Below are 72,089 nucleotides of genomic sequence, written 5' to 3'. Positions count from 1 at the left end.
CTAAGGCGCTGACCTGTCTATCGAATTTAAAATTGCTGTCGAAGATGACCCCGAGGTTCCTGACAGAGGTGGAGAGGTTTGGGCCCAGGGGACCAAGTGCGTCAATGAGGGGGGGCGGGGGGGGGCACTATTAAAAACAATGACCTCGGTTTTCCCTTCGTTCAATGTCAGGGAGTTTTCGGACATCCAGCACTTGATTTCTGCCAGGCAGTCAAGCAGTGGTTCTATTGACGTCTTCCCTTGGGTGGGCTTTAAGGGGAGGTAAACCTGCACGTCATCGGCGAAGCAGTGGAATGAGATATTGTGTTTTGCCAAGATCTGGCCTAGGGGGAGTATGTATAGGAGGAAGAGAGTGGGACCCAATATCGAGCCTTGGGGCCCCCCCCGCAGGTGAGGGGGGCCACAGAGGAAGTGAGATCGCCTGATTATTTAAACCACGCCTGCACGGCTTGGATCGTCCCAGAAAAAAAACGATATCATTCTCAGTGGAGTGTAATACCAGCCGGAATGCGTAGGGGGCAGTATTTGCCCTTTTGCGAGCTCAGACCCATTCCCAACGATAACATCAGGCTGGATGGATGAAAATGAATGGATATCGCTAATAAAATAAATAAGGATTAAAACCTGACTATACTCGTGATTGGCGCTGAACGGTCGGCGAGTTAACCAGACTATCATCGGGTCTGGCGTCCAATGAGTTAAACAAGTCAAGAAGAAACATCACAATAAATCAAGAACAAAACAAAAACACCATAAAGTCCAAACAATTTAAAATAAATATGCAACACTCCCAGACATACCCCACGCGAAGGTAAGGAAAAACTCACAAAAACCTAGCAATAGGAAAAAATGCACCGCCGTTCAAGGGGGGGATCTCGCTTCTTAGATGTCTGTGATAGTAGTGTTGCAATAAAACAGGCGAAACAGCATGCACTCATAAGTGTAATGAAACACAGATAAGTGCATGCAATAGCAACTGAACATTTTGAAAGATAAAAAATAGAGCTGATGGCGGATCTATTTGAGGCAACGGGGCGGGGCAGAGAGGGTCGCATCCTCCCGGTCATCATCACGGGACGTCCAACACTCCGGTCATCACTACGAGACAGCCGGAGACAGGGAGATGGGACAGGCGTTAGACAGTTTGCATGATTGTGATGGGCGGACATAGCAATAGATACAAGTGGTAAGCATATATGTGAATAGAATAGATATATGTAGTAAGCATATTATGTGAATAGAATAGAAGTACTTAACCCAGCAATGAACTCTAAACCACGTTGACGGACCACGGACAGATGACGGTAAGAAGCTGATTATAGGAGTTCCAGCACTATTACTGTTATCTCCTCTAACGTGTTTATTTGAAGGAGAGAATGTCCCCCACTGGTGTGCCTGGATTCTTAGGAGTGGAACGTCAACATCCCTCATTCTAAGACCTGATTGAAAGACCACAATAAGCGAGTATGAGTATTCACGGTCTCCCACAACGCCGTAGTGTAGTCTTTGCAGGGAAACACCTGGTGAACAGAAACACTCTATATAATGTAATAATAATACAATAATACATATATAATACATATATACATATATATAATGAGGAGATGGATGACTCTGGGAGTTTTGAATGGAGACATTTTGAATGCTAAATATTACAACTATAAACAACCAAACTACTTAGTACAAAACAAACAGACAAAATAATTCATTGGGATGTTGTTTTATGTTGAGTAAAAATATAATCTGCATTTTGAGGTGAAATATGAGTTTTAAAGCTGTTTAAAATTAATAATTATCTCAACAGTGAGTGGTTGCCATGGTAACTAAGGACTAAGCACATCACTGGATGTGTAGAAGGGGTCAGGGCCCTATTCCCCGTACCTGGCTAACTGAGTTAGCCGGATCATTTTCAGCATAGCTTGACTTAAGCCAGACATTTCCGTTCCCCGACGTCGGATTTTCTAAGTCGCTATGGTAACAGATCAGAATGTTTGAACATGCTCCGGAGCAGGGTTTAGTTCAGTTAGCTGGATAAACTGCATGGCCACACCCTCGCAAAGAAATGCAGCTCCCTTCCTGAAATAATTATCACAGTCTAGATCCCATTATACCATTCTGAATTATGTTTTTGTGCTTCGTTTTACTAGAGGGGGCTGTTGAAATGTAAAATAATAGACCTAAAATGCCGATACTAAATTCACTTTGTCCTAAATAATGCACGTCATAGTCATACGGATACGGCGCTCGCGATCGCGACACACACAGTTATTTTAACAACGGACTAAACGGATCATTGCAAATGTGAATCCCGCGGGGATATTTTTATTGAATCGGGCGTTTGGCTCTGATTAGTTTAATATTCTTCGCTGTGTATTTGCTTAACGGAGCGCCCGGATTGTGTTTCATTCAAGCATATGAAGCGTCTATGCGTGGATTGTGGATATGAATTATGAATCTGTGGAGTGTTTAATTGTATCACTGTGACAGTGTCACACGTTATTGTGATATTGTAACTGGGTTTAAAATATATGATGAGATGCGCTGTTTGATGGATTTGATGACGTGACGTGACTTGATAAATTGAATGAGCCTTTGACGTTTTTGATGAATGAATTTGAGAAAATGCATTTATCTTTTCAAGCACTGTTATCTGATGATGAACATGAGGTGTCACTGGTATAAACCAAAGGGTAATCAATTATATGTATGTATGGATTATGTCCGAAACAGATTAAAACCTGATTAATAGTGTAACTGCAAGCCTCCCTCCAAGCCTCTCTTTGGGAACCATGTATTTATATAGTACATAATACCTAAGCACATACAGTACAGATATCCTCATAATATAATTCATATCAATTAGATATACTATTTGGGCTTGTTTTTATCCTTATTCTGAAAGAGTTGAACTAATTATTTTCGCTAGCAAGATCTCATTTGATTATTCATTCCATTAACGTTAGGTTATGACTATAACCAAGTTCTGTTAGTTAGGGGCGATGCTTGGCATCGCTACTGCACTATCTCGCGTACGTGCACGCGTACTGAATAAACCACAAATGTACCTCTAATACCAGTATTAGTCTGACCACACCCCTCATCAGCTTACCTTCATAAGCAGGTGTGTGGTCACCTGCTCTCCTCCTTCCCAAGCTTTCACCACAAGGTGAGGACAAGGGCTGCAGCGGCGTCCGATGCCAAGCATCGCCCCTAACTAACAGAACTTGGTTATAGTCATAACCTAACGTTCTGTATCGTTAGTGGCTTAGCTTGGCATCGCTACTGCACAAGGGAGGCCAAGCGGAGCCACTTGGCTGACAAATACACCCCGCTGACAGCCCCCCAAAACCATCAGAACAGGGAGGGCCGAGCCCCCCCGACCCCCCCTAATGGAGGGTAGCCCCCCTATTAGGGACGTCACGGGAGGGCGACGGACCCGACCGTGCGAAGAGGCACTCAAGCAACTCAACGCACAGGGTGAGCAGACCGTGGCTTGACCCCACGACTACACACACGCACAACCCGCATGCCACCCGGGAACGAACGGAGGAACAACCTCGTTACTGCCCCCAGAATCACGGGGTCAAGGGCAAACCCAACCCCGTGGCAAGGCCGTAGCAGCGGAGCACGAAGGAAGACCCAGACCCACCAAAAGGACTGGACTCCCTGGAATGGGGGCCCGGAGAAGTCCATGATGCCAGCATCAAGACCCCACCAGGTGGGCACGTAGTGCCCCGCCCCCCACATCGCCAGCGTATTCGGACAAAGGCCCCTCAGTTACTGCACCTGGTATTCCCAGGCGGAACCAACCAGGCCAGAACCTGCCCAGCTTCCGAGATCGGACGAGACCGGGCGTGTTCAGGTCGGTATGGCCGTAAGCCGAGCGGGCCCCGTCCCCCCAATAGTACACCGCCTGGCACACTGACCCTGCAGAATAGGCAGTCAGCATGGCCGTAAGCACACAAAAAAGGTTAACCAACGGAAGCAGGCAGCGCACCGGGGAAAAACCAGGCAACAGGCTGTTAACCCTAGCCTGGAGACTGCGGACGAGACAGGCGCCAGAGGGGACAGCTGAACACAGCCGCCCCGGCGGAAGGAGCGTAAGCTGGCGGTGTTGCATGACCAAGCCTCCATTTAACAACCCCCACCCAGAGGGGTCGAGGCAGAGAAGGCTGACACGATTGGCAGACGTCATGAACGTGCAGGGGCACCCTCAACCGGTGAACCCGGGAGTTGACACTGCACCAACACACCAGGGAATCAACCACCTCGGTGTTACCCAATGCGGTGGTTGTTCCTATAACCCCTCAAGAAAAAACTCCAAAACACACCTGCGGGTATACACCGGCTATACCGCAGTACAAGTGTTTCAGTTTCCAAAAAGGGTTAACCCAGGCCTACGGGTCGCAAACATCACTTCGGACCGGGCCTGGCGGTACGGGAAGCACAGGGTCACCAGAGGAGGTCAAAAAACCACCCCCACAGGCCCCTCTTCGCCATGCGTGAGAGAGGAGCGAAAAATAATGGAGAACCAGCCCCTAAGCACACCGTACCTGGTATTCCCCGGCGGTCTCCCAACCAAGTACTAACCAGGACCAACCTGTGTAGCGGCCGAGATCCGACGAGATCGAGCGCGTACAGAATGGCATGGCTGTAAGCCATGACGACAGTGCTGAGTAAAAACATACCCAACCAGGGTCTCCATAGCGCTTAACCCTGTGACACCCAGACCGACCTGGCATTTTTCCCCCTGAAAAAAGCCCAAGTCCCTCAGGGTACCAGAACAGCAGATCTGCATCCCCGGCGGACAACGGGTTCAACTGATCTGGACCAGCGTGACCAGAACCAGTCCCGTGCCCTAACCACGCCGACATGCCTACTCCAGGAGAAGGGCAGATATGCGTGTTGATCTTAACATGAAAAGAAGGCGCCACCCAGACGTCGGGACGAACCGCGCCTGGTGGCCCACCCCAAGGGCGTGAGACCCCACTACATATGTTCAGATCCATCCCGTCATCATCCCCCAGACATGAACGAGAATCCGTCGACAACCCACCCAGGTCATGGGATGTGGTCGCCGGAAGAGGAAAAACCCCCATCTCAGTTGCTTTATAAAAACGCTGTTTCAACCACAAGCAACTAAGGCGTGCCAGTCAATCGCCTGTTTACAGCGAGCTAGCACTATACGTGCGTCGGGACACACCCCCATCAATGAACAGGCTATTTAGACCTGTCATTGAATCCCCAAGGCGCCCAGGGGAACGACAAGAGGGGTGTGACACTCCCTAACTCCAACACTTCTGGAATAGAAAGAAGGAAGCATCAACAGTACGTATCCCAGTCTACACAGCCGGGGTAAAAAATGTTCACATTTTTACATCCCACCACCCTCCCATAGGAAAGAGACGGGGATCCCCAGAGAGACTTCCCACGCGAGCTGTACAGATTGAAAAGAATATATTGCACCTTGAGCCATGTAAAAAACTGGTTTTAGGGCCTCCGGGGAAGAGGCACCGAACCCATACACACTCAATAAACGAATTGAATCGAATATACATACAATAGAAAAGGACCCTTCTAGAGGGTCCACTCACTTTGACAATCTGAGGAGGAAGGCTCTGTACTCTGATGGAGGCTTCCTCACATGGAAGAAGGAGTCCGAACTCACAGAAGGCCTGAGTAGGCGCTTGGTGAGGAGGAGCCCTGACCACCCCCCCTGAAAACAGATCCATCACATGGACCTGAACAGCACACGGAAGTCCTACCAACAGAGACGCGCACGGTGACGTACTCTATGGCGGGGGAATTCCTGCGGTGCACACGCCCAATATACCAGGCCGTGGGACCAGGAACTCCCTCCCCCCCCCCCCCCCCCCCCCGTAACGTGCCGAACCGCCACGTGACGGGAACCTTGAAGGACAGGGGGTGTACCCCTGACCGACAGAACAATGGGGAGAGGAAAGGTTACCAGTTCACCCCTTTACGACCCCACACCCATGATACGACGTAACGACAAAAAGAGAATATGACACAGTCATAGTCAGCTCTATGAAGCGTTTCACAGCTCCACACAGCGCACGAGCTAACCTGCTATCTGATTTTTACTAAGGAAAAACACAGAATAGAGAGGGCTCTAAGAACCCCGGTCCAACATACACATGTGCTTCTGTGGCCAGTACAACCCAGTTGTAGGTCACATGACACACACAACCCATCATCACCTACAAAAAATGGCAAAAACACTCAACAGAGGAACGCCGTTTTTTTCACAATGAGAGAATACATCATTCTTGATTAGTATCGACCACAGGCCTTGCTAAGCACACATGACAGCAACCAAACCAATTTCCCTTTAGGAAATAAGTTTCTCCAGCAGATTTAGCACAACCTCAGCAATCAAGCTGAGAGTTACATCGTATCCCTACCACACAAAAGACACAATTAATGCACAACATGTCTGATAGGAGGTGATAAAGTCCCCAGGGAACCGGGGGGGGAAACACAATCCTCCTATTTTACCCTCAATACGGCCAGTTAAAACAGGAAAACCTGTTAATGTGTGAACTCACTGTTCATTGTCATTACAGTCTGAGAAAGAACATTCTTTTACTCACTCGTCACCAAGCATAGCTTCATAGGTTAGTTGCCTTAGTAGTGAGTACACGGTACACATAAACACCATGATGTTTCTCACACAACAACCAGATCAATACATCACGACCTGCACGGAGAAGCTAACTGCCAGTGACAAAAACAGCTCACACACAACCCGCAACGTATCTCAAATGCATTGCAACAACACACGTTTTGGGAAAAAAAACACCGTTATTCACAATACATTTAGCAAGGTAAAACCAGAAGACGTGTTATGAGGTCTGGCCAACCCCGTACCTGCCCGGAACGCAGATCAGCGAAGTGCAGTCACAAGCCACCGTAGAACACAGCCGTCCCGTGTTGTTCGATCCGGGCAGCGTCGCCGCTCCACCAGTCGCTACAGTCCTCTTTGTTGACGCAATCCCCGTCTAGGCTCAGGCAGGGTCGACGAACCTCCCCTGTCAAGGATGACGTCGTGGTCAAGAGTGTAAAACATGTTAAAAATCAAAGCACGTTCAACAGAATAGCATCAAGCTAACGGCTGCTCCAACCGTTCGGGTGCTATTGCTTCCGCTCGCGAGACGCCGATCTACGACGCACGCGATCAGGAGCGAGCTCCCGGCGGCGCGCGAGAAGCCAAGCTACCCCGCGCCAGGCCACCGACCGGCTAACCGTAAGCTATGAACATGTAAACAATGACATAACACTCACCCAGACAGGCCGCCGTTCTGAACCCTCCTCACTTTTTAAGAGAAAAGAGAAAACAAGACGTCAACACCGCTTCACAACGGCGACATTAACACGTCCGGCGGAATCAGCACAGTACCAACTGGCCTGTATAGCTGACTTTGAACATGAATCTGCCGCTATCGCACATTACATGCACATATCCCCTCGTGAAGGAATACTCTCATTTGGATATGAAAGATGGGGTCTTAACACGGTGACAGAGAGAATCCACTCGTCCAGAACACACAGGGATCACCAGTGTCAATGGTCGCGGCCCACTAGTTAAAACTATAATGGTCGCCAGACCAAGGCCTTCTGTCGCCTAGACGGCTAAACAAAGGACCCTAGCCTGGGGCCGGTTTCCATAAACTTTGTCAAGTAGCCCCCATAGCACTAACAGACAAGTGGAGCCCGCCAGCAAACACTACTCACCCAACCTGGAACGCACCGCTCCTCACAACAGCGGCATGTCCGACAGTTCAGCTGTGGCCTGACAGGTTTCACCCCAACAAACACAGCAAGGAACTGCAGTTGAGAAGCATGCAGCGGCGTGCTCCCAATACGAAAACCGGTGGAGGGTTTGTAGAATGATCATCATCTTCTAGACACTCCAGTACGAAGACAATATCGCCGTATTTTCTCGAAAATAGTGAGAGAGAAAATAAAGATATGATGTCAACGTATCCTTGTTTCCCAAGCTGTTCCTAATCCAATTTCTTCCATCATGGTGTCAAGTGTGGGGATCTACCGAGGCACCTCTTCCTTGTGGTGAAAGCGAGAAGGAGGAGAGCAGGTGACCACACACCTGCTTATGAAGGTAAGCTGATGAGGGGTGTGGTCAGACTAATACTGGTATTAGAGGTACATTTGTGGTTTATTCAGTACGCGTGCACGTACGCGAGATAGTGCAGTAGCGATGCCAAGCTAAGCCACTAACGATACAGAACTTGTTCCACACGATGTGAAAATCTGCATAAAATATATACCTAGGTAAATGGAATATTGCTCCACTTCTACAAGGGCTATTTGCATATTACTGGTATCTAGGTACATCTATGGACCTCAGGAAATGTATTCACAGTGTCAGAAATATTGTGTCTATTACTAGGCTTGCTTAAATTGTGATGAAACAAAGGAGAATATGAATTATGATTTTTCTTTGCATCTTTGACAGTGAATAACACCATGATAATAATGACCAAACTTAAAAAAACGCCACTGATCTTGTTCAGTACCCTCGTGAGATCATGTGTACAAATAATCTAAGGAAATTAATAAAGGGAAGATGATAAAACCGAAGGTTCTGTAGATACAGTACTGAATTCTCCCATCCAGACCAATGCAATTTGAAATATTATTATAGAATATAGAATAGATGCTTATACATTACCTTATTATAGTCAATTCGCACATGTATATATGATCACATCACCCCCACCCTCAGATCCCTTCACTGGCTGCCCGTGGAACACAGGATTGAGTACAAGATCTCCCTCCTCACTCACCAGTGCGTACACGGTGGTGCCCCTGCCTATCTCAAGGAACTCCTCACCCCCCAGTCCTCCTCACGCTCGGTCCGCTCCGGCACAGCCTACCTCCTCAAAGCCCCCAGGACTAAGCTGCACACCATGGGCGATCGAGCCTTCTGCTCTGCCGCACCCAGACTATGGAATGCTCTTCCCATCCACCTGAGAGCACCACAATCCGTCGAGGCTTTTAAAAGGGGCCTAAAAACATTTATTTTTAACAAGGCTTTTGCCTGAATCTTTCTTTTACTTTTATTTTCACTTCTATTCATTTTATTATTATTTAATTAAATTTTACTTTTATGTTCTTCCATTTCATTGGTTGTTTTATTCATTTTAATTGTTTTTATTCATTTTAATTGTTTTATTCATTTAACTTTTTGTCTATTATCTCCTGTAGCACTCTGAGATTCTCGCAAATATAAAGTGCGGTACAAATTGAATCTATTATTATTATTATTATTATTATTATTATTATTATTATTATTATTATTATTATTATTATTATTATTATTATTATTATTGTTAAAGGGGCTATGCACTGCTATTCCTAGCACTATTTGGGCAACTTTACACAATTCCTGTTAGTCTATTGAAGACATTTGTAAGTTTTTTTTAAAAAAAATTCATTGTTTTATATTTCTAATCAAGTACTCGAAACCATCATTTTTCAGCCTCAAGAAATCAGGCTGTTATGGCCTGGCTCCGCCCATAAGCACTTTGAGTGACAGTCAGACCACAGTCTGCACTGGTAGAGGGAGGGAGGGAGGGGGGGGAAGAGAGAGAGAGTTCAGTTCAGTTCAGAGTTTTTATTTGCCACATGGAATAATACAATCATAGTTTCTTCATTAAAAAATCATAAATAGTCATTCCATGGACAAAAGGAGCAGGAAGAAGAATAAATCTTATAGTTACCTGCCCCTTATTCCTAAACTAACATGTATTTTCTTAATGGTCGGCGTATAACCTTATTTACACAAATAATCATTTATACCATGAGAGAGAGAGAGAGAGAGAGAGAGAGAGAGAGAGAGGACCAGAGGGCTTCAGAGAGAGAGAGAGAGAGAGAGAGAGAGAGAGAGAGAGAGAGAGGACCAGAGGGCTTCAGAGAGAGAGAGAGAGAGAGAGAGAGAGAGAGAACTCTCTCTCTCTCTCTCTCTCTCTCTCTCTCTCTCTCTCTCTCTCTCTCTCTGCTTAACGTTTGTAAATAGTTTTTTTAGGAGCAGTACTACTGCTGGCCATTCATGAAGCGAGACATTGCTGATTGTTTATTTATCGATGGCTCATTGATTTAACTACTGCAGCTCTCTCGGATTGAAAATACGTGGATTATGGCTTGTTCAATATCGTCTATGTTTGAATGAATGAATGAATGAGAACTTTATTAACAGATTGCAGAATGGGTACAATACAGTACGGCTCAATACACACAATTGTTAAGGGGATGCAGACCAGAGAAAGACGTTTGTCTTGTTTACATCAGGGTCCCAGATTTTCGATTCATATCGATAGTTTAATAGCTAGCCTTGGCTCGTTTAACAATATGCAAAATATGTGTACAGCCCTGTACTCATACTGAAGTTATTCTTGGTATATAATAGGTCTGATTGTGTAACGAATCGATTCCACGTCGCGCTGTGTGTGAGAGAGAGAAGGAGAGAGGGAGAGATCTGCCTGTGTTTGTAGACGGGCGAGTTTTGTTTCTAACTTTTCTATTTATATATTGTGTTTCAAGTTGTGAATTAGAGTCTAGACTATACTTTATTTGACTGGTTGTGTGTTGTTGTAGTAACAGCTGAGCGACTCGTTCATAAGAGCCGATTCATTGCCGTGAGCGTGAGTCGAATCGCTCACGTCTTGCCATGAGCGTGGTACTGTACTGTACATGTTTGCATTTTGCAAAATGTTTGGTATAGCGCCCCTAGTGGCGAAGTACCCACCGGCCGCCACTGCCCTAGCTAACGTGCCCTGCCCCTGACAGCCCCCCAGGCACAGGAGGAACTAAACAGGTCAATCTACAGGAGAGGACTTTTTGAGCCTCACTGGGCAAACTGTTGAATTGACAGTCAATTGTCTCTGTGAGTGACAGCAGGGCTCTGCCTGGTCTGTTCAGAGCATGCTGCTCTTGGTTGAAGCGAGGGAAGGCCGCAGTGAGGGGAGGAAGCAATGCTAAGGAACGCTCCATGAGACATGTGTTGAGAGAACTGTGAAGTGGTGAATGTCCAATATCGTTATGTCCTTTGTTATGGAAAATCATTTGTACAGCTTAGTGGGCCTATTAGTGTGTGCAGTGTACAGACAACATGTTTGCCTTGACTAGTTAATATTGTTAACAGTTTCTCAGACACTATAGGGTTACAGTCTTAATAGTGTTCTTAAAACAACGACCATGGCCCAGGACAGCTTGTCTTAGATATGTCATATTTTCAGAATATGTCATCTTGTCCTTTTCTTTGTTGTCTTTTGTTTCATATCAATCTTGTGTCAGATACGAAACCCATCTTTCTTTTCATTTGTCATTCCAAACTGGTGTATTTAATTGTAAGTCTGACCAGAGCTCTTTTTCCACTTTTCTGGTTAGACGCTTGTGTTGATTGTAAACTGAGGATACTTTCTGTGGCCACAGAAAATAAATTACTATCTGAATTTCTACAGTTCACTGTCTTGGCTCCTTTAAAAGATTCCACAGCACCGTTTACATGGAAATACTGCTCTGTGTGTGTGTGTGTGTGTGTGTGTGTGTGTGTGTGCGCGTGCGTGCGTGCGTGCGTGCGTGCGTGCGCGTGCCTGCGTGCATACATCTGGGTTCTTATTGTATCCTATCCTTCTATTACATTGTCACAGCATTTGATGTCCTCATTCATCCTCAGATCTGCAACCGTTATGCATAACTTATAAAAGTGTACCACTCCTGGTTACACACTGGAAGAATAATTACGCCCTGGAAGAAATGACTTCAGAACAGGGAACACAAGGCTTCAGCCACTTCATTTACCAAACTCCTGGTGAAATATGACAAGGGAAATGCCTTGTATTTTAGTAGCCTCCCTCTGTTGTTGGCCTCACAGCGGGTTACATTGATTTGTATGGTTGCGGGATGCAGAATGTCTGCGAGGCCCTAATTCTGCCGTTATCAGCATTTCTCGGTCGCTCAATCAAGCCGTATCGTGGTGGGCTGCTGCTTCTGTAATGACAATAATACATTTAAAAAACAAACGCCTCCCCTGGACTTCATTTTAACTTCCCGCATGACAACATAATAACTTGCCGAGTTTCAAAACAGGGCATTATGCTCTGCTTTGTTTACACCGTCTCGTCTCCCCTATGCACTTATCTGAGTTTAAAACAGTGTGATGGAAATCTTGCATTTGTGAAGTTGATCAACAATTAAGTTGATTCTGTTGCGCTAAGCACGCTTCACATCTATATCAAAAGAGGAGCCCTACATGGACTTGTTGACAGATATTATTTTGTTGGTTCATAATTTAGGGGAAATATTATTCACATGGGTGAGATAAATAGTCATGATAAGCTACATAAAACATACTTTGGATGTTAGAACTCCAAAGGCTGATGCACTTAAAATGTGTAATAATAATAATAATAATAATAATAATAATAATAATAATAATAATAATACAATTTTATCTGTGCTCAAAAACGCTTTACAGTGTGGGATAAAAAAAAAACATCAAAACAACCACTATGGATCAAGAGAGGTGATGCAAAGTATTTTGAAGTGTATCCTGTATTTGACTGGGAGCCAATGGAGGTTGTGGAGGACAGAGGTGAGTGATGTGGTCAGAGTTGCGGGTGAAGGTGAGCATGCGGGCAGCAGAGTTTTGGACATATTGGAGTTTAGTATTGATTATGCATTGATTGAAGGAGAATAATTTTTATTCTAATAACTATCAATAATATTTATTGATTGGAGATTTTAACATTCATTGGAAAAGTAGTCATTGTGACAGAAACAAAGTCAGGCTCAGTAAATATACTACCAGCCATAATTTGGTACAGTTTCTGAAATTTGAGGTCCTCCTAATACATCTGGCCATGCTGCTGAGACAACTATTGACCTCATCCTCTGTAATTTACCAGACAAATGTACGAATGGCAATGTACGAATGGCATGTCAGTGGTCAGTGGAGGGGATGGAAAAGGGGGATCGGGACTCGGGAGTTGTAAACGCAGGTGGTGGTGGGGGGGGGGTTAAGGACACGAAGTAGCCTACTACATCTACATCCATGCTCAAGCTGCCTTGTGAGGGTGTGGGGCTTAGCATAGGAGGGTAGTAAACTAACGGAGCAACGAAGCTAGACCGGAGGGCCCGTTCTGAAGAAGCTGCTCCTTGGATGTCACCAGGGATGCCATAAGAGGATACAATCTTTCAACACGAAACTCCCTGGCCTCTGCTTATTTTATTTGAAAAACCTTTAAAAGAAACATAAATTAATTGAGTACACATCCTACAGTACTCCCACACATTTATATGCTTCAAATGATGTTTGGGTCAATTTGACCCACATACACAGAGACACACCAAACATGCAGGCAGCAACACACACACACACACACACACACACACACACACACACACACACACACACACACACACACACACACACACACACACACACACACAGGGGTGTCGCTCCAGATTCTGTGCCCCATGAAAGAATGTATTTGTAGGCTCCCAGTGAATGCGAGCGCGCGTAATCGCGCGAGCGGAATTTTTTTTGGCCATTTTTTTATTGATGAAAACGCATAATATGGTTTTTACCTATACATTCGGATCAGCAGTTCAACACCTGCACTGTTGGTGGGTGAGCCTAGTAAAGGATGTCGCATTGCGTTCATCTTCAATGAATGGACCAATGCAATAGTCTACCAAAGCCCCCCCTCTCTCTCTATATATCTCTCACACACACACACACACACACACACACTCTCTACCCAAACAGTATGAACTGGTCTTAAAAGTGAACATAATTCAAACAAGGGTTAAGCAAGAGTACAGTAATATCAAATTCAGCACTACGGTTATAGACAATAGGCTTAAAGATGCAATCTCACAGGGCAATGAAGCACGGCTTGTAGTCGATAGGTCTAATAAGCTGGATTCTGATATGATGACATACAGAATGCAGAAACCATGTTGTTAAGTTGAATTGTCAGGAATAAAGACTCTTTTCGCAGAACCGCATTTGAGGGGAGTAAGAATGATCCCAAAAATATGTGGAATACTGTAAAAGGTCTATTTGGACACTCCATGGCCAGATCAAAACAAAAGCAGAGGATATTGCCAATCATTGTGCAGATCAATTTCAAATTAAAACTCATTGCAACCTAGTCTCGCTTGGCCAACGAATGAGATGTTTGTCCAAAGGTACTTATACGTCATATTTCGTCAATTGTAACATGAGCAAAGATCTAGAATGCATTGTAAATCATTGGCAACAAAAATTAGAATGCCATTTTCATTTTTAGTTGTGGGTTTAAAAGAAGTAAAGAAAAGGATGTTGCTTTTTTGTGTTTCAGAGTCAGGTTGCTTGTTTTGTGCTCGATTCTCTCTCACTATCTGTCACCCTAGCCCATATATGTACAGTAGGTCAGTGCTTGTAGCTAATGTTGTTTATTCAGTTCCAACAACGGGATAACGTTAAGGTGCGGCCTGTACAGTACTGCAGCACATATCTGGGTCGTAGATAATGTCATACAATTTCCCTATGCAGTAAGAGTTTGCTGATATTCACTCAAACTTGCAACATGCACTCACAGAGCAAGCACAGCTACTTGATTGTTTTAAGATTATATATTGTCTCGTGAGAAATGTGAAAAGGAAAACTCACCCCAGTGTTGTAAAAATCTTACTTTTATAGATCCATCTGTAGTTAAAATGTGTACTGCCATGTTATTCTATCTTGTGTTCTACTTTTGTTCTATATCTGGTACAAAATTACCTATGCTAAAAACACAATAATGGAAGGGGAAAGGTATGGTATAAACTTGTGGTAGCAGTACACTAGAGAGGGGATAAATCGGGGAATAAAACCCAGCCACTGACCCTGGGTCGGCAGGCAATATACTGCAGCAATATAACTGCTACAGCTAACCCAATTATACAGCCTTTCACAGGGAACTAGGGTGTGGTGCAACAGCAATGTCCGTTGGAAAAAATTACAAACTCTGGTTCCAGCCACTCTTCTTGGTAGTACAGCTGGTTTAATCAAGTTAGCAGAGAAAAAACCCAATCAACGGAGTATTTGTTCACAACAACATCCAAATATACGTGTGGGCGAACAAAGAGCGTTACTCAGCTTGGGGGAAGATGATAGGAGGAGGACCCCAACCAAGCCACTCTCTAGTCCCCATAGTAATGTAGTTGGGTTGGAAGAGGAGGTTGTCAGGCTGTTGAAATAAAATGTATTGATTATGCATTGATTGAAGGAGAATAATTTTTATTCTAATAACTATCAATAATATTTATTGATTGGAGATTTTAACATTCATTGGAAAAGTAGTCATTGTGACAGAAACAAAGTCAGGCTCAGTAAATATACTACCAGCCATAATTTGGTACAGTTTCTGAAATTTGAGGTCCTCCTAATACATCTGGCCATGCTGCTGAGACAACTATTGACCTCATCCTCTGTAATTTACCAGACAAATGTACGAATGGCAATGTACGAATGGCATGTCAGTGGTCAGTGGAGGGGATGGAAAAGGGGGATCGGGACTCGGGAGTTGTAAACGCAGGTGGTGGTGGGGGGGGGGTTAAGGACACGAAGTAGCCTACTACATCTACATCCATGCTCAAGCTGCCTTGTGAGGGTGTGGGGCTTAGCATAGGAGGGTAGTAAACTAACGGAGCAACGAAGCTAGACCGGAGGGCCCGTTCTGAAGAAGCTGCTCCTTGGATGTCACCAGGGATGCCATAAGAGGATACAATCTTTCAACACGAAACTCCCTGGCCTCTGCTTATTTTATTTGAAAAACCTTTAAAAGAAACATAAATTAATTGAGTACACATCCTACAGTACTCCCACACATTTATATGCTTCAAATGATGTTTGGGTCAATTTGACCCACATACACAGAGACACACCAAACATGCAGGCAGCAACACACACACACACACACACACACACACACACACACACACACACACACACACACACACACACACACACACACACACACACACACACACACACAGGGGTGTCGCTCCAGATTCTGTGCCCCATGAAAGAATGTATTTGTAGGCTCCCAGTGAATGCGAGCGCGCGTAATCGCGCGAGCGGAATTTTTTTTGGCCATTTTTTTATTGATGAAAACGCATAATATGGTTTTTACCTATACATTCGGATCAGCAGTTCAACACCTGCACTGTTGGTGGGTGAGCCTAGTAAAGGATGTCGCATTGCGTTCATCTTCAATGAATGGACCAATGCAATAGTCTACCAAAGCCCCCCCTCTCTCTCTATATATCTCTCACACACACACACACACACACACACACTCTCTACCCAAACAGTATGAACTGGTCTTAAAAGTGAACATAATTCAAACAAGGGTTAAGCAAGAGTACAGTAATATCAAATTCAGCACTACGGTTATAGACAATAGGCTTAAAGATGCAATCTCACAGGGCAATGAAGCACGGCTTGTAGTCGATAGGTCTAATAAGCTGGATTCTGATATGATGACATACAGAATGCAGAAACCATGTTGTTAAGTTGAATTGTCAGGAATAAAGACTCTTTTCGCAGAACCGCATTTGAGGGGAGTAAGAATGATCCCAAAAATATGTGGAATACTGTAAAAGGTCTATTTGGACACTCCATGGCCAGATCAAAACAAAAGCAGAGGATATTGCCAATCATTGTGCAGATCAATTTCAAATTAAAACTCATTGCAACCTAGTCTCGCTTGGCCAACGAATGAGATGTTTGTCCAAAGGTACTTATACGTCATATTTCGTCAATTGTAACATGAGCAAAGATCTAGAATGCATTGTAAATCATTGGCAACAAAAATTAGAATGCCATTTTCATTTTTAGTTGTGGGTTTAAAAGAAGTAAAGAAAAGGATGTTGCTTTTTTGTGTTTCAGAGTCAGGTTGCTTGTTTTGTGCTCGATTCTCTCTCACTATCTGTCACCCTAGCCCATATATGTACAGTAGGTCAGTGCTTGTAGCTAATGTTGTTTATTCAGTTCCAACAACGGGATAACGTTAAGGTGCGGCCTGTACAGTACTGCAGCACATATCTGGGTCGTAGATAATGTCATACAATTTCCCTATGCAGTAAGAGTTTGCTGATATTCACTCAAACTTGCAACATGCACTCACAGAGCAAGCACAGCTACTTGATTGTTTTAAGATTATATATTGTCTCGTGAGAAATGTGAAAAGGAAAACTCACCCCAGTGTTGTAAAAATCTTACTTTTATAGATCCATCTGTAGTTAAAATGTGTACTGCCATGTTATTCTATCTTGTGTTCTACTTTTGTTCTATATCTGGTACAAAATTACCTATGCTAAAAACACAATAATGGAAGGGGAAAGGTATGGTATAAACTTGTGGTAGCAGTACACTAGAGAGGGGATAAATCGGGGAATAAAACCCAGCCACTGACCCTGGGTCGGCAGGCAATATACTGCAGCAATATAACTGCTACAGCTAACCCAATTATACAGCCTTTCACAGGGAACTAGGGTGTGGTGCAACAGCAATGTCCGTTGGAAAAAATTACAAACTCTGGTTCCAGCCACTCTTCTTGGTAGTACAGCTGGTTTAATCAAGTTAGCAGAGAAAAAACCCAATCAACGGAGTATTTGTTCACAACAACATCCAAATATACGTGTGGGCGAACAAAGAGCGTTACTCAGCTTGGGGGAAGATGATAGGAGGAGGACCCCAACCAAGCCACTCTCTAGTCCCCATAGTAATGTAGTTGGGTTGGAAGAGGAGGTTGTCAGGCTGTTGAAATAAAATGTAATAATAAATGACGGATAAATGGCTCCCAGAAATAAAGAAATGTCTCCGCTTATTTTTTCAAGATGTAGACAGCTCATCAGATCTCTCATCCATTGTATATGGGAGGATGGATGAGCTCCTCAAACATCCATGCATCCTTATGTGAGAGGCCCAGAAGAGCAACTAATGGACAAGGGTATATAACTGTCCTTAAGATATGGAATAAAAGATAGATTTCCAAAAGGACAGCAAAGCGGGGCAATGCCAAAACATATGCATTAGTGATGCTGGCATCTATCACAGTGGTCGATGTCAAAGGTTTTAATTTGGACAGCTTGACCGTAGTCCAGTACATTCAACTAATGAGCTTAAGATGAATAAGGTTGTGGGGGGCACAGTTGGAAGATGAATGGATTCTAAGCTCACCCCACTCATCTTCCTGGAACATATAATTTAGGTCAGTCTCCCACTGCTGTCTGGCTTAAGTTAAGGTCATACAGAATAGAGATGACCCCTTTTTGTGGATAGTCACCTCCAAGACACTGGCTGGCTGTGACCTTGGAGAAAGTAGTGGAAATTGTGGAAAATATCTCCTCACAAAATCATGAACCTGAAAGTATCTGAAAACGTGAGTTTTAGGGAGGTTTAATTTGAGGGATAATTGGGAAAAGGGGGCACATGTTTTATCAAGTTTCAAGTTTGTTTGTATTTGTCACATATAGGGATGGGTATCGTTAGGATTTTATCGATACTACTACTCTTATCAATACTGCTTAACGGTTCGGTACTTTATCAATACTGTTATCGGTTCTTTTAGATTATTTTGCCTTTTTTTTTTTTTAAATGAATTAAGACAGAATCGACATTGCTTTATTATTCTTTTATATAACTATATTACTGCACATGGATACTTTTTGATCAATTAATACAAGCAGTCAGATAAATTAACTATTTTGGGACTTTCTATTTTATTTAGAAAGTTCTTAAATCAGAATGTCCCACTCAATACCCAGTTGTTAAAAACGGTTCAATACTCAATTCAATACTATTTTATTAGTAGAGATACTTTTAGAACAATAGCCTGATGCTGTATTTTCCATGAGTTGAGTGGATGCATGACCAGAGCAGTGTGTGTGTGTGTGTGTGTGTGTGTGTGTGTGTGTGTGTGTGTGTGTGTGTGTGTGTGTGTGTGTGTGTGTGTGTGTGTGAGAGAGCGCACGCTTTGCGTAGCGGGCGTCTCAACAGTGTCAGCTGAACTCGCACCAAGGCATAGGGAAATAGTCAGACATCCCAGAATTATTTCATAATACAAAGTTTCGGAATGGACGTTTGGATTAAACCGAGAAAGAGAGAACAGAAAGAGAGAGAGACCGAGAGATAGAGAAAGCGGCCAACAAGATTAGTTTGCAACGTTTAAATTCCACGGGGGAAAAAATCCATAATTTCTCGAGTAGTCTACAGTACCTACAGTACCGATAGCAGAACCAATAACATCGGATCTTATCAATACTCAGTTTTTTTGTTGTTGAACCGATTCCTGTTTAGAACCGGGTTTCAGGGGGCATCCCTAGTCACAAGGTACATGTACTTTACAGTGAAATGCTTGGTTCTGTACAAGCCCCTGAGAATGTGCTTCATACAGTACAAAAGTAAGTAAAGAGGAATAACACTATACAATATACAATATACAATACAATATACAAACTAAAGTATAATCTAAGTACAATAGGGGTGTAACGGTACACAGAAGCCACGGTTCGGTACGTACCTCGGTATTGGGGTCACGGTTCGGTACGAGTTCGGTACAACAGAAAAAAAACATTTATAATAATTATATATATATATATATATATTTTTATATATTATATTTATGATAATAATAATAATTATTATTAAATAGAATCATTTTTTATAGGCTTGCCGTGGTAGTCAGTGATACTGGTGTCATTCTGTGTTCAGGCATCCACTTGCCTACTGCCCCTTTAACAACTTATCCTTGCGCATCCTTAAGTTTCAGTTTCACTTCCAGAGAGAATTAACTTCACAACGAGACTGAATACTAGAGAACAGATGAGATGACATGTTACTTACAGTACAACAATGGCAGAGGATTATGTAAGGGATAATGTATGGCTACGAGGTCATTGTCGCAAAATAATTGACCGACACGGAGTTTAAAATACCGAGGCGCCGCGCCGAGGTGTTTTAAACGTAGTGAAGGTCAATTATTTTGCGACAATGACCGAGTAGGCTATACATTATCCCGCTTATTACATGGCTAACTTACTAACAATATACCTAATTCATTTGACAAATCGCAGTTGTTCTGTGGCTCTGTCAGCCCAAATAAAGTGATGATTATTATCGCGGGCAGCCTCTGTGTTCTGGCTCCGCTGTGTTCTGGCGCTCGTCGCTCCGCCCCCTGTCATCGCCGGCACGGCAGTGTCTAATTGCACTGAAACAGTGTGTCAGTGGGCTTGATTGCGAACAGCTGCGCTCTGCGGTCATTATTGAAAAATCTGCGGTCATTATTGAAAAATAATGACCGCAGTCGGGGGGCTATTGACCAATCACAAGCAAGCATTTCGGCGAATGTGAAAACGCCATGTAATAATTGGATTTAAACACAGTGGAGCTCAGATGATCTGTCCAGAAAAGTATGTTTCTTTTCTTTATTTGATTGTGGGGAGAATGTTGATGTGTTTGTTGGCGCGTGTGTGTGTGTCATTGGTTTCATTTGGTTAACGTTATTGAGCGAACAAGAAAACGACCCTGCAGCTGTTCCTGTAAATGTGCCTTTCTCGTGCACTTTCGCCGCTCTGAACTGAAGTCGGAGAGGGAGGGATGTGGAGCGGTTTGTGCTCGCTCCTGACTGCGTGTGTGTGTGTGTTTCCCCACGCGCGCGGTGTGTGTGGGGTGCTCTGTGTCCCTCTCTCTTCCTCTCTGTCTCTCTCTCTCTCCCTCTCTCTCGCTCGCTCGCCACAGTCTGTATCCCGACTGCGTGTAGCTTATTGCCAGCGGAAGAGTGCAAGAATGCTTCCGCATTCGTCACCGCACGCCAGTACGGTAATGCGCCTTTCCTTTCGCCCCGCTCAGACAAATGCATGTAGTACATTGCAACACAACGCAGCATTTCCGCATACATTGCAACGAATCACTTGGAGTTTGAAAGTGATATCAGAAGAAACTACTCAACCTCGGCTGTCTTTAACTATGAGTGAACACAACGCATTGTAACGTTAACGCAGCTGTCAACTGTACTTTACTATGGAATAAAATTATACATGTATATTATCGCGATGCGTCGTCACAGACTAAACAGTGTTCTGGATTTTCCTACAATGGATTATTGATTGTAAATTGAACCCTTGCACTGAAGAACCATTATGAATCTGTGTTAGAAAATGTTTTGGATCTAAATCACTTGGAGTTTGAAAGTGATATCAGAAGAAACTACTCAACCTCGGCTGTCTTTAACTATGAGTGAACACAACGCATTCTAACATTAACGCAGCTGTCAACTGTACTTTACTATGGAATAAAATGATACATGTATATTATCGCGATGCATCGTCACAGACTAAACAGTGTTCTGGATTTTCCTACAATGGATTATTGATTGTAAATTGAACCCTTGCACCGAAGAACCATTATGAATCTGTGTTAGAAAATGTTTTGGATCTAAATCACTTGGAGTTTGAAAGTGATATCAGAAGAAACTACTCAACCTCGGCTGTCTTTAACTATGAGTGAACACAACACATTGTAACGTTAACGCAGCTGTCAACTGTACTTCGCGATAATATACATGTATTCCATAGTAAAGTACAGTTGACAGCTGCGTTAACGTTACAATGTGTTGTGTTCACTCATAGTTAAAGACAGCCGAGGTTGCCGAGGTTGAGTAGTTTCTTCTGATATCACTTTCAAACTCCAAGTGATTCGTTGCAATGTACGCGGAAATGCTGCATTGTGTTGCAATGTGCTACATGCATTTGTCTGAGCGGGGCGAAAGGAAAGGCGCATTACCGTACTGGCGTGCAGTGACAAATGCGGAAGCATTCTTGCACTCTTCCGCTGGCATTAAGCTACACGCATCCCGACTGTGACGGTGTGCCGTGCGCTGTTCTCGTGCATGTGCGACTGGTGTGTTTGCGCTGAGGCGTAGTCGCCGTATGGCGCGCATACCGCACCGTGATGGCCGTACCGTAAATTTGCGGGACGAATACACGTACCGTTACACCCCTAAAGTACAATGAAGTAAAAATGCAGACAATGAGGTACAAATGCAGACAATGAGGTACAAATATGTTTAAGGCAAGGTGCAAATGCAAATGAGATATGAATGTAGTGCAAATCTCTTTAATAAATAGATAAATATAATGTAGTGTTAACACTTTCAGCGCACAGGGGGCGCACATTTAGTGCTTGAATGCCCACCATCCGCTTCAAGGTTAACGTTAATATCGCCTAATCTATGTTTTAAATTATGGCTATGTGTCTAATCTGCCCGTCGCCCATCAATGACTCGTTTTCCAGTCAACATTGTCGAAGCGGATTGTTTTTTTATCTGTTCATTTCCGTTTTATAGCATTTTGAAAAGCCCTCGTTTTCAAGAAAAAATTTAAGATTCTCTGATAAACGCCCTGTACTGTAATATTCTAGAACAGTCATTTTTCTGCCAATTTATGAATCGTTTTCAAATAAACGCTAGACCATCGGTAGTATGTGTACGCATGCACGCTGGTGCCGCACGCTGAAAATAGATTCTCCTAGTTCCTGACCGCTCGCACAGTCAAACAGTCTGGGGGACACATAGGGGAAAAGCTTATATCTCCGTGAAAACGGGTCTGATCATCCCAAGACTGGTAAAATAGATTCCTTACCTGAGATCAGATGGTATCCAAATGGATTATTCCAATTCCTGATCGCCATTCCAAAAATCGATCCTTTTATTGATCCAATGCAACGTACTGTAAACACATAGTCCACGCATTCCTGAGGCTCCACAATGACTGGGATCATCTCCGGTTACATGCGTGAGAATAAAATGTGGATTCCGGAGTTTCTTTTTCTCATCAATTTTCATTGAGTCCAATCCAAAAGGGTGCATTACGATCTGGGAGACGATAGGGGGCACTTTTTCACATCTGAGCGCCTGGCGGGGCAGGCTTACCAACGGTAGACTCGGTTGATGAAATATGAATTCAGATCGCTAATAAAAAAAATAAAACGAATATTCTCGTGATGGGCATTCAACCTGCGGGCTGATAACCCGAGATATCTCGGGTTGGGCATTCAAAGTAGTGTCTAAAGTGAGTGTTAAGGTGAGTGTTTGTTTAAAGTGAGTGTGTGCATGTGGATGTGTGTGCAATGAATGTAGATGGATGGGTTGATGGTGTTACATAGAGTCATTGAGCATCCTGATTGCCTGGGGATAGAAGCTCCTTCTGAGTCTCTCTGTACTGGCTGAAAACTCACCTCATGCTCTGTTAACCTGAACACTGGGAGTCTCCATCGGCAGTGGCTCTACTCTCCATTGTAGTGGCGTGTAGGCTGATGTTGTAATTTACAGCCTCAAACCATGTATATAACGTATTTAGCTCATTTGCCAGGGAGACATCAGTATTCAGCATGGGGGGGTGCCATTATAGTCTGTCATCGTTCTGAGGCCCTGCCACATACCTCTGGAATCCCTGTTCAAACTGAAGCTCCACCGTATCCCTGTACCGCCCCATTGCCTCTATCACTGTTCTTCGTAGGTTGTAGTGTGCCGCCTTGTGCTCCTTCATGTTGCCTGTAGGGATGGGCATTTTACAAACAAATCCAGATCGATTGATCGCATGGTGTACTCGAGTACTCATGGATTACTTGTGGAGGAAAATGCTGTACAAAATAAACATCTTTTCCGGTGTTTTAGACTTTGCTCTTTTATTTTGAACCCCCCCGACCGGAAGTATTGTTGTTATCGCTAGCGGAACCTATCTATGAGCGGACAACTTAGCTAACGCTAAAACAAATGTTGAGATTGTTGGTGAACAACTAACTTTAGGTTAGTTTTAACTTTAGATGCAGCTACAGGCAATCGACGATGAGGAGGAAGAGCTGCTGATTTTAATCGGCAGCGCGTCAAAGCCGTATATAATAGAATAGCCCTGTGGTGCATAGGCACGACAGCGCAGATCGAAACTACCTCTTGTATTAAATTAATTGATGTTTAACTTGTCCCCGTGTCCAGTCCTTTGACTAGCCCCACCCGTTCATTGTAAACAATGATGCATGTAATTGTATTAAGCTAATGTTGATAGCATTGAATAGCATCAACGCTAGCTGGCTACAACAAATTCTCACAAGCTGGCATCGTAAAAAAAGTGCGTCCTAGTAAATAATTTAAGATCAAGTTTAAATAATTTAAGATTGAGTTTTCTCATAGCCGCGAGTAATCGATCAATCGATTACTCACGCCCACCCCTAGTTGCCTGTCGTGAGCCTGGCGTTGTAGGCTGAGGTGCGCACATTCACAGCTTCATGGACGGATTTGTCTACCCAAGGCTTTTGGTTTGGGAAAACTCTAATTGTGGTGGGTGGAGGGGATTATTTCTTCTACCAGAGTACCAACAAAGTCCAGCACTGTTTCAGTGTAATCATTTATATTGGCTGTGTTTTCACGAAACATGCTCCAGTCTGTGCAATAGAGTACAGCTTGGAGTGTGTTTTCTGAGTCCACAGACCAACGCGTCACTTCTTGCGTTTCCACAGGAGCATGTGTCGCGGGTGGGGGTATAGGGGTATCTGTATGGGGGTGTGTATGTACCTGCGGGAGCCTAAGAGGAGGACGTGTCCCAGGATGGTCTGGAAGAGGACCTAAAGGCTTACCTGGCTGATAGAACAGGCAAGTGAATATCGGCCTATGATGATATTTGAAGTACCGTCACTGTACTGCACCATGCTGTCCCTGTTGTTTGTCTAGACGGAGACCAGGAAGTCCCGGTGGGAGGGGAGAGAGCCGTCTTGGGAGGATGGTGATTTTTTGCAGAAGACAGCTACAGCAGGCGAGTGCAGGACCACCAGGGGGGGGTAGCTTACATAAACGTCATGCAGTCTACACATGTGTGCCCTCTTCTTCTTACGCAGCTGGGGAGCGTCGTTGGAGGGAGCGAGAAGTGGATTGGCTGGCTGGCGTGACGGGGGCGGAGCCAGGAAGTACTGGCGCTGCTGAAAGGAGGATCAATGACGGACAGTAGCAGAACGAAAACGGGAGTCGATGGGACGGTAACAGAGGACGCGGGGCTGTAGGAGTACGAGGACACGCAACTCTTTTGTCTTGTGCTTTTTCCTCCAGTGGAACCAGTTCATATCGCCGACTGCAGTGTTCCCCCCGCAGTGGAAACGGGTGGAGCCTCAGACAGGAGAGACATTATCGCCACACCGGCCGCCGTGAGTAAAGGATGCAAGACATTAGAATACGCGCCTGACAAGCGAACTGTTTCCCGAGTGGTAAATGAAGACATAGACGAACAGTGACGACATTGGAATTAGGAATATTATTAGTAGCGTGAAGCTGAAGATTATCGGAACGGCATTCAGTAAGCCAGTAAAACTGTAGAAGATTTTAACCTAGTATTGTGGATACTCCATCCTCTGTGAACTACCTTTCTCTCTCTTTTCTGAATCATATGGAGGATATCTAATTTGTGCATTGTGACGAACCCGTGAACGGGGGGACCTTGCTATTACTGAATATTGCCCTCCATTGCAGGCGGGAGGACATTATTGCACGCCTGGTGCTTGGAGTGCCTAAAACACCCCAGTACGGACAGAACAGTTTTTAGCCCGAAGGCGGGAGGGGCTACGGGAGCGGAAGGAGGTGGCGTCCTTCCGGCCCTCACCTTCGGGCCCTGGTCATACTTAACACCTTTGTTTTTAGTGTTTGTCAACTCAGCGCTTCCACTGCCCAAACCTAGGTTAGGGTATGAGAGGAGTATTCTAGGCCTAGCCCCTACCCCTAGCGGTGAGCAGCCCGTGCTATTTTATCCCAGCCCCCTTAGTTACTGTGTGACACTTAGAGTGTATTTACCTACCTATATTCTCTCTAATCATTTGCCGTGGCTCCCCGAGGGATGGTGTGATATCGATACCTATTTCAGGCTGTTTGCAGTGAACCGAGTGGTGTGGTGTGATTCTAGACTAATGTTTGATAGTCATAGACCCGTGTGCAGGGCAGACCCTTTTTTCTTCACGTGTGTAGTGCCTCAGGGGCGGGGATAGGTGGCGTGGGTGGGAGCAACAGTCTGGGGGTGGGTTTACAGGGCATTGAGCGCTTCCTCCTTTTAACTACCCTAGGCTTAGGAGGCGTGGGTCTTTTAAATAGGCTAACGACCAATTATTTATATAGAAGTATAACCCTTGTATTAAATATCTATTTTTCCTGCAATAAAAGCTTTCTTACTGTTTCTCGGCGCATTCTCCTGTGTCTATTTGTGGTCCTGGGGAAATTCATGGTGGTATGTCGGCTGGCCCCTTTGGGAAGAGTATCCGTGCATGTGCACACCTTAGCCTTAGACCTGGATACTTCCCGTGGGGGTCAGGTGACACATGCTTGAGACTAGCACTTGTATCCAAAGCTCTTTATAACTTATGCCTCACATTCACCCATTCACTCACACTAACAGTGATGCAAGGCACCTTGCAAGCATGCAAGGTGGCATTGGGAGCAATTAAGTGTCTTGCTCAAGGAGTTAGACATGCAGTCGAGAGGAGTCAGAATCAAACTGGCAACCTTTGGGGAAGAAATGCGACAAATTATCCCTAACCCGGGATGGCCGCGTAGGTGTGCGAGGCACTATGCTGTGCGCCACAGGGGCGCCCCTATAATCATATTTCTAATTGCATGTGTCCGGATGGCAGAATTCAGTACTGTATCAACAAAACCTTCTGTTTATTCATCTTCCCTTTATTAATTTGCTTAGATCTTTTGTACGTGTGATCTCAAGAAGGTGCTGAATGAGCTCATGTCTGGTTAATTATAGCATGGTGTTATTCACTGTCAAAGATGAAATAAAAAATAAAAAAAATAATGTACATTCTCCTTTGGTTCATTACAATTTACTCAAGCCTATAGTAACAGACAATATTTCTGACCCTGCGAATACATTCCCTGAGATCCATAGATGTCCCTAGATACCAGAGCAGATAATGGAGCAATCTTCCATTCACTTAGCTATGTATAGGTGGATTTTCAGAAAATAGGGCTTACGAGGTTAATATCAGAGGTATTGGTAAGGACATCACCAAGGGGGGCCGAATCTGAGGGAAGAGGTTCTGTGCACAATGGTGTCTCAGTTGTAGAGCTAAAGGTTTACTAGGCTTATCTTCATATTAAAAATAAATCAAGGTCTGCCTTTATTTATATAGTAATTGAACAGCCTGATTAGAGAAGATTAAACTAGTATAAGCCTTTGTTGACAGAATCTGGCTATGGGGCGACAATAATGTGGTCAAGAGGCATGGTTTCTATCTTTAGCCTTTGGCGTGGTTTATTATTCACATTGTAAAGCAGCAGCACATGAGTTCTCCTCTCGGTGAGAGGCAGGTGGGAAAGAGGTAGAGGGGGAGGAGGCATCTCCTTAAATACTCGCCACCTGGTGGCAGCATTAGTGGCTCCGCCTAGAGCTCCCTCTAGTGGAAACAGTTATATATACAGTTAGACAGTTACTTGCAATCCTACATAGAACCTCTAACTTTAACACTCCTTCAAAAACAATTTACAAAGAAAATAATACAATTCAGAACATCAAAAAGAATATGGCGGTCAATATTTACACACCAAACATGACCTCTGCAAATCTTTTCAATTTCAATTTGGAAACAGGTTTACTCATAGTGTCTGCTACCATGTCGTCCGTTGGACAATAACTCAGTGTCATTCTTTCTTCTCTGATGACAGATCTGATGAAATGATATTTTATATCGACATGTTTACATCTATGTCGGCACACAGGGTTTCTAGCAATCACAATGGTTCCCTGGTTGTCCTCATAAACAACAGTCTTCATATATACATAGGTGTCCATCACTTCGAGCAGTTGTTCTAGATAAACACATTCCTGCATTGTCATAGCTAGAACCATACATTCGGCTTCACAAGTTGATATTACCCCTGTGGGCTGCTTCTTTCTGAAACACAGCTGTTTATCTGCTGTACCTTTGAGATAACGAAAAACATGTTTTGCTGTAATCCAATGCTCCTCAGTGGGGTCAGCTAAATGCTGTGACAATTTTACTCCCTACAAAACATAGGTCAGGGCGAGTACAGGTTGTCAAACAAATGAGGCTACCCACAGCTTCTCTATACATCTTTTACATCAGTCAAAACGTTTCAGGATATTTTGCACATAATTAAATCATTTAGAACATGGTAAATCATCCACCTCTGTATTTAAACATGGGATCCATTTCTGTATTTAAACATGGAATCCACTCCTTCCGTATTTAAACCTGGAGTATCCTCCTCCTGCATTTAAGCAGTGTAGCCACCCTCCTTCCGTATTTAAACATGGAGTACCCTCCTTCAGCATTTAAGCAATTAGCTACAAACCTCACTTTGTACTTGTCGTGGCCTTCAATACCCTCCTTGATTGAATTCCACCATTTCCCTCCCACTGTCTGTCTGCCCTCTGGTAACTTGGTTAGAGTAAAGGTGTGGTTGTCCTCTAGGGACCTCATCTCCTCACCCATTGTCCTCTCCCATTTACTTGATTCAGGGGACACTATGGCCTCTTTAAAGATCTGAGGTACCCCACTGACTACTCTGTAGCAGTAATCAATGCTGGTAAGTGTACTGTCATCCTCGTCACTTTCTCTCCTGGCATAGTCTGTCAGATACTTTGGGGGTTTGTGTTCCCTTGAGGGATACCTCCCACTGCCTGGGGCACGTGACGTCACCCTCGGGTGCTCCTCGTCATCGCCCTCTGGGGGTTGCTGGCTGTCTGTCTGCACGACCGTGCTAAGTACACTGGGCTGAGGTGTCTCTGTTTCTTCACACCTTACTCTGGAGTCCAGCTCTGGCTCCTCTGTCTGTGTCTCGCTCTCACATGTTGTCTTTGTGACAAACTTGACTAGCCTGTGTTTCTGCACTCACCCTTTACCGGGATGATAAACTAGGAAAGCGGGGCTCCCTTTGTCATGCCCTACAAAGAATCCTTTTTCACATCTGGACTCGAGCTTTCCCCTGTCCTGCAGGTAAGCATGATATACTGATCCAAATTGGTGCATTCTAGCTAGATTACACTTCTTTCCTGTCAGTGCTGTATACGGGGTGGTGCCTGTGTGCTTATTAAAGCACCTTTTTCTGGTGTAAGCGGCTTCTTGCACCGCATAATGCCATAGACTCTTAGGTAAGTTACTGTCTACTAGCTTACACCTAGCCATTTCGAAAAGGGTGCGCCATTCCCTCTCTGCCACTCCGGTCTGGTGTGGGGGATATGGACATGACGTCTCGTGTCTTTTCTTGTACCTTCTCAACAGCGATTGGAACTCTCTGTTTGTGAACTCGGTTCCATTGTCGGACCTCAAGCATCTTACGTTACCATAAGGGGCTACGTCTGCCAGGAATTTCTCCGTGGCCTGGAGTGTGTCACTCTTTGCTTTGAGAAAGTAAACAAACACTGCCCCTGTGCACACATCTGTAAAAGACTGTACATATCTAAAGCCTCCTATGGACTCGTTTCTTACTGGACCGGCTAGATCTGTGTTAACTAGCGCAATTTGTACCTTTACTTTTTCTGTGGGATTTCTGTTTTTCGATTGAGTAACCTTCCCCGTTTTGCACACTACACATTTTTTGTCTGGTCTACGCTTTTCACCTTCAATGTGCATGCCTTCTGTCACTGCTTGCAGTTTCAGTAAATCCTCGTAATTACAATGACCCATAATCTCATGCCATGTCTGAATACCGTGACTGACCGTCACGCTACACGTATCATTATTATCATTACACTTGTCGTTGTCATTACACTCTGTTTGCAGATAATACATTCTCTGGTACATCTTTATGTTAAACCGTGTACCGTCAGGCTCTACAAGAAAATGTTTACCTTTATCGAAGAATACTTTGGCACCGTTTGCAGTAGCAGCTATTACAGAGAATAGTCCTTGTGGGAACGATGGTACGTAGAGAGCGTTCTTTACCGTCACTGTACACTGGCGTCCCCCATTGTCTGTGAGGCATACCTGTGCGTCTGCTCTCTCTTGCGCCAACCCGTAGGTGCGCTTCCCGTCTTCCAGCTCCATGCTGTGTCTCTCCGGGTGGAAAGTGTTGTCAAAGTTCTTGAACCGACTCCTGTCGTTGATGATGTGGGACGACGCACCTGTGTCCACGATCAGTCCCTTTCTCTGGGCCCGCTGCAGCTGCGCCGGCCTGGCGACTCACGCTGTCCGCGCTCCGAAAGCGAAGTCTTCTTGTCCCATTACTCTCCGGGCGTCGTCTTGATCCGTCTCACGTCTCACGTCGCCGCCATCTTGTTCGCTGCCGCCATCTTGTCCGTAGCCGCCGTCTCGTCCATGGCCGTCATCTTGTCCATGCGCGACGCGTATCGCGCGCTCTGGTCGTGTTTCTTCATGCACGCTCTGTCTGTGTGCCCCGTGGATTTGCAGAAGCTGCACCAGACAGTCTTTGTGCGGTCGCCTCTCCGATGGCCTTTCTCTCCGCATCGCCAACACGCCAGCTCCGCCATGGGCCTGGTCTTCTCCTTCTGCGTCGCTCGGGCCTTCAGCACCCTCTCTCCCGCCTCCGCGGCGGCTGGGTGGGTATCTTCTGAGGCCTCGAAGTTTCGTAACTTGGCCTTGAACTTTCCCAGCGTCATGTCCGCTGAACCGTGTGTTACCAGGAGTGTGAACGGTTTGTACAGCTCCGGTAGTCCTCTCATCACCATCACCATCATTAGCCCATCGCTTGGTGCTTCTCCTGCACTCTTCAATGCCGTCATGATCTGCTCAGCTCTGATGACGTATTCGGTCACAGTCTCGGTGTGCCCCTTCTTCAGTGCTGTTAGTGTTATGTAGAGGGCCACGACTTGGGGTCTTCCTTGCCCGATATAATGCTCTCTCAACACCCCCAGGCTTTCTCTGCCTTTGTCTTTAGTGTCGCGAAATATCAGCCCCAAACTTGTGTCGTCGAGCAGTGGCGCTAACTCACAGTATGCGTCTGCATTATGCTTGTCGTCCAGGGCTTGTGCTTCCGCCGTCCGGTCTCCCCCGTGGGGGCCGTCAAGATCGTCGTCTTCAGTCCCACACCGTGCATGCAGCATAACATGCACTCTTCCCAGAGCTCGTAGTCCTCTGCCTTTCCATTGAATGAGGGCCATTTGCTCCTTCCCTTGGTCGCCATCCTCTTGTTTGATGGTAGGCGTAGCTTTAGCTCTTGTTGGCCTAGCTTCTAGCCACGCGGCGCTCCCGGCGCTAACCTAGCCTATACTTCAGCTAAACTTGCTACCCTTAATATTTCGTCCCGGCGTGATCTGGGCCCATAACCTGTTGACAGAATCTGGCTATGGGGCGACAATAATGTGGTCAAGAGGCATGGTTTCTATCTTTAGCCTTTGGCGTGGTTTATTATTCACATGGTAAAGCAGCAGCACATGAGTTCTCCTCTCGTGAGAGGCAGGTGGGAAAGAGGTAGAGGGGGAGGAGACATCTCCTTAAATACTTGCCACCTGGTGGCAGCATTAGTGGCTCCGCCTAGAGCGCCCTCTAGTGGAAACAGTTATATATACAGTTAGACAGTTACTTGCAATCCTACATAGAACCTCTAACTTTAACACTTTTCTTAAACAGTTCTGGGTTAGGGGAAGTATATCTGGGAAGGATCTCTGGATTCCAGTTGTAATTTCCATAACATCACTGATCTGGTTGGAAAGGGAGAGGGTTCAATCTCCAAGGCTTTAAATATGTTGGTTTGTATGGAAAATAAGTGTAGTGTAGTAATAATAAAGTAGTAATAATGGAGCATAGTCTGAGCTGATGATACTTTCATAAGAACAGGCTCTAATTCGAGAAAAAATAATAAAAAAAACTAGTGAGGTAGGATAAGAAAAGCACCATGCATCTGAGATACCAAAGTAAAACATTTAAATAATACCTCTGGCAGTAAGATAACTAGGGGCAGGTTTAGAAGAGGAGTAATCGAGAAGGGGGTTTAATGCACAATTAAAATCCCCTCTGAGAATAAGTTGTGTAGAATTGAGATCAAGTTAAGATAGTTCCCCATGGGGAAATTCAGGCATTTGGCAGCACAGGGAAGCGGGGAAGGGATGTAAAGATATGGGCAGAGTAATAGAGAAAGACATGCAGGTTTGGTTGGTTTAGAGTCAGACATATTGGTTAAGGGTCAAACATTCCTAACAGCTCTCAAGTTCTGCAGCTGTTAGTTCTCCAGCTCCTGGCAGCAGTCCATGCCCCCAATTGTGGCCTGATGGCCACTGGCATGAAGGACTGGCTGAGGCGGTTAGAGGTTGTGGGGGGGGGTATGAGTTTGTGGCTGAACGTGCTCCTCATCTTGGCTAGCTCCTTATAGAGAATGTGGAAGGGGTCCTCCAGGATAGTGTCCAGCTTCCTTTTCATCCTCATCTCTGCCACCACCTCATCTCTAGTTTGACTAGCTCAACTCCCACCACATATCTACCCTTCCTCACAAGCTTGTTCAGTTTGCTGGTGTTCCTTCAGTTGAAGAAGATAAATAAATTTGGAAATAAACTGGTGATCTTCGCACTTTGGTTTTTTTTATTAGTAAGAGTAAGAGACCTGTATAGAGTATAAGCGACACAATCACATATCTACTGTATTAGCAAGGATGACCTTTGTAGAGTACAAGAGACCTGACACAAGCATGCATCTCCCAGATGGATCTTCAAGTACAGAAGATGGATTAAACTAGACATTGCTGTGAACAATAATTGCTAATATTTATTCTGGAATTTGGAATGGAATATATGGTCTACCCAGCTTCTATTAATTTCTTGGTGATCTGACGATTTGAGATCAGTTTCTTGGAGAAACATTATATCAGCTTTAAACTAGTGCTGTCAGGCGATTCAAAAATGTATCTAATTAATTACACGATTTGTAATTAATTAATCTAATTAATCACATTTTAATCGCATAACCATCAGGGGCAGGGCTAGGGGGTGGCTACTTGGGCTCAAGCCCCGAATGTTTTCTGAAAAGCCCCGAATATTTTAATTTTTTTTTTTTTTAATTAAAACGATTTTTTTTTTTTTGACAATTCATCATTGTTACATGAAAATATGTTTGCACCAGATTTAGCAGAATCTAATTTCCATCTGTGGTCTATCCAGCTGCTAACTGTATTTGAGTGAGTTAAGTCTTGGTAGACTCAGACCTAAGCTTTAAATCACAATCAACAAGTTGACAAAAACTTAATTCTTCCACCTTAGAAACATAGCTAAAGTACGGCCATTTATAAATCAAAAGGACGCTGAAAACCAGATCCATGCCTTTATCTCAAGCCAACTCGACTACTGTAATGCAATCCTTACCGGCCTCCCGAAAAAATACGATGATAACTATTTTATTGCAATGCACTATTGCATTATTTTATTCTATTTTACTAACTATTTTATTGCACTGCACTATTTTACTTTGTATCAGTGAATCATAGACGCCTGGCCATAAGAGCATTCGGAGCATCTCTGCTCTCCCACTATTGAACTTGGGGGAGCAAAGGTATGCTCTTGCTCCACCACTTTTTGATCATATGAAAAATATGATATATCCCCCCCCCCCAATATATAAATCTAACCATAACTACGTTATGGTTAACTGAGTTTTATAGTGAAAAGAGCAGCTTTATTGGTCAAGATTGAAGGCTCTATATTGCAGGAAATTGCATGTACGGGTTAATTAAATTCAAAAAAAATCTGCCGTCCAAAAAATCCAAACCACCCCTTGCATGCAAAAAGAATAAAAATAAAAAAATAAAAATAAAAAAAAGGGCACCTATCTGGGCTAAACCCCGGATCTCCTATAATCCTAAATCCGCCCCTGATAACCATTTTATGCCTGATATTCTATATTCTATAATCATATTTCAAATTGCATGTGTCCGGATGGCACAATTCAGTACTGTATCTACAAAACCTTCTGTTTAATCATCTTCCATCTATTAATTTGCTTAGATTTTTCAGGTCTGGTCAATTTGAGCATGGTGTTATTCACAGTCAAAGATAAAAACATTTTTATTGATATTCTCATTTGGTTCATTAAAATAGACTCAAGCCTAGTAACAGACACAGTATTTCTGACATGGGAATAGATTCCCTGAGATAGATGTCCCTAGCATCAGATACCAAGAACATGCAAATGGACCATAAGAAAGTCTGTAAATGTGTATTCTACATTCTTATGGAATGAATGAGATAAAAAAGATATATATTGTAAAAAAAAAAATTGTAATTCATTTTGAGTTAATTTTTATAACGCAATCATTTGCTGTGTAATTAATTAATCTAATTAACGCGATAAACTGACAGCCCTACTTTAAACTGATGTATGCGACTGGAGATCTTATTACTGTACCTTTAGTTGGCGAATTAAGGCCTCTCACAATCCCGCTCAGGAAGTTAACATATCCTTCCCCAGTAGCTTCACGCATATTCACTGTTTCCACTAACAAGGGATTTTGACCAAAGATAAATTGGTTTGGATCCTGAAAAGTTGGTTAGCCATGTCATATTCTGTAAGTTGGAAAGAGAATGGAGAAGGCAAGAATGGAGTCAAGTGAGAAATTATCCGAAAAAATTGTGTGCAATTTACTCTCATAGAACACAAAAAGGAATACACAGGAATGTGTGCATACTACATTTAAATCCAAAAGAAGGGACCTTTCAGTTCGCCCAGGGAAGTTGTGAGTGCAGCTGTCAGTCATTTTGTTTGGGGAATGGCTATTACTGATCAGTGGACAAACTAAATCACATAATATTCCCCATTGTCTGCTGATTGGGCACATTACAGATTTAGTTTAGTCAATGATATAGATGGATTACATTTACATTTAGTCATTTAGCTGACGCTTTTATCCAAAGCGACTTACAAGTTCTGTACGACAAGTCATCAGGAAGGGCACAACTCTATCAGCTGAGTAACAATGTTCATCAAAGTGTTGGGTGCTACAGTGTAGGTTAGTTTATTAGGACAAGTGTATGACAGTAAGGTTAGTTAGGGTTAGATATCTTTTTAATAAAAAAAAAAAAATTATTTCAGATAATGGTTGAAGAAGTGCGTCTTTAGTCGACGGCGAAAGATTGGACGGGTTTCGGCTGTTCTAACTGGGGTGGGTAGTTCATTCCACCATTGTGGGGCAACGACTGAGAATAGGCGGCTTCTCTTTGATGACCCTCCCGGAGCTCGGATATGAGTAGGTCTGAGGCGGCCAGAAGATGCAGAGCGTAGGGGTCTTAAGGGTGTGTAGTTGGAGACCATTGACCGGAGGTAGGTGGGAGCGGTTCCCTTTGCCGCACGGTATGCTAGGTCGAGGGCCTTGAAGCGGATTCGTTCAGCAATGGGGAGCCAGTGCAGGTCCCTAAGAAGTGGGGTGACATGGGCCGACTTCGGTAGGTTTGAGATCAGGCGGGCCGCTGCGTTCTGAATGAGTTGAAGAGGCTTGGTGGCAGTGGCCGGGAGGCCAGCGAGCAGTGCGTTGTAGTCGAGGCGGGAGATGACTGTTGATTGGACGAGGAGTTGGGTGGCTTCTTTTGTCAAGAAGGGGCGGATCCTTCTCACGTTGCTCAGGAGGAATCTGCAGGTTCTGGTTGTAGCTGCGATGTGAGCAGAGAAGTTCAGCTGGTCGTCGAGGACAACACCAAGGTTCTTGGCCGTCGGGGACGCTGTCACAGCTGCATTCTCGACTGTGATGGAAAGGTCGGTCAGGGGGGAGGATTTGGCCGGCAGGTGGAGCAATTCTGTTTTGCTTAGGTTCAGTTTGAGGTGGTTGGTCGTCATTCAGGCGGAGATGTCAGAGAGACAGGCCGAGATCCGCTCAGAGACGTGGATATCTGAGGGAGGGAAGGAGAGGAAGAGTTGAGTATCGTCGGCATAACAATGATACGAGAAGCCATGAGACTTGATAATGTTACCCAGTGATTTAGTGTAGAGGGAGAAGAGAAGGGGTCCTAGGACCGAGCCCTGGGGGACACCCGTCCGCAGGGGGCGGGTGGCCGACAGGGTCCCTCTCCATGACACTTGGTAGGAGCGGTCATTGAGGTATGATGTCAGCCATGTCAGCGCAGAGCCAGCCACTCCCATTCCTGCGAGGGCCGCGAGGAGGATCTGATGGTTGACTGTGTCGAAGGCTGCAGATAGATCTAGGAGAATAAGGACAGAGGAGAGACGTTTTTTCTATTTTTCATCAGATTGCAACGCCGTTTTTTGCTAGACATTCACAGAAAGGTAGAGAAACTAACTGCATTCTAATTTATGCCAAACACTTTCAGGTTTGTCGGAGATAATCCCAAAAAATAAGATAAATAAAAAAGTTAATCCACAAGTCAGATGATTGACAGGAGATGACGTGAGCTGGGTAGTAGGGATGGGTACCGAATTGGGTACTTTTGAGGTACCGAACCGAAACACGTCGGTACTACCGAGTATCGAATCAAGTGAGATACAAAAAAAATAAAAAATTTACTTTTTTTGTTTTTTACTTTTTTTATTTCTTTTTTAACTTTTTTCTTTTCATGTCAACGTTCACACGCACAATATATGCTTACCTAGGACTTGACTTGATTCAACAACAAAGCAGTCGGAGCAATGGCAAGCCGAAAACTGTCGAAATTGTAGTTATTTGAAGTTTTGATTTTTTTTTCACGTCTGAGGTAGGTAAATAAAATTTCTTGAGACTAAAGTACCGAAAAAAGGTACCGTTGGGTACCGGTATCGGTTCAAATGTGAAAGGTACCCATCCCTACTAGGTAGTGTAATTTTTCGAAATTCCAAAGCCCATCGAAAGCCCTGTGTCTCCACTCCTCATATGACTACAAACTAAATGGTGGTGCACATTTCCTAGCGTCTATATTTGCCTGTTTACGACTAGATTTCCAAAACTCATATTTCACTAATAACACTTTAAACTATTGGTAAACAAACATATTGCTGAAAATATACACTTTGACTGCTGTTTTGACAGGGTTAGGGTCTTTACACTTAGCTACATTTGGAGAGAAAAAAACGCAACATTAATTCATACAGTCTGTAGAGAGGGATTTATGGCGTGATGTCATTTGTGGTCCAACACCGGACCGCTCGGGTTTAAGAGGTTAAACTAACCATAACTGTTAAAACTAACCTTCAGGGGCGACCCACTGACTTCATGTCATCCGTTTTCACCACGCTGTTTGGAAAAGAGAACCTGTCCGTGTCCTGGCGGTTGAACATGCACACCGCTCTCTCAACCCCAAAGCCATGCTCTCAACCAACCCCCTCCCAGGCAATGATAGTCCGTTTCCATCATTACCAGATGAAAGAGGAGATCATCCACCTCTCTCAGAATCTGCAAAGCCTTCAAAGGTTCCTCTATTCCAATCTCTCCTGACCTCTCTACTGAGCTTGTCAACACCCTGGGAGATTTAAGGACATAAAGGCTCAGCTGTACAGCGCAGGCATCAGAATCTGCCACATCCAAACTAGTCCTGACATTCCAGGAGTCTGACCGTGCGTTTGAGGAACCCCCCCCCCCCCCCCCTAAGACCCGCCTGCTGATGCCTATACAACTTAATATGAACCTGGGCCAGTTAAACCCAGATGTTTTGCTACTATCCGATTATATTAAGGTGGTCGTTTCATAGCCTATAATGGACTGAGTCCCTAACCACACCAACCCCTCTCCCCTCCTTAGATTGTTGTAGCATTATTGAATGGCCTCCCCACCTTCACGCTCCTCGTTCCGTCATATTACTTAGGTGTGTATAGTAATTTATCATACTATCTATTATTATTTTTGGGCAGGACTGAGATCCATTAAACGTCTAGTAACACTACGGAGGGAGATCCACTGGACATCCCAGATTAAATATAACAAGTAGGCTAAGCTTCCAATATCGGGTTACAAGTGACCACGTCAGGTTTCGGCTGGTCCTGAACGGAACAGTCACTTCTGACGGTGAAAATTATTGACCGTTTTTGTAGCCAATGATATTCTGGAGCTTGTATCTTACGTGAGGGCCGATCCCTACGGTAAAGGGAAAGAACATGAAGAAGTTGTTCAAATTACTTTGGGTATGCAATCGTCAGGCGTTTTATGCAAAATGTGCCTTCAGCATAAGGGGTTAAAAAGAAAATGCCCTGGGCAAGGGAGATATTAGTCTTTCAAGGCTTCGTGTGAGGCTACTGTACTACACTCACCACCCTATAACCACCCCTATGAGAAAACCAATCTGGCTGATCTGGTACCATTGAAACATGCCATGGTATTCAGTGTTTGACAAAACTGACAAAAAGAGGCAGTGCGGCATTAGGCACATCACTTGGGTTACAGCTTGGTGAGATATAATATTTATCACATTTGTGTTGTGCTCTTTGTGTTCCATAGTATTGTGTTTTGCAGCACTGTCACTGACCCCCCCCCACACACACACACACAAACAACTTTGATTATTGCTGGTAATTACTTTTTAATAAAATGGTATTCAGGACAGCCCTACATAGATTGGAATATAACCATTTTGATAGGCTACCATTTCATCCAGTTTATTTTGGGGGATTGCCCTTCAAAAAAAGGAGAGGGGGCATAGGCGGCGGGTAATGAAGGCTAGGGTAGGCTAAGCCTACCCAAATGTTATGCTGGGAATTTTTTTAAATGATATATAATATGTGCGCAGCATTATATATGCTACTATATTGTGTGTGTGTTGTCGCTGCAGCCCCCTGGTGACAATCTGGTGATAATGGGTAGGCTCAGGTTAAATAATGTAGCCAATCACATCCTGATCCTGCAGCAAAGCATAATAAATTTTTTGTAAACATCTGCATTCCGAATTTCTGCCCGCCAATCGCTTTGTAGCGAACACCACAAACCTGTGAGGCCCTTGTTTGCAAAATTACAACATCACTTTTAGCTATTTAAAAAAAAAGTAAATGTTTATCTTTTATTTTTTAAACATATTTACATAGTCAATGGATCCTGTGGTTCAGCCTCATAATGTTATTGGATGGTAAATGTGTGTATAGGTCCCACCCTCTGAAGTCACACAACCACAAGTCTTCCTGCAAGCAACATCGCTTTGTTTTATTGATTTTTTATTTAATTTATCTAGTAAAAAATTTCAAAAAAAAACTGGATTCTAGTAAAATTCCTTAAATGTTTTTTTGTGATTATTACAATGCATAGAACATATTTAGTTATTGTGGAATACATTAATCACATTTTATTTTGAGCTTGTTATGTCTGGCAATCAAGTTATGTTATGGCAAATCTACATATCTGGGAGCGTTTGGTAGTCAAAATAGCATGTGCACCTTACACATTACATGGGGACATTGCACTTCTCATATGTTCACATATGGAAAAATAAATACTAATAGAAATATAATGTCTTTAGGCAGCCGGGTAGTGCAGCGGACTAAGCGTCTGTCTACCACCACAGAGACAGTGGGATCGAATCCAGCTATGGTGCGTCCGGGTTGGCCGACCGTCCATACTAACACAATTGGCAGTGTTAGAGGGTGGGAAACCGGGCGAGGGTGGGTCCTGGTGGTTGTAAACAGTGACTCCTACAGTTCGGTCGGGGCGCCTGCACAGCAAGGGAAGGATCTAAGAGAGGTAGTGTGACCTTCCACACGTTACACTCTCCCAGTGAGAGTCCGCGCTGCCAGGTGAAAAGAAGAGGTGGGCTGGGTACACATGTGTCGGAGGAAGCATGTGATAGTCTCCGCCCTCCCGGACCAACGGTAGGGGGTAGAGTGCGCAACGACCAGGAAGGGGGTTGGGAATTGGCATAACGACTAACATTGGGATGGGAGAAGAAACTGAAAAAGGAGGAAAAAGATCATTAAAAAAAAATATATATATATAATGTCTTTGATGATTCACTATACTGTAGCTAAGTTCTAAATGTGTTTTCTCTCTTAACATTTTGAATTTAATAAATTAATACATTATTTCTGGTAGCATTATCTGAAACTCTATCTAGGAATGTTTTGGTGGTGTGAGTGAATAGGTGCATGTATTCCTTTTAGTATGATAAGTCATGTAAATAGATGTAAATGTGTAAATATGATTTGGATGCTTGTTGCATTGGGACACCTGGGTGTAGGTGCAGCTCGGAATTAGGCAAAATCTGCATATGGCTCGCTGATAAACTATCATTGCACATGGGCAAAACAGAGTCCATTCTCTTCGGTTCAAATAACAAACTCAGCAAGACCGACGGCTTCTCAGTTACAGTGGGTGACAATATTGTCACAAGGAAAGATGAAATTACCTACCTGGGTTCTATCCTAGAGGCAAATCTTTCCTGTGACAAAATCGCATCCAATGTAATAAAAAAAAGTCAACCAATGAACTAGATTCTTATACCGGATCTCCTCTCTAGTAAACAAGAATATCCTGAAGACTCTGGCAGGAGCACTCATTCAAGGGTACTACGACTATGCTTGCACCTCATGGTACCAAAGCACCTCAAAGGCGCTAAAAACAAGATTGAAAACATCACAAAACAAACTAGTCAGACTACTACTTGACCTTACCCCTAGAACCCACCTCACCCCTGCACACTGTGTCATCTACTCTAAGCCATCCTAGGTTGTCAGAGTACAGCAACTTGCAATCGGCCTGGTCTACAAGATACACTATACGACTAAGGTACCCATGTACATGTCAAATTACTTCCCAAAGGTCAGTGAATACCACGACCACAACACCAGACAACCAGACAACAAATCATGTTAAACCCAGATTCGGTTCAAACAAGGGACTAAACACGTTTCGCAATTATGCCACATCAATGTGGAACGCCCTACCCAAAGCTGTAAAGGAATGTGAATCCCTACCCACATTCAAAACCGCTCTTAACACTTTGCATGCCACGCCCGAGATTATTCGGGTTATTACCCCCCGGGTTGAATTCCCAACCACGAGAATATTCGTTTGTTCTCTTTTTTTTTTTTTGCGATCTGAAATCATATTTCATCAACCGTGTCTACCGTTGGAAATTCAGCTACCTCAGGCACTCAGATGTGAAAAAAGCGCCCCCTATCGTCTCCCAGATGGTAATTCACCCTTTTGGATTGAACTCAATGAAAATGAATGAGAAAAAAAAACATGCACTCCACATTTTACTTCTCACTCATGCAACCAGCGTCTACCAGCTTCATGCTGGACTCTCGGAGCAGCGGGGAATATGTGTTTTACAGTATACACAGTGGATCACTAAAAGGAGTGATTCTTTCGAATGGCGATCAGGAATTGGAATAATCCATTTGGATACCATCTGATCTCAGGTAAGGAATCTATGTTACCAGTCTAAGGATAATCAGACCCGTTTTCACGGATATATAAGCTTTTATGTGATTATGTGATATCGCTGTTTGACTGTGCGCGCCGTCAGGAAATAGGAGACTCGATTTTCGGCTCGCCACAAGAGCGTGCATGCGTACACATATACTATCGATAATCTAGCGTTTATTTGAAAACGATTCATAAATAGGCCGAAAATGACAACGTTCTAGACTATTCCAGGAAAAGGCGATTATCAGGGAATCTCTTCTTTTTTCCGTGAAACCGAGTGCTTTTCAGAATGGTAGAAAACGGAAATTAACCGATAAAAAAACAATCTGCTACGACAATGTTGACTGGAAAATGAGTCTTTGATAAGCGACGGGCAGATTAGACACATTAGCCATAATTTAAAACATAGATTAGGCGATATTAACGCTAACATTGAAGTGGCCCTGGGCATTCAAGGGACTAATAATGAATTAAACTTGGGCAGTGAAAGTGTTAAAGAGCACCTACGGGAGGCTGCAATTTGAAACTGGCCACCGTAAATGTCCAAACCCCCCACCCCCTCCTAATAGACAGTCTCCTCCCCACCGCATGTATATATTATCTCCCCGCCGTATATGTATATTTCTCTCCCACCCATCCACCCCCTCCTAATGTACAGTCCCCTCCCCATCATATGTATATACTCTGTCAGGATCTATGAGTAACAGTACTGTATATTTGAATACCGTATATGTCAGTGGAGGCTGCTGACCAAATTTTTAGGTGAAGCACAAATTATTATATTATATTATATATTAAATTATATTTTTAAAACATCCCCCACTGTGTGTCAGTGGTCAGTGGACACAGATGAAAACATATTAACATTAGGTGACAGCGCACCTGACCAGATGAAATCATATTAGGCGACAGCGCACCTGACCAGATGAAATCATATTAGGTGACAGCCCACCTGACCAGATCAAAACATATTAAGTGACAGCGCACCTGATCAGATCAAAACATTTTAGGTGACAGCGCACCTGATCAGATCAAAACATTTTAGGTGACAGCGCACCTGACCAGATCAAAACATATTAGGTGAAGGTGACAAGGAAGCCACAGACTCATACCCCCCCGACACTCAACTAACCGCCTCGGACAGTCCTTCATACCAGTGGCCATCAGGCTCCACAACAGTGGGCAGCAACTGCTGCCAGACATCGACCTGGGACTTATAGGAACCCAAGGAGGACAACTTACACTACCTTAGGCATACTGCACCTTATGTGGATACTGTGATACTGTGAATAATGAATAATGTATATTTCAGTTAGTTAGATAGTAAATTATAACACTACCTTATGCATACTGCACCTTATGTGACACTGTGAAAATATATTTCAGTTAGTTAGATAGTAAATTATATTGACCTATTTGTTTACACTGCTTGTGTTGTTTTCACTACCTGTACCCCCCCCCCTTCCCCCATGCTGCTATGATGCCTGAATTTCCCCAAGGGGATCAATAAAGGAATATCTTATCTTAAAAGGAAAGATGAAATTCCCTACCTGGGTTCCATCCTATAGAGGCAAATCATTCCTGTGACAAAATGGGATCCGATGTAATAAAACTAAGTCAACCAACGAACTAGATTCCTGTACCGGATCTCCTCTCTGGTAAACAAGAATACCTTGAAGACTCTAACAGGAGCACTCATTCAAGGGTACTACGACTATGCTTGCACCTCATGGTACCAAAGCACCTCAAAGGCACAAAAAACAAGATTACAAACATCACAAAACAAACTGGTCAGACTACTGCTTGACCTTACTCCTAAAACCCACCTCACCCCTGCCCACTTTGACAACCTAGGATGTCTTAGAGAGTAGACGACAGAGTACAGCAACTTGCAATGGGCCTGGTCTACAAGATACACTACACCACTAAGATACCCATGTGCATGTCGGGATACTTCCCAAAGGTCAGTGAATACCACGACCACAACACCAGAGGGAGTTCCACAAATCATGTTCAACCCAGATAAAATAATTTAAAAAGTAAAAAAAAAAAAAAAAAAAAAAAAATTATAAAAAAAATAGTCATAGTTAGAAATGAGATTGCATAGGTCTATGAATCGATATCGCGATTCTGTTTTGATTAATTGCCCAGACCTACAGTGTGTACAGTAAGTTAGCTTGGTGATTATCATTGTGATGTAGGCTAAGAAGATGGCTAGCTACTGTTAGCATACAAGCTTTTACAAACACTAGCCTACTTACTTTTTCATCCACAACGTTTTTTCTGATCCACTTCTTCATGTTGCTCAGTTGCTGGTTTATACTTCGGTCCTAATGTTGGCGCAAAGTTTAATTTAGCCTGACTTTACTTGTTATAGCTGTACAGCTTACTTCTACTAAACAACAACTAAACTACTTCCTTGCTCTTTCAAACAGTCAAAATGGGTCCATCTGCAGGGTCGGAGGTTAGGTTTAGCTCTGGCCAATCTCAAGTTTCTCAAGTTTCTTTATTAGTTGTCATACTGAAGTACAGAATACTTTTATACAAAATGCTTATTTCAGTTACATTTTGTATAAAAGTATTCTGTACTTCTTCTGTATGACAACTAATAAAGAAACTTGAGATTGGCCAGAGCTAAACCTACCCTGCAGATGGACCCGTTTTGACTTTGCAATGCAGCAATCTCTGGTTGGATTTGCAAGGCTGCCAATCATATTCAACCTCCATGTATTGGATGGCAAGGGCTGTCAATCATTCAATCCTCCATTCAATGGCGAGAGTTTAACTGCACAGACCGTGCTTAGACGAAGTTAATAGCCTATTTCGATTGGCTGTTATTTATTATTTATATAACATTGGGTCACACCTGTGAAGTTTTCTTCACGAATAATTACTGCAGTCATTACTGCAGTGCAGGCCTGCTCAGAGCTGTAAATTTTGGCCATTTTTTAAAAAGAAAAAATTCACTGAAATTTTTTTTACAGAGGAAAACTTTTCTAATAAAAAAATATAAAATAATAATAATTAAAAAAATATTTTTTTTATATATATATAAATAAAATAAATTTATATATATATGTAAATTAATAATAATTATGAATTATGAGTGAATTTGTGTTTCACGTGTTGTCATAGAGAAACCTCCACTGGTATATGTCACAAATGTATCAGTACTAAATACCTACAGTATATGTCCCTAGGCCTATGCCATAAATGTCATGTATGTTGAGTATGTCATAAATGTCAATATGAAATGAAAATGGGGGACCCTGATGTAAACAAGACAAACGTCTTTCTCTGGTCTGCATCCCCTTAACAATTGTGTGTATTGAGCCATACTGTATTGTACCCATTCTGCAATCTTCATAGGTGAATGGGGCATGTATTCCTTTTAGTATGATACGTGGTGTAAATAGGTGTAAATGTGTAAATAGGATTCTGATGCTTGTTGCGAAGCTTATTTCATTGTAGAAAGCATAATAGGCTAAGCCAGAAAGTATTTTGTGCCCTTTCAATGTGCATATCTCAAGAACCTTAACCGCCAAGGTACTAGTGACTATGACAGATGAATGATTGAATGCACTCGCACTCAATGAGGGCAACATTACAGGGCTGTTTATTGACGTAACTGCAGCTTTTGATTTTGGTAGACCATGCTATCATTCCCCTCTAGTCTAGTGACCAGTGTTAATTTTGGCAGCTATTTTCATTATAGTTTTAGTCATGTGTCAAATGCTCCTTTTTCGTTTCCATCATATTTAGTCATCTTCATTTATTTTTCGTTTAGTCAGTTTTAGTCAACGACAGGTCTGAGCATTTTAGTCTTCGTTTAGTCACGATTTAGTCTTAAAAAAAAATATTATTTCTTTTTTTAATAGAGAAACATTTAAAAAAAAAAATTTCGTCTCGCCACTCAGTTACAGCCTCATAAGTTGGCGTGAGTTTTTTCTAAAGAAAAAAAGCTAACATTAGTGCTAGCTGGTTAGACTTATTGATTGATTGAAAACCTTTATTTATCCCCAAGGGCAGATACAGGTGTCCATCACAGCATCAACACAGCCATCTAAAAACAGTTAATACATAACATACAATTATTTAGTACTTTGTTAAAAACAAAGTGTGTGAAGTTTGTCAGGGTCCTGGTTATTTTGACATGATTCAAATCCCTGTTGATGAGTATGAATGCGTTGGGATGTGTTGCTGTTACCTCGGAGGACTAGCGGATGTCACTCTTCTTCTACGGTGTTGGAATGTAAACAAGCTTGGCACGAGCTAGAACGCTACAGCAGCTGTATGTGATACCGACGTTCAATAAAGTAACCAACTGAAACATCACAACAACACCACTTCTGGAGTTAACTAAAATAACCACCCGCCACCTTTCCACTTACCGCTGGATTTGTTTCTGTTGGCTCGCATGATCGCATCATGGCGATAGCCATCCAGTTCCACCGCACTGACCACAGTCTGGGATATTGCCATGCAAGCTGGACTCTGTATTCCACTTGGATTTTTACCAGGGCCGAAAGTTCATCTGTCTTGTTGACCAGTGATCTTACATTTCCCATGATGACGGAGGGCAGGTATGTTTTCCTATCATTATGTAAGCTATTTAATGTTCTATTGTGGTGCATGGGTCAAAACATAATGTAGCTCTCCGTTGCAGTCTGTCCTCCCATATCTCCCGGGGGGGGAACTAACACCCACAGCATAACAGTGGTGCCCCCTACACACGGAACGCTGTGTTGGGGATAGGGTTCTGCACGGACAATTATGTTTGATACTTTCCTGTCTGAAAATGAGCTACTGTTAGCTAGCAAGTAAATAGTCTTGACGATAAAGCAAAATTGCATTTTGCAAACTACATTTTGTGTCGTCAGTTGTTGTCAACAATATTGCATGAATAATTTAGTCACATTAGTGTCACATGGTCGCAATTAACATGACGTCACGTCTTGTTGCCGTCAGGGAAAAAAGCTTTGTTGACGACCATATTTAGTCATCATTTTAGTTGACAAAATGAACACTGCTAGTGACAAACGGTCAAAAAGGGCTTTCCTTTTTGAGACACCCCAACTGGAGGTAGAACTAAACACAACAATGGTCTCCTCATCTCTAAGGTCTCCCAAATATAAAATGTATTCTTGTATGAAAATATTTTACTTCAGAAATGGTTAAATTGAGAGATATTGTTATACACCCAAAAACTAAAAAGATATTGTTATATACCCAAAGACTAAAATAAAGCCTGGTTGTATGGGAATTGAGACATTGATTAATAATACAAGCCATGCAAGCGTCCAAACATGATATGCGTGTAGTCATGATATGCCTCTTCCTAAGAGAAAAAAGCTACATGTGATTATCCTGATGCATGCAGGAAATATAGACCCATTAACACATCCCTAAAATAAAAAATAAAATAAAAAGTATATCTATGCTGAATGTTCTAATTTACTTTGTATTGTCATAGCATGGTGTGCCTATGTGAGCCCTGTGCCTGGAGAGCCTTAGACTCTCTGCAGTCAATGTCTTGTCCAGGGATGAGAAGATGGCACTCCCACAGCATGCAGAGTGTCGTTGGCCAGCTGCCCAGTCTCCTGTACTCCGACGAGGGCAACAGTGGTGCCTACGCCCCCTGCCCCGTTACCATCCAGGAGGAGCAAGACGACATCACAGACTCTGTGGCTTCCTCTGTCAGAGCCGACGGTAATACTGGAAGGTCATCCCCTTTGTCCCTCCACATGAGAGGATGAAGGGCATATGCTCACATTATTTATTGGTAAGACGTTGGCATCTAACCAGAGTGCAAGGTAACAGTAAAGTGCATAACAATGTACAGTGAAAATAATGTACAGTATTATTATGTACAGTGACACAAGTATAAATACACTATGGTAGTAAGTAGTGTTACGATGCAGGTAGGTTTAGAGTTCCAATGGTGGAGGAAGAAGGAGACGGAGAAGTGGTTTTCTCTTCAAAACAGTGTTTCCTCTTTATTGCGAGAACACTGAGAGCAGGGATAGCAGAATAAACAATAAGGACGCAAGGCGTCAACTGAGAACAGAACTACGAAAATGTAGTGTGTAATGTGTGGCCTCTCAGAGGCAAATCATTACCACATATTCTGGTCTTGTCCCTTGCTGATGCCTTTCTGGAGGGAGGTCCATACCATTTTTGAAAAAGTATTCCAGGGGGACATCCCATTTAAGTTGGAGAGTCTATATTTGGGCGCCAGGCCATCAGAAAATGGGGATATATATATATTTCAGATATTAAGCGCGGCTAGCAGGAAAGCCATTACTAGAAAGTGGTTAAGAACAGAAATTCCTACAGTGGATGATTGGATTGATATTATTTATGATATTTTTTAAATGGAAAGAATTACTTTGTCTTTTAGGTTGCAACAGGATACGTTTCGGAAGAAATGGGAAAGATGGATAATGTACATTACACCGTTACAATCTTCATTTGTTTAAGGTATACAGAAATGACCATTCGGGATAATTGTTAAGTGAACCTTGTGTAAAGGGAGTAGAGTATCAGGAAGATGCACCCCAACATATTATTTTGTTAGTTGTTTGCTTTATGGTAGATGCAGATGTATTGGAGATGTACCATAACATATTATTTTGTTATCTGTTATTTTTTGTTATTGTTTTTGTTTGTCTAAAAAAAAGAAAAAAAAAGTATAGGATGTTATTGACTGTATGGGTTGTCATGTATCTACTAGGGATGCTCGATATTGGCTTTTTTACCGATACCGATATACCGATATTGTCCAACTCTTAATTTCCGATACCGATATCAACCGATACCGATATATGCAGGGTTTCCCCCCGCAAAAAAACAGAATAATTTCAGGTAATTAACATTACATATCTCTTGTTGTGGAATTAACACAACATTATGCATACGTTTGACAATAAATAAAATCAGAATTTGTTCTTACTTGCTTGCCTGGGTAAATAAAGGTTATAGAAATGTAAAAAAATATTAAAATTAAAAGAAATTGTGAAAACCGATACCGATATTTTCCGATATCACATTTTAATGCCGATATCGGCCGTTAATATCGGTAGGCCGATAATATCGGACATCCCTAGTATGTACTGGTAACTTTTAAGTTAAGTAAGAATTATTAACAATTGATGCAATTTGTACTGCAGAAGGCTGAGATAAATGAAGTCGAAGTCAAGATATTGTTTGTATGGACCATGGTGAAAATCAATAAAAAGATAATTTCAAAAAAAGATATATCATCTTACTAAATTGCATATACATCAGTATTTTACTTCATGTGATCTTTCTGCCTTGCTGTTTCAGATTGCGTTCTTCTCCCGATCGTTAGATCTAAAATAGCATGAACGGGGCTAGCCTCTCTCTATCATGGGAAAATACAAGTGTGCATGCTCAGGGTGTAGTATCATTCACAGTAGACCACATACATTTTATGGCAAGTGGGGATAAAGGTGGGGTTAGGTCTTGGCGTTGCACCACTGCCATCTCCATTGATGGTTAGACAACTTCGATTGACTGACAAAGTGGACAGCTTGCTGACACACTTGGCAAATGTAACATCCATTTAAATGACCTTATTATAGCCAACTTGCACATCTATGGATGCATGCATACACAAGTTATTTGCTTGCAGGAAGCTAGAATCGGCTGGGTACTGTAGTTTTTCAAAATGCCAACGCTCATTGAGAGCTCTGTATGCCCTCTTCTCATATGACTACATTTGGCGACGTTTAACAAATTCAAAATGGCTAAATTAAAAACACATTCCATAAACTAAAATCTCACTAATAAACTTTACCCTATTGGTAAACAAACGTATTGTTGAAAATATACACTATGACTGCTGACATGGTTAGGGTCTTTACTCTTGGATACATAAAAAGAAAACGCTACTTAATGTCATACAGTCTGGAGAGATTGATTTATGACGTGATGTTATTTTGGGACCAGTGCCGGACCCGTCGGCATATCGGAATATCTTATCTCATCTTATTTTCAGAAAATTCGCCTAAAAGTACATACCCAAGTAAATGGAAGATTGCTCCACTTCTACAAGCTCCATTTTCATGTTCTTGGTATTTAGGGACATCTATGGAAACTCGGGAATGTATTCCCTGTGTCAGACATATTGTGTCTGTTACTGTGATTGAGTAAATTGTAATGAACCAAAGGAGAATATAAAGTATTATTATTATATATATATATACGACCATGCTAACATTGACCATTGAAATAAATTTGTATTTTTATATATATATATATATATATATATATAGTGGTGAGTGTCTATGTATTGTGACTGTATGTTTGTCTTTCAACCACTGCACAAATGAAGTTCCGAAAGTTCAGAGCACGTGACTCTCCAATAGGGATTTACAGAGACGTCATTATCTTTATCTGTTCAACCAACAACATTATCTGTATTCAGTTAGAAGACCAGAAGTGGGCGTCCTTTCATTTGCAATTATTGTACAATACAAGATGGTAACAGATGTAATCTATCCTGGTAATCGAACCGGCTCCATTGGGGATTCTTGAATGTCGGTGCTATCTACAGAACCGGCACATGTTTCCACTCGCTTTAAGCCAAACCAGATGCGTCAACTGAGGACACGTCATCAACAGAAGTAAACAGTCAGCAATATGGCACATCACATTGATTTACCTGCAGGCTTTTGTTCTGTTGTTACAGATATTAGTTTTTTACATTATGTAAAATGTTTTTAGTTTTTATTTGCAGACGTAACGTTAAGGTCATAGTCTACATGAGTGTGAAGGAAACTAACATTAGAATCAGCAAATACATTTTAAATTTGTCATATATATATACAACAAAGCACAGTGAGAAAATGGAAATCAAATGTAAATGTGTGGTAAATACCTTGAGGCTGTTGTATGGCCACATCCACAGGCAGAGCTGTGGTGGAACAGTATCCTCCCTGGCTTCAACAGCGAGCAGCTCATGAGCAACCTTCGGGTGTCTGTCGTCCTCTTGGCCCCGTTCTGCAAAAAAAACACCAACTAACATCTGTCTGTACCAGTAAGTGAGCGAGTTGCCATCAGCCTGTGGAGACTGGCTGCCAACAGTGAACACCAGAACGTGAGTCAACCTTTTTGGCGTTGGTATTGCGACTGTTTGCCATTGTGTTCCAGGACTTCGGCAATGCCGTTATAAAACTGCTGCTTCCTGAATACATCAAAACCCCTGATGCTTTCTTTGATGGATGAGCCCCTCAATGTGTGTGTGTTGGACGTCGGCCACATTCCCATAATATCACCTGAACTGTACCCACGGGACTATCACAATAGAACATAATGGCATTCCATTATACTACAGGCTGATGGAAATGACGGTCACATGTGTGGGAAGCAGTGAGCGATGGACGTGTTTTTTTAGTCAACACATTGTCAATATCTATGGCCGTGATGTAGGACACCTCTTAATATAGAGACCCTGCATAGTACCCATTGCTAACACGCAGGGGCGGACCTAGCATATTTGGGGCTCTAGGCGAGCTTCACCACTGCCCCCACCTCCCAAATCAAAACATCTTAAGAGTTATACAGTAAAGTACTGCACCTTTATTTTTTACAAGCAAGAACAAGAGCTAAGAATACATATAAAGTGCACACTAAAGAATTAAAACAAATAAACAACTTAGCTAACACACAATAATAATAATAACAATAACAAACAATAAAATAATGTGCAAATTTGCTTTAAAATAAAATTATGTATTGTAAAATATGTTACACACATATAATCAAAATATAATGCTAAATAAACAAACAAATAAATAAAAATTACAAATTCACTTTGTCTCAAGAACTATTTACATTCCACTCCCTATCATCACACTTCAAGGTTAGCCTGTAGCTCCTACTGGTTTCCATTTACAGTGCAATCCTTCTGGCCTTCCTCGCTGCAAAGTCATCAATCACACATCATATCGCTGCTGGCGGGACAAAACCGCCTAACTCCAAAAACCCAACTTTTTAGCAGATGAACAAAAAACGAACATAGATTTGAGGGCGACTAGAGTTACAAGGTTTAGACAGATGATTGGTTTAATGCTTTCCCATTGTGTAGACTTTGTAAAACCACACACACATGGAGGATGATCTACTGAGTTGATTAAAAGAAATGGAGTTAAGAGGTTTTGTCCCGCCAGCAGCGATATGAAATCTGACCACCAACCTCATGGTTAATACTGATTACAGCCAGAGCACTGAGGTGTTCTTGAGCCATGGTTGACCTCAGGTATGTTTTCAAGAGTTTTAATTTGGAAAAACTCCTCTCGGCTGAAGCTACTGTAGGGTTGCACTGATCCGCAGAGCAATACACAAGTTGGGATATATTTCTGTGAGCTGCTTTGTGTGTATGAATTTCAACAACTCAAGAGTTGTCATGCTCTTTGATGCGTCTCTACAATTCGTAGCCGCATTTCTGCAGACCCCTCTCTGATTGGTTGAGGCCATTTCTGCAGACCCCTCTCTGATTGGCCGAGCGCGCGCATGCGCATGAGCCGCGACAAGCTCCTCTAGCCAGGAGTAAAAACTCTGTTAAGCTCCAGAGAGAGAGGCTGAAAACCCACAGTTCTTGCCCGACGGATGGGAGCCGAATCCCGGATCCGAGTTTTCTGATGAATAGCCCCAAAACATGGAGGTTGCGAACGCAATTTATACGCATGGAAGTATTGATTACGCCATAACGAATCATTAAGCCTGGAACATACATGTTTCGGAACCAATGTGTAACTAGACAGTTACAATATAACATTTATATTAATTAACCCAGTTAATGCCTTAAGAGAAAGAGTCTGGTGGTCAATTGCTACGGAAATGTGTCTTACTAATAATAACTAATTCCTTGGTCAATAGAAGTCTGTGATACTTTCTGAATATGATTTGGGAACATCAAATGGGCAGGCCGCGAAATAACAACATTACAATGTACAGTTTCTGACAGCTGGCTGTGTTGTGAAATGTGCATAACGTTATGAATAAACCGCGAAGTCACGCGAAATAACGTTATAAGCGAATCTGGTAGTACATTTCCAATCAGAGAGGGGCTTCGCTCAACCAATCAGAGAGGGGTCTGCAGAAATGGAGCTCAACCAATCAGAGAGGGGTCTGCAGAAATGCGGCTACAAATTGTAGAGACGCCTCTTTGATGGCAAGTCAGGTACATTTTCCAACTCCTGAGCCAGCTCCTTCCCATCCAAATCAGATTGCCCTCCATTGTTTAAGGTGTGTACAAGTGCCTCTGCTTGCTTCATCAGCTCTTGGTGTGGCAGGTCTTGGAAGTTGTACAAAATTGCATACATTTCACCTTGAATGAATGAATGAATGAATGAAAATGTACAGCTCAATACACACAATTGTTAAGGGGATGCAGACCAGAGAAAGACGTTTGTCTTGTTTACATCAGGGTCCCCCATTTTCAATTCATAACATTTATGACATACACAACATACATGCCATCATGACATTTATGACAGGGACATACAGGTATATAGTACTGTTACATTTGTGACATATACGATATGCAAATATGTCACACTCCCAGGTCAGGTCAGACCTGGGAGTCAACACCACAGACATGAGGTGAACAATGGTCTCCTACCACCCTCCTACCAGACGGTGCGGGCCAGCACGTTGGACATGCTGACTAATGTTTTGACTTTAATTAATAGTGTGATTAATGTGGTGTCATGGTGTGTGCTGTCATTGACTTTCCCTTCCCTTGTTTGATGTGGTTTCACTGTTTTGGTTTTGTGTTGTGAGTTTGCTTTAGTGTTCTATGTTTTTAGACTGGCCTGCCAGGTGTGTTCAATGATGATTAGTATAGGTATTTAAGTGTGTGTCTTCCTCTCCTCGTTGTGGCGTCATTTCCTCCTAGTCCTCGGTGTTCCCCTGCCCGTCGTGTCTCCTGTCGTCTCCCTTGCCTTGTTGTTTTGTATTGAGAGTGTTTGTAAGTAGATCTAGTATTTTATTTGTATTGCACTTTGGATCTGAAGTAAACACCCCTTCTTCAAGCATCACTCCTCGTCTCTGCCTCCCTTATCTGCAAACTGCGTTCTCTCCTTCATCATCACCCCCAAGCGTAACACAAATATACAGTACTGTTACCCATAGATCTTAACAGTGAATATATACATAATACATATGATGGGGTATTGGCACGTTTCTCTTCTTCTTTTCTTCACTTTTGTTTTTATACTGCGCCCCGGATGGCTTTTGTCTCTTCATAGTTATCTAACGTCTTTCTTTCCTCAATGCTCAATTCTATAAACACTTGACCAATACCCATCAATGCACAGCGCTCTAGCATGTTCTGACTGTGAACACCTAAAGCCGAGGCTCAGATCGACTGACCGTTTTAGATTTTTCGCTAATTTTCCCTTGTTAGATTTTTTTTGATGTACAAATAATGGTTGCAGATATAGAGGGGGCGCCAAACTGCACCAAGCAAAAAAAATTAAAACTATAAAAAAAATTAAGAATTTACCTCAAAGTTAAGTACAAGTGCAACTCCCACATGCTAGCCCAATTGGGGTCACCTTGCCAGCAATTTCACTGTATGAACATATATTGAGTATATTTGTATTATTGTTATAATTTTTTTTAGGGCATAAGGAGAGCAAAAATAAGCCTCAATAGTTATATGTATATCCATATAATGTATGTCCATGACATGACCTTTGACAATATAAAAAGAGGAGGCCAGATAATTAAATAGGATTATAGAGCCACAGTGTCCTCACATTTTAGCATTTCAATAGTCCTGGGCCCTCATTTATCAAGTTTTCTTAGAAAATGTTCTATTTCCACACGTAAGCACAGAATTTAGAATGTGTGCACGCACAAAAAAATTGGATTTATCACACGTGCGTACACAGGTCCTACGCACACCTGTCATGATAAATATCACCTTGCTCCTACGCTGAGGCTCGTGCACACTTTCACGTATTTGCATACCAAAACCGGCCCGATTAACCATATACGGTAATGGAACACCCCCATGAAATGTGGAAAAATTGACTAAGCCGAGGGAAGCGTGTTATGGAGAAATATGTGACAGGCTGACAGACGTGTACACGTACGGTGATGTTGGATATGATATATATTAACCATTGCTGGCTGGGCAGCGCAAACACTAATAAAGACAGTGTTGGAATATGACTGCCTTTTTCCGTTTTGTTCGATTAATACCCAGGGATTAAAGTTCTCCTCAATTTTATTCCAAATCGCGACGGATTTTCCTTCAATTTTCTACCTGCTGCATATGATTTCTAGAGGCATACAATCTATTTTGATGTCAGTATTGGGTAGCCTATATAAACAATAATACGAGAGCATATACAAGAACAATGAATCTCACTGCCATGTATGATGTAGCCTATACGCCATGTGTAGCCTGCCAGGCCCTGCCTATGTGATCAATACAAACATGAACTTGAATTCCATCATGTTTGTGTGCGGGAGCTCACAAGGCTGTTGTCACAATGGGTGGTACAGTAATAAAAGTCTACAATATCACGATGGACCATGCCAAGTAGCCTATGTTCTATTATGACATGATCTGTGATGACAAATGTTCTAGAATGTTTGATTATAACATCATACTCTGACAGCATGCCTATGTGATCAATAAAAACACGAACTTGAATCCCATCATCATATTTACATAGTCTGTCCACTATGTTTATTACTTTGTTATTTCCCCCCCCCATCTATGTAAAGCGACCTTGCATGGGTCTCTTGAAAGGCGCTATATAAAATGAAGCTATTATTATTGTTGTTGTTATTATTATTATCATGTCTGTGTGCGGAGCTCAGTGAAGTTTCAACGGAGCGAGGTAATCTATTCTAACCAACAAATTGAAGTAGAAAGCATTCCGTTGTGGCCAATCTTGTTTGGAAACATGACACAAAATAATAGTATGTCACTTTTTATTTGAAACAATATTTAATGGCGTTTGGAGGTGGGTGTTCTGCGTCTGCCCCCCGTGCCAAACAAGCAAGCCAACCTCTTGTTCCCGCATGAGTTATAATTACACTACTGTCGCTATTTTACAATGAACTATAATGAATTACGGTTCACACAGAACACGCGCCGCAGTGTCGGGAGTAATGCATGAACGCTTATTTCCGCGTTGAAACTGTTATGTACCAGGAGCCTGATCACTCCTGTGTCACTGTGCAGGCATGCCTGATCACTCCTGTGTCACGGGGCATGCAGGTGAGGGCTGCCAATTAGCCAATTAGTGCTGATTGGTTACTTGCTGGGAGCTTTAAAGCCAGCACTAGTAACACACATGCAGTGTCTGTGCTTAGAGGAAGAGCGGTCAGGTTCTTCCAGTCCTTGTCCGTTGGGTTTACATTAGTACATTAGTTTACATTTACATTAATAGTTCCTTGATATAGTAGCACTTTGAGTTAGAGCATGGGGTTTTGGTGTTGGTTTGCACATAGGTTGCGTGCCCATGAGCCAGGGTCGTAACAGTTGGGCGCTCGTCCGGGATATTTTACCCCTAGAAATTTGTTTGGTTTTTTTTTTTTGTGTTACACGGGGTGTCATGGTATTATGGTTTGGGTGGTGTTCGTTACATATGGTGTAACGTGGGGGCTTGAGCCATTTCATCAAACAGGTGAGTATGCCGTATTTGTTTGTAATTTGATGTGACTACTTATGCTGTTAAAATATATAGTTTAGTGGGCACCACATGTAGATAGGGACATTATTTTCTGGTTGTTGGTTAGCGTCCTGTGCACCACGTACTCCTGGGGCAGTCAGGGAAGGGATTAGCACCATCTGCTTGTCTGGTACCGTATCATGTACTGGACGGGTGGATGGTCAAGTATGATCTTTGACTGGTAGCAGGTGTGGTTGAAGATGGTTAGGTCTACAGGGCATTAGTTTAAGGGTAGGTAGATTAGGGCGGCCAGAAAACACAGGTAGTGTGGTAGGGCTTGATTTAGTGTTTCTTAGGGTAGACATGTGGTGGGCCGGTTTTGACTGCAGTTTAGACGTAGAAGCATATGTAGTGATATCAGGTTAGAAGGCGCACCTGTTTGGAATTGTTTGTTGGATTTATTTTGTTTGTTTGAGTGTTTGGTGAGCATACCTGGTAGCACCTAACACCCTGCGTGTATGACACGTCTATTTAGGGTGGGTGTGTTTTATTTTTATTTTTAATTCTTTTAATTTTTTTGCAACCTAGAAAGGTGCGCTCCGTAGAGCTCACATTTCCACCGCGTTCCCTTCTGGTTGTTATTGTTGGCATTTAGCATTCTTCAGTGGTTCTTCAGTGGTTCTTCATGGTTCTTCAGTGGTTCTTCGTGGTTCTTCAGTGGTTCGTTAGGGGGGTCTTCGTGGTTAGTTAGTGGTTCTTCGTGACTGTGAGGTAAAGTGTGTAGCTTGTGGTGGCTGGTACAGTGACGATGGCTTCCATAAAGGACTTTGTTGATCGCCCGTCTCATGACATGTTGGAGAAGTTTTCCAAAGAACAACTTCTAGAACTTGCTGTACAATACAGGGTAGAGCTTTCTGCAGGGGAGAAACGTTTGAAGCCGACTGCCTTGAGTGCTTTAAGGGTGTTACTCATTAGGGAGCAGGTGCTTGAGGAGAGGGTGGAGGAGCCTCCTTCGTCTGGCTCGTCTCCGCTATTACCTGGTGTAGAGGGTGAGTGGAGGATTAGGGAGTTGGAGTTTAAGGAAAGGCAGCTAGAGTGAGAGCGTGAGGAGAGGAGAGAGGAGCGTGAGCTTAAGGAGAGGGAGAGTAAAGAGGAGCGTGAGCTTAAGGAGAGAGAGAGGAAAGAGGAGCGTGAGCGTGAGGAGCGTGAGTTTAAGCGTGAGGAGCGTGAGTTTAAGGAGAAACAAATGTTGCTGGAGCACGAGCGTGCACAGAAGGAGCTTGAATATAAGCATGCTGCCTTGCAGGCGGGTGCTCTGCATCCAGAGTCACGTTCCGGGTTTGATGTAGGCAGGAATATTAGGATGGTGCCACCATTTTTTGAGAAAGACGTGGAAAGATATTTTCCCCTTTTTGAACGGGTGGCAACCACATTGAAGTGGCCTGATACCGCCTGGACACTGCTGCTGCAATGTGTTTTAGTTGGTAGGGCACAAGAAGCCTACACTGCTCTGTCCCTTGAACAAAGCGCTGATTATGAGCTGGTTAAAGCTTCCATTTTGAGGGCTTATGAGTTGGTCCCCGAGGCCTATCGTCAGCGTTTTAGAGGTTATCGCAGGTCGGAGGGGCAGTCTTATGTTGAATTTGGAAGGGAGAAGGAGAACCTGTTTGACAGGTGGTGCACTTCTCAGAAGGCAGAGTCAAGAGAGCAGCTTAGGCAGTTGATTCTCCTAGAGGAATTTAAAAGATGTGTTCCTGATACCGTTTCCACACATCTAAATGAGCGTAAGGTATCGAAGATAGGCGATGCCGCTGTCTTCGCTGATGAGTTTGTGTTGACACACAAGTCTGTGTTTTTGGAGGACTACCGTGTTGAGTCCGGGGATAGGCGTCCTGTTCAGGGGGGCCGTTTCCCAAAACCTGTGTCTGCTGGTCAGTTAACTTCACCTCCTAGGCGGGGTGGTTCTGCTGGTGCATTCCCAGAAGGGATTATCTGTTTCTACTGTAAAGAACCTGGTCATATCGTTGCTGGGTGCCCGGTGCTTGAGCAGAAAAATGTCAGAACCGTGGCTCTGGTAGAAACCATATGCAGAACGCCTATGCCAACATTAGATGGGGATGGGGAAAGTATCAAACGTGTGGACAAAGAGCTCAAGGGTTCCTCAAGGTTTATGATGAATGGATTTGTTTCCCTGACTAATGCACTAGGGTCCAAACAGGCTATAACAATTTGGAGAGATACCGGTGCTTTTCAGTCCCTCATTCTGGAGGGGGTTTTGCCGTTTTCAGAAAACTCTTCTTTGCATTCCGGTGTCGTTGTTCGGGGCTTTGGGGGTGGATTTGTGGATGCACCTTTGCATGAGGTCACGCTCAATTCTCCCTTAGTATCAGGCAATGTTGTTGTGGGGGTATGTTCTCACATTCCCATAAAGGGGGTGTCCTTCATTCTAGGGAATGATTTGGCTGGTGACAAAGTGTTGGCTACTCCGGTTGTAACTCCCATTCCTGTGGTTTCTGAGGTCCCTAATGAGCTGGCACAGAAACATCCAGGAGTGTTTCCTGTATGTGCTGTGGCTCGGGAAATGTCAAAGGACAAAAGTGATGTTGTTGATACTTCGACTTGGGACATTACACTTAGTGACACATTCTTTGTTGAATTAAAATGTGTACCTGTTGAGAATTTTGGAAAGCACACTGTGGATCTACCTCTGCATAATGATTCTCTTGATTGTGGCTTTGTGTTAGGCCCGGTGGTGAAACCAGAGTTGACATGCGTGCCGGAGAAGCATGTGGCAGGAGATGGTATGGCAGCGCAGTGTCTCAGGGTCTTCCCAGCCTGTATGGTGGCTGAGGCCACGAACAAATTGGAGGAGGAGTGTGGGAAGGATGCTATGAGAGGTGCTGTTGTTTCATGTGACAACGTTCTAGTTGGAGAGGCTACTAAGCCTGACTTAGGCTGCCAGCCTTCCCACAGTAGCTCTATTGTCCCTAATGTTTCACTTGTGGGCAGGGATGGTCCCAGTATGTCAGTTGATGATTCTGACATTGATCCACATGTCCACACTGATTCTCTGCCATGCACTAGGTGTGATGGTCAACCTAGTTACCTGTGTCCTGTGGAGCAGGAGCCGCCTTCGCGACAATTCCCTGACTGTATTGAGAGTATGGTATATTAAACCACTACTTAGTTATGTACTTTAATTACTGGCCATACAGTACATGAATATATATGGTGAACACCCACACAAGAATACGGCATTGACACATAAAGTTCTATTTGGAGGGTATTTATTATTATCAGAGCAAGCAACGTTAGGTTACAGATTGAGAATTATACTTGCGCTTGTAAGGCGAAGAACACACGTAAAGTAGGTCAAGAGCGTAAGTCAATGAGAATAGTAAGATGGGTCTAAACTGACGCCACCTGTGGCATAGCAATTACATAAGGCACACTAGTACCAGCTGGAGACACTGGGGGGTTCCCTCCGGGTGTAAGGCCGGCAGGGGTAGAGGAATGTTCGGGTACAAAGTCTGGGTCAACGAGGAATAAAGAGGCTCCAGCTACGGGAGTCGGTACATGTACTCCCTTGATCGGCAGACAAAGCAGCAGTTGTAATCCAAGTATGCTCGACAGCATGGACGACAGCCAGCCAGCCTCTTCCTAGAGGCGGGCTCGAGTGATGCTCCTCACGGGGGGTAGATCCCAAACGATAGTGGGTCGACGGTTCTCTGCTCCAGCAGTCACGGTACCAAAGCAATATAATCCAACCAGAAAAGGTTCTGCAGTCGCCGGTGTAGGTTCTCCTGTGCACTATACTTCACATTAAACTAGGTTGAACTTGACGTTACTTCACTAAACTCTGACACTTTTACTATCCTATTTGCACATGTTCTAAGTGCTCTATTTAGACGCAAGGTTGCTCACTTCACTTGGTCGTTGACTCGTGGTGAAGGCTTTACTAGTAATGAACGAAGTCCTGCTGTTTCCACCTGCGCCGTATTTATACGTAAGTGACAATCTAGTGCCAACCTGGTCACTTTGATCCTGAAACCACTACACTGCCAAAGGCATGTTGTAACATGCCCCAAACTCGCCCACTGCACCTGTCTGAGTACGAGACTGCCTGGAGCCTGGGGGGGGGTGTCCAATAGGAGAGCGCATATTACTCTGGTTTGTACACAGGTAAAGGGATATTCCGTGTATATATACAAATAATATACAGGGGATATCAAACGATATACAAATATTATACAAGGGATATCAAGCAATAAATATATATATTCGGTTTAATCTGACCCTTTGTAACAGCCGCCTCCTAATTAGTCCGCACCTAATTAGTTAAAGTGAAGACAGATTAATAGTCCTGTCAACTACTCAATGTCTGTTGTGGGGAGTAGGGCAATCTACAAAGTCAGTGGGTCATGATCGTCATCAAGGGAGTCAGGGAGCCTTGGCAACTCTATCAGCCTCGCCACGGGTCGGGTGTAGGTCCGTCCCTGGACAATAACTTCTGCCGCTCTGACCTTTCCGTCGGCACCAGTGATCGCTTTGCTTACGCGGCCGGCCGGCCACGCAGCTCAGGGTAGTGACTGGTCTATGATCATAATGATTGTGTCCACCTTTAAGTTGTCCCTGTCCTTGACCCGCTTCTGACGGGCTGGAAGGGATGGTAGGGAGCTTAGGAGGAAGCGGGCCTGAGACTGGTTAATCTGTGCTTGGCTGTGTCTCCACATCCTCCGTCTGTTCCTCTTGTTTGGTCTGTACCCCGTCTGAGGAGGGGCCGGTTCCGGCCGCCCCATCAAGGAGTCGCTTGGGGTGCTGGGTTCGAGGTCAGCTACGTCGCTTGGAGCGCAGCTGAGGGGGGTGGAGTTCGGGACTCCCTCTTCTTCTGCCCACGGTTCTCTCACAGGCCTCTCGTCTAATGTCAATAGCCTCTCAACGGGCTGTACGAGAGAGTGGCCTGTGTCGCTCACCTTTGTGTGCAGGCAGCGTGTAAACGTGGGTTGACTGTCAAGTCCGTAGAGGGGGCCCTGGAGCGTCCACCCCAGTCGGGTCTGAACCGCGACTGGGCATCCTTTGGGTCCGATGTGGGCCGCCTCAATTGGGAGAATGAGGTCCGCGTGGTCGGAGCCTATGAGCAGGGTCGGTGTGGCGCCGTCGATAAGCGGTATAGGTAGTCTGCGTAGGTGCACGTACTTCGCCATCAGCTGTGGGATGGGGTAGGTGTACTGTGACAGGCCTATGTCGTGGCTGGTGAAGACGTTAGTGATACTATACTGCTTCTCGGGCTGCTCGACCGCTGCTATCGTGAAGGAGACATTTTCACCCTTTATGGTCTTCTGGTCTCTTCTAATGGTACGGATTGTCATTGTTCCTTTGGCACCCCGCAGGCCCAACTGGGCTGCGGCGGAAGCGAGGAGGAGAGTCTTTTCAGACCCATCGTCTAGGACGGCGTAAGTGTCCAGGACCTTGTCCTCATAGCTCAGGAGCACTCTGACCACTTTGATGAGCACTCGGGGGGTCCCGCTATGCTGGTCTATGTGGAGCACTCCTGTTGGTGGGTTGCCTTGGATCTTCTGCTGGTGGGCCCCGCACAGTGATGCGCGGTGAGCGGCGCCCGCCTGGGCCGCCTCACGCCACTGATCAACTTGGACGGGGTTCAGTGTCTTGTATTCGGCGCAATGTGCCAGCCAGTGTCCGCCGTCGCAGTAGGTACAGACGATCTCCCGTTCCTCTCTGGCGGGGGAGTTGTGACTCGACGGTGGTGGCGGCGACTCGGGGTAGTACTGGTGGCACTGTCGGTCCCCGTGTCTGCTGCGACAGTCGGGACACCAGGGGTCGGTCCTCTGGATCTTCGGTAGTGGTGTCACCGCCTCGGCCTGATACATCACCATGACGGGCCCGCTTTGGTTTCCTGGCGGACGCTTGTTGATGTCGCGCAGGACCTCCAAGTGGGCGCCGTCGCACTTGCTGCATTTCTTCTTTAAACGGCACTCAGCTGCCATATGGCTGCGCGCGCAGCGGAAGCAGCAGCGGTTGGCTTTGATCCACTGACTCACCTCGTCAGTGGTCAGCTTCTTGAAAGTGTCACATTGATACAGCCGATGTTCCCCCTCACAGTACTGGCATTCAATCTTCCACTCCCCCTTGGTCGGGGGGTTACTGTGGTTCTCGTGCTGCGGCACTGACTCGGCCTGGTGCATAACGGTCACCGACCGGTGGTTATCATTAGATCTCCGAGGTCCATCTCTTGGGCTTGGTCCACTCCACACGAACGTATCAAGTCGTAGGCTGCTGACTTCTCTCGCGAGGAAGGCGGCCAGTAGGGGTGGACGGTATAAACGGTATACGGTATAAACGGTATGAATTTGCTCTACGGTATGGATTTTGACTATACCGTATAACCGGTAGTGCAGCTCTAAAATAGCAATGACGTCATGTAACCACAGCGCGACTATTTCACTCGCATTTGCCCCTAAAAATAGATAGAATTAGTCATAGATAATAGATATGTGCGAACTAGAAAAAGTTATTTAGGAGGCTTCGCGCAGTGGGCGTGCCAGCCCCTCCCGCACGCATGTAAACACGGGTCTACTAGTAGTCTAGTGGGACGGGACGTCTCCCTGAGCTAACGTTAGCTTAGCTACCGTTACAAAATGACCCAGTCAACTATTCACTTTTAGTTTAATACATGATGAGGCATTGTCTAACCGAACGGTATCTAGTCGGCCAGCTACCGATAGCTCCTGACATCAACAAACGCTCCATCAAGTCTAGTAGAGTAGACGTGTATGATAGCTCCGTTAGCCGTTAGCTCACGTTAACGCAAATTAGTTCACCGTTCAAAACGAAATGTCCCATTGAACTAAATAATTCACTGAGGCGTTGTATTAACGTTATATATCCGGCTAGCAGTAGCTACAGATAGCTCCTGATATCAATGTCTTATAACACTGATTCGATGCGTATTCGAGCTGAGGGCTTGCTAACGTTATAGTACCAATACAATAGGGTCCAGGTGCAGCGCCGGAGAATCCTGGCCGTAGCTCTGCTCGAGGCTACTAGAGTATAGGTCCAGGTGCAGCTCTGGAGAATCCTGGCCGTAGCTGGAGGCTACTAGAGTACACACAGACAGTGGAGCTTGTTGCGTGGTGGCGATGTCTCGCAGATAATACAAGTACAAGTCTAATTATATAATATATATATTTTATAAAAAAAATATATATATATATAAAATAAAAAAAAATTTGTATCAAAAACGATGATACCGTGATATATACCGTTACCGTCTATGCTTCAAATTATACCGTGATATAAATTTTAGACCATACCGTCCACCCCTAGCGGCCAGGTCTAGGAGGGATGGCTCGGGACCGTCGGGATCACGGTGGTCTCTCTGCCGCCGAAAGCGCTCTTGGCGGGCTGGAGGGAGCTTCTCTAGTATTCGTTCTACATTAGAGTTAGCATATAGTTCATATCTTCCTTTCTCCCTTTGGGACCCCAGCATCCCTACCAGGGATTGTACCTTGATAGAGAGGTCATCCAATGCTATATTGTCTTTGGCTGGGGGGAGGCGGTCGATATCTCTTATTTCTTGTATCACGTAGTCCCATATGCGTCCATAACGCTGGTCGAGGGCCACTAGAGCCGCGGAGTATGGGGTACTTGAGTTGGAATATGCCAGCACTATATTATGCGCTCTGGGCACCTTGAGGTGCTTGAGGAGGATGGCATATTTGTACGACTCATCGGGGACGTCGGACATCATAGTCTCCAAGCACATCCGTAATTCCGTGTACTGTGCTCTGTCCTCGTGCGTAAAGTCTGGGAACGTCGGTGTGCCAAGGTACGATACCATGGATGGCTGGCACATTGGTGAGCGTAGGGGAATAGGCCTCCTGGGCGAGTCTCCCCGTACGTGTTGTCGTGGGTTGGTACTTGGTGGGTACCAGGGGCCGGGTACCCGGGTGCTGTTCCTCGGTGCTGACTGTACGTCAAACTCACCCGTGAGTTGGGTCGGGGGTTTGTAGTGCAGTGGCTCGGGGCTGACGTCGGGGCTGTACTGGGCCTCCTGGTCCAGAGTACGTTGCTGCTGGTCGGGGCTGTACTGGGCCTCCTGGTCCAGAGTACGTTGCTGCTGGTGGGCTTGACATTCCTCCTCTTCCTCTTCTAGGTCCTGGAGTCTTCTAGTCAGTCTCTCGGCGACGTAGGCCGGTTCTTCCCGGTGGCTGGGTCTCGTATGGACCGGTCGGGGAGGGGGGTCGGAGACGTAGACAGGATCCTCTTGTTGGCCGGGTCCCGGGTCGCTTCGTCGGGTAGGGGAATGTGCCCTAGACCCTTGTCGTGATGATCTCCGGGAGCTCCGTGCGGAGAGAGGGGGTGTCGCCATGGCAATCAATTGTTCTATCATCTGCGCCTGCAGCCGGTCGCGCTCTGCTTCGCGCTGGGCATGGGCGGCGTCGCGCTCTGCTTCGCGCTGGGCATTGGCGGCGTCGCGCTGTGCATTGGCGGCGTCGCGCTGTGCTTCGCGCTGGGTATTGGCGGCGTCGCGCTGTGCATTGGCGGCGTTGCGCTGTGCATTGGCGCTGGCATGGGCGGCGTTGCGCTGTGCATTGGCGGCGGCATGGGCGGCGTCGCGCTGTGCATTGGCGGCGACGCGCTGTGCATCGGCGCGGCCTCTTTCAATGTTCTCTTCCGTCTGAAGGCGTCTGGTCTCCAGTCTTATGCGGTCGTCTTCACTCCTTTGTTGCGCCTGGAAGCGCTCTCGCTCGGTTGCAGAGTGTTCGCGTTCACTAAGGGCTTGCGCTTGGAGTTGCGCGTGAAGGCGCTCTTGTTGGTCTGCAGATTGTTCGCGCTCGCTCGTCTGTTGAGCCTGGAGGCGCTCTCTTTCCATGGTAGAGTGTTCGCGCTCACTAAGCGTCTTTGCTTGAAGTCGATCGCGTTCGGTGGAGGCTGTCAGAGTGGCGATGAAGGCCTGCGCCAGCATCTGGTCCGCCTCGCTGGGGGATGACACTGACGGAGGTGATTGGCTTCTGACAGGGCTTGTTGGAGATCTGTTCTCCTGGCGCGCTCCGAGGTCCATCTCCTGGGCGCGCTTCTCTTCTCTTGGTTGTGTGTCGGGTTCTGTCCCCGGAGCGCTTTCTTTATCCTGGAGCTCTCCGGGGACTCTCCCGGTGACGTTGTCTGGAGGTATAGTCTGGTCATGTCCCACCTGGTCCCCCCCGTGAGCTGAGTCAGTTTGGTCTGAATCCACTGGGGTCTCTACTGGTCGGGTCGCTTGGTCGATAGGATTTGACATGCTTTGACTATCCGCTTTATCCGCATTTAACGTCTGTTTAAAGCTAGGTATTAGACCGACAGCGTATTCCTCCAGATAGGGAGGTGGCTGACGTTTGCGCTGCGGGCGTTCTAGCTTGGGAGAGCCGCTTGGGGAGTGTTCACCGCTGGCCATGGTTAATATCAATATTATATTAGATATTACACTGATACCCTCCGGCTCGAAGGACCAATTGTAACTGAGGGGTACAATTCCCTGACTGTATTGAGAGTATGGTATATTAAACCACTACTTAGTTATGTACTTTAATTACTGGCCATACAGTACATGAATATATATGGTGAACACCCACACAAGAATACGGCATTGACACATAAAGTTCTATTTGGAGGGTATTTATTATTATCAGAGCAAGCAACGTTAGGTTACAGATTGAGAATTATACTCGCGCTTGTAAGGCGAAAAACACACGTAAAGTAGGTCAAGAGCGTAAGTCAATGAGAATAGTAAGATGGGTCTAAACTGACGCCACCTGTGGCATAGCAATTACATAAGGCACACTAGTACCAGCTGGAGACACTGGGGGGTTCCCTCCGGGTGTAAGGCCGGCAGGGGTAGAGGAATGTTCGGGTACAAAGTCTGGGTCAACGAGGAATAAAGAGGCTCCAGCTACGGGAGTCGGTACATGTACTCCCTTGATCGGCAGACAAAGCAGCAGTTGTAATCCAAGTATGCTCGACAGCATGGATGACAGCCAGCCAGCCTCTTCCTAGAGGCGGGCTCGAGTGATGCTCCTCACGGGGGGTAGATCCCAAACGATAGTGGGTCGACGGTTCTCTGCTCCAGCAGTCACGGTACCAAAGCAATATAATCCAACCAGAAAAGGTTCTGCAGTCGCCGGTGTAGGTTCTCCTGTGCACTATACTTCACATTAAACTAGGTTGAACTTGACGTTACTTCACTAAACTCTGACACTTTTACTATCCTATTCGCACATGTTCTAAGTGCTCTATTTAGACGCAAGGTTGCTCACTTCACTTGGTCGTTGACTCGTGGTGAAGGCTTTACTAGTAATGAACGAAGTCCTGCTGTTTCCACCTGCGCCGTATTTATACGTAAGTGACAATCTAGTGCCAACCTGGTCACTTTGGTCCTGAAACCACTACACTGCCAAAGGCATGTTGTAACATGCCCCAAACTCGCCCACTGCACCTGTCTGAGTACGAGACTGCCTGGAGCCTGGGGGGGGGTGTCCAATAGGAGAGCGCATATTACTCTGGTTTGTACACAGGTAAAGGGATATTCCGTGTATATATACAAATAATATACAGGGGATATCAAACGATATACAAATATTATACAAGGGATATCAAGCAATAAATATATATATTCGGTTTAATCTGACCCTTTGTAACACTTGATATAGTAGCACTTTGAGTTAGAGCACAGGGTTTTGGTGTTGGTTTGCACATAGGTTGCGTGCCCATGAGCCAGGGTCGTAACAAAACTAATGCATGAACTGAGGAGCTCATATGCCGTCCGTCTGCAGTAACGATCTTCTACCACGGGGCGTCAGCTAAGCATGCTCCGAGCTGTGCGTAAATATAAGCACAAAGTCAAGTTCACGTTCAAATTGATAAATCCCACACTTTGCTTAGAAATGGTTGTACGCACGGGTTAAGCACATATCTGTGCGTACGCAACTTTGATAAATGAGGGCCCTGGTGACTAAGTAAGTCATTAATGTATGAAATGAGCAGAAGAGGTGTAATGACACACCAAGGGACCAGTATTGAAAACTAGCACTTGTGCTATAAACACGCAAAACAATACATCTGGTCTATTCATTGTGATTGATCCAATGTAGCTGTGGTGTCATTTTTTAAATGAAGATATCATACATTGAGGTGCCCCAGTTTGACGACCAACACGATAAAGAGAGTCATGATGGACGTGATGAATGTACTTGGAATGTGACAAAGTGATGTGAAATGTATTCATGTATTTGGAGTTAGGGCCTAAGGGATTCCTGTTTCGATTTGTGCCCGGGGAATGGGGACCTCTCGGTTATGAGAAAAAACTGGATCAAAGAAGAAGAAACCTATCTCTGCCGGGGGGGGGTTCTATTTGAATACTGTGCAGCTCGCAAGAGGTGGCTTGTGTTCAAGATGGGATCTACCTGGACCTGGTGGGGGGGTGTGTCCTAAGGGACAAAGGGGTGTACTCTACCACATTGCGTGTGTCCTAAGGGACAAAGAGGTGTACTCTACCAAAGGGAGGTCCTAAGGGACAAAGAGGTGTACTCTACCAAAGGGAGTTTCTAAGGGACTGAGAGGGGTACCCTACACAAGCAGGTTCTAAAGGTCAAAATGGTGGTCAAAGTGAACCATACAAATTAAAAAAAAAATGTCATCATTTCTTTCAATGTATTATATAATTGGATATTTGCAGGAAGCGGTTGTATGTCACTAGGTCAGTTACTGCATAAGTCTGGTTTAGCAAATAATTGTGTCAAATTAATTTGAAACTGACGTGTGGTAAATGAGAATTGGTTGTGTTTACTTTTAGGAGGTTGACTATTATAGTTTGTAAGATAGGCCGAGATGGCTAGGAGAGAGTATTAGTCAATTTAAATCTCTCCGTAAACTATTATGTGTATTGAAGTAGACAGTAAAAATGTGGGCACGGGACTGTACAATGGAGCTTGGCTAGATCAAATTTAGAAGGGTGGTGTAAACAAGCAGTTAAAAGATTGTCTAATTGTAATTTTTTTCTGTTGGACATGTTGCAATTGTACCCTGGTCAAGACGGTGTGGAAAAAGAGGGACATTGGAGGATGATGAGGACTTTCTGTCTGAGGACAAGTTGCTGCCATACCAACCTGGAGTCCTGACACAACTGACCTGGCCTGATCCTAGAAGCTAAGCAGGGGGGGCGCAGAGGCATTACAGGGGGGGGCCTTGAGTTTAATTTTTTTCTTTTTTATTACAGAAAATTATCACTAAAGTGCTATCTGTTGCAGCTGCACTGTTCTCCATGAAGATACCATATTTGGATAAGTTTGACCATTTCTCAAAATCTGAAAATCATTATTTAATAAAACACAGAAAAGGATCACCAAGTTACTCTCGATAAAAAAAATTGAGACAAAGCTTCCTGACACATCTACATCCAAACTCTTGGAAGAACTCATTGAAATCTCATCTGATACCACCTGGAGAGCTAGTTTCAGAGTGTGGTGCTGAGTACCAAGTATCTCATGATGCAGCAGTTAAGGTGTTGATACCATTCAGCACCACATATCTGTGTGAAGCTGGCTTTTCATCCATGACAGCTCTGAAAACAAAATATAGGGCCAAGTTGAGCCTTGAGGATGACATGCGTGTTGCCTTGTCAAAGACTGACAGCAATAAAGACGGTTTGCTTATTTCCTATGTTCGCTTTGTAAATTCCCAGTCACCGAGTGAAGATCTGCTGTTTTGCAAATATGTCAAAAACAGAGCGACAGCTGATGAGCTCTTCAAAATTATTGACAGTTACCTGACAGAACATGGACTGAAATGGGAGAACTGTGTGGGCTTTTGCTCTGACGGTGCGCAGGCCATGGCAGGGAAAAGGAGGGGGCTACAGGCGCTCATCAATGCGCAATGGACGCACTGTAAATTCACAGAGAGGCGCCAGCGTCAAGACAGCTTAGCCCTGAGCTGAATGAGGTTTTGAGAGAAGTTATAAACGTGGTAAATTTCATCAAAACCCGAGCCCTGAAAGCGCGCCTGTTCTCTGCGCTGTGTGAGGAGATGGGAGCTGACGATTCTGCAGTGCTGTTTCACAGCGAGGCAAGGTGGCTCTCACGAGGGAAGGTGTTGTCAATTTGAAAGGTCACGATATTGGTGTTATTTCAATAAATTTAAACATGGCCCATTTCATGACTATTTTGTTGGGGCGAGGGGGGGGGGGGGGGGGCCCAAGATATTTTGGTCCTCCAAAGGGGGGCCTGACAGAAAAAGTTTGAGAAGCACTGGACTAGATGATGGACAAAATGTGGACAGTAAAGAGTGAACAATGATTAAAGTGTTATTAGATTTAGGCCATGGACATGTTACATTACATGTTGGTTTTATATTCAAGTGAAAATACGCATGAGAATATGATCTTTTATTTGATGAAGACTAAAGATTGAAGTGGAGCCGAATGTTGGAAAATGTAAGGTTACTGGCTGTAAGTCACAATAGGTCACGGTTTTACCTTTCTTACAAATCTTGACAACAGGTAGTTAATTTTTTCTCCTGTAAGAATGGAGGTTTACTGAAATATTGTGGGTCTTTTTGCAAAATGCCTCGAATGGACTTGCGGAATTAATAGGTCTATGGATTAGATAAGCCTGAGCGGTGATTTTCACTGCTGGTCGACGTATTCTGCTTCTAGGCACAGTAACTGGGGGAGTTGATATATGTATACACTAAACACTAGTGCAGAGTCACAGTATAGATACGGGTGTATCTAAAGGGAGGATATGTTGAGATGGGAAACAGGTTAAACACAAAATGTGGAACAGTATGATGGTTGAATAAAGATTTTAAGTGGGGAGATGAGGTGTAAAATACACAGGAAAAAGGACGTACGAGGCACTGAACAAGCAAAGTTGTGAGTCCTACTATTTAACATTATTATCAAAATGTTTTCAGTATATAAAAAAAAGGCTGTTAGATGATAGGTTGGTTTTTGCAAATATAGAAGGGAAAACTTCATACAATAATCTGCAATTTACTTGGTGATGAATAAGTTATAAATAAGAAATGGATTTAATAGTAGTTTGTTTTGAAAGTGTTCAACTTGTGCATGCTGATGGTTTACAAAGACAGACAATGAGACCCAGCATTTCAGGTGCCACTAAGGAACGACACTGGGATACGAGTTTTTTCTGTAAACAAATCTGTGGTATCAGGTTTTTTTCCCTCTTGTTAATGAAGTGTTTCATTAATGAAAATGTATTGTATAACCAAGGTATATCTGAGGTACATCTTGCATGTTAGTACTGAGTGTTGTGTTTATACTTATTCATTCAGTCATGTGAAGTATTAACAGTCATTATTACATATATCACTAGTACATATATGTGGCAGGTACATATAAGTAGTACATATTCATGACATTGCCATGAAAGGGAGGATTGTGGTGGCAGAATGCCATATATGTAGTCAAAAAGTCATATATAATATAGAATCAACACCTAAGCGGTGGAGACCAGGGCCATTTTCAGGTTCCATTGCTGTTAATACATAGAAGAATTACAGCCGGATAAATACCTGTGTATTAAAAGACAGTATATCAATAAACATATATTAAGGTGTAGACAATATGAGATAGAACCACCCTTTTCAGTTGAATAGAACGGTGGGACTATGAGGAGACCAAGGAAAATTCTTCCAGTCCTTCCCTGTTCAACAACAGCCCCAAAGAAGAAGGGTTACTTTAGTTGAAATAACCTCAGATACCCCCTACTAGAATAAGTTCATCTGAAAAACCAGAATAAACCGGTTTGGTGAAAAACAATGGACCAGCCAGAAAACTGAGAAACTACGCATTTTAAATAGGAAATTGGCCATAATACAATTATTAGACACACCTACACACCCACCGAACTTGACCAATTAGAAAGTGACCTGCCTTTATTGAAACATGCCCAGGAAGAAGACTATAAATATGCTTCAATACTTTAACCTGTTAGGACTTTTGGTTTAATCTTGTGTGAAATAAACTATATCTCCTCCTATTCATCCGACCTGCCCTGCGTCTCTCTTCAGCCCTGATTCATGTATACTCTACAAGTCATAGAAGTTAACTACTAGTGTGAGAAATCAAAGTAATTCTCAACCACAGTACACTGTTTTCATAATTTCTGTGTTTGTATTGTACTGTACCTTCTCTGCTTTGCATATATCCTTTATGCATATGCATCCACTGCATTCTGCAAGGGATAATAAACAAGGTGTGTGGTTATCAGAAAATAATGCACAACACTGTAACGTCCATGGACTGTTCTCCCCTGCTCTACCTCTCCCCGTCCCTGTATGTGTGTTCCTTGTATTTCTGTCCCTTCTCTCTCTCTTGCTCTCTATCTTGCTCGCCATGTTCCCCTGTTAGTCTACTGTTACTCTTCTTGTCTTGTATTAGGTTAACTGTTTAGTCTTAGTCTTTGTAGTTACTGTCTGTTATTAAGTTATCCGTTGGAGTTTAGTGTCTGTTTGTTTTGTCCCAGTGTCTAGTGTTTGTCTTATCGTCCATAGTTGTAGTTCATGGTGTTGTTTCTTGTAGTTATTTGTCAGTCTGTTTCCCCTCCCAGGTATCTCCAGTTGTAATCATCCCAGGTGTTTCTCGTTTGTTCCTGTGTATTTGAGTTCCTGGTTTCCTGTGTCGGTCCATTATCTCTGTTACACTGTTGATGCTGCGCTGTCCTTGTTTCACGTTCCATGGTTCAAGTAAGTATATTGAATTCTGCCATCCAGACCCATGCAATTTGAAATATTATTATAGAATATAGAATGGCAGGCCTATAAATTACCTTATTATAGCCAAGTTGCACATCTATGGACCAGGCCACATCTACTTTTTTCAGTGGCAGAGTTCAATTTGGATTTAGTATCACCAGGTGTACAGCAAGAACTGTGAATGAAATCTACTGTAAATACAGTTACTTTTTTATTATGAAGACTGGTCCGCTATTTTTTATCGGATTGCAACACGGATTTTTGCTAAATGTTCACAGAAAGGTAGATAAACTAGGTAGATAAACTAACTGCATTCTAA

Source organism: Notolepis coatsorum (assembly GCF_963971535.1).
Source record: "Notolepis coatsorum genome assembly, chromosome: 16".
Taxonomy (NCBI): domain Eukaryota; kingdom Metazoa; phylum Chordata; class Actinopteri; order Aulopiformes; family Paralepididae; genus Notolepis; species Notolepis coatsorum.
This window is presented reverse-complemented; position numbering follows the sequence as displayed.